General features: G+C 42.5%; 2 protein-coding genes across 2 annotated transcripts; both read right to left on the reverse strand.

Annotated features, from left to right (window-relative positions):
* Positions 1 to 2,698: 2,698 nt before the first annotated feature.
* LOC141020151 (cysteine protease atg4da-like) lies at positions 2,699 to 11,002 on the reverse strand. The gene is made up of 11 exons (XM_073495215.1): positions 10,838 to 11,002; positions 8,442 to 8,689; positions 8,244 to 8,327; positions 7,972 to 8,145; positions 6,673 to 6,976; positions 6,523 to 6,587; positions 4,799 to 4,926; positions 4,457 to 4,535; positions 4,282 to 4,358; positions 3,629 to 3,748; positions 2,699 to 3,492 (listed from the first exon to the last, which is right to left on the reverse strand). The coding sequence occupies exons 2-11, from the start codon at positions 8,632 to 8,634 to the stop codon at positions 3,316 to 3,318; spliced, it is 1,401 nt and encodes a 466-aa protein (XP_073351316.1). The 5' UTR covers positions 8,635 to 8,689; positions 10,838 to 11,002; the 3' UTR covers positions 2,699 to 3,315.
* Positions 11,003 to 13,042: 2,040 nt separating this feature from the next.
* mast1b (microtubule associated serine/threonine kinase 1b) lies at positions 13,043 to 54,823 on the reverse strand. The gene is made up of 27 exons (XM_073494078.1): positions 54,785 to 54,823; positions 46,213 to 46,244; positions 32,513 to 32,607; positions 31,584 to 31,659; positions 30,197 to 30,269; positions 28,790 to 28,950; positions 27,218 to 27,293; positions 26,236 to 26,445; positions 24,640 to 24,741; positions 22,479 to 22,611; positions 22,327 to 22,394; positions 21,806 to 21,882; positions 21,451 to 21,659; positions 20,128 to 20,266; positions 19,903 to 20,035; positions 18,996 to 19,161; positions 18,782 to 18,883; positions 17,934 to 18,056; positions 17,496 to 17,605; positions 17,210 to 17,370; positions 16,822 to 17,075; positions 16,501 to 16,725; positions 16,178 to 16,407; positions 15,837 to 15,959; positions 15,593 to 15,726; positions 15,277 to 15,464; positions 13,043 to 14,670 (listed from the first exon to the last, which is right to left on the reverse strand). Exons 1-27 carry the CDS (start codon positions 54,821 to 54,823, stop codon positions 13,043 to 13,045), a joined length of 5,067 nt encoding a protein of 1,688 aa, XP_073350179.1.
* Between the last annotated feature and the right edge of the window lie 17,266 nt (positions 54,824 to 72,089).

The following is a 72,089-nucleotide window of genomic DNA, read 5'->3' on the forward strand; positions in this document are numbered from 1 at the left end:
TAACTCTGCCAGTACCCTTTGCTGCCCCTTTGCAATACATTGTTTGTTTATCTGAAGAACACAAATATCTAGTGAAAAATGTTCCCAAAACCCCAGATGACTTGTTCAAAATGCTGTTTTGTCCTAACATGAGGTCCATCCCTGCTTATGTTCACGGTACATGTGCTTCAAAAATGACTTCATCTATTAAAAAGTGTTGCTGAATAAGTTTTAACAGTGTTAATGAGGTAATGATAGAAACTCAGAGGTAAATAAGGTCCCAGAACACTGTTTGAAGCAAGAAAAGTGGCAGGGTCTGCCAAATATAAACAGTATAAAAGTGAAAACAGTATGAAATTGTGTTGTCCTTTAAGGGTTGTTTATTCAGTATGTTTAGGCGTTTAAAGCAATAAATAAATAAAAAATCAGCCAATGAAGATTTTTCTCTTCTGATTAGAATTTCTTCCCCAAAACTACATTTACATTTTTCCTTTCTGCTTGACAAACAGCTATTATATCCTGCCTGTTGGACAGACATGTGGCTGCTCAGCTGAAGGCAGGTGATGTCAGTGCTGCGTCAGTGTCTTTAATCTGTGCACAGAGTCGCTGCTGAGGAGCTCTTCTCAGTGCTGTGGCAGAAAATAAACCACCAGAGGGCAAAGTTTGGTCAGGTCGGTACATGCTGAGAGGGGACCCTGGTTGGCAGGTCTGACGGTGACCGTGGGTGTTACCTTTCTGCTTGTGCCTGCACTGAGACATTTGTTGCAGTATTCAGTGTTAGCAACGAGCCACTTCCTACTGTTTGCCTCAGTCTGCAGTTATTCTGTATCCCCCTTTATGTGACTGTATAGGAATACCAGTACTGAGCATCATGTACAGCAGTTTGAAATCCATATTGTACAATTATTATGTCAACTAGGCCAAAAATCAGACATTTTGTGGAATTTCTGTATTTGCAGCACAGTGAAGCACTGGCTTGCACTGCTGGTCCTGGGTTCAGGGCCTTTCTGTGTGGCGTTTGCATCTTTTCCCCGTGCTCGTGTGGGTTTCCTCTGGGTACTCCGGTTTCCCACACCATCAAAACATGTATATTAGGTTGATTCTCCAGTAAATGCCCTTGACCAAGATACTGGCTAAGATCTGGAGTTGGTCCCAGGGTGCATACGTTGCTCACTGTCCCTCAGGGATGGGTTTGATGCAGAGTGCCAGTTTCACGATGTTGTACATTGTATGATATGTGATCAAATAAAGGTTCTTCTTTTTTTTCTTTCCAAAGCTGTCAGGGTTGGTACAAAGGCTCAAAAAAAAAGTGAAGGGTGAGAGAGACTAGCTGCCCTTGCCAAAAACCTAACAACTGGTGTGACTGGCCTCACGTGCACAGACTCAAAAGGAAACCAGTCTTTATAACCTACTGAGGACGAGGACATGAAGACTCATCCTGTTGTCTCCCTAAAACACAACACACAGGGAGCAGCACTGGCTTTCCCCCAATTCACCTTCAACTCTAAAGGTATGTTTGCCAACGTGCTTTGGTACACAGATCCTGTATCTCTTTGTTGGTTCTGCATCTCTTTGTTGGTTCTGCTTTTCATTAGCTGGATGTGATTGAACCACAAACAATCAAAGTGACAGTATGTCTGTCCTTGTTCTGGTTTCAGATTCAGGGCAGAATTTGCAGACGAGTTACCTGATGATTCCTCCTGATAAACACTGTCTAGATCACTGTCTTCTGTGAACCTCTCAGGACATTTGAGTCTGTTTTCTCTTATTACACCTCCACTGTTCCTGCTTTTACCTTAGCCAGGAAGGCAGCAGGGACAGCACTGTCTTGTCACAGGAGTCATTCTGGGACCCTAAAGAGCCTGGACCAGAACCCCATGAGCTTTAATTTAAGTCACAACAGCCTGCAGTAGAACTCTTCCAGGCCGGCTGACCTGACTCGGCTGGAGGAGACCTTCCAGCTGGTTATGATCGCAGAGTATTTTGACAAGTCCCTGGCCCTCCTGAGGGCCCTGCCGAAGCTTGAGCGACTTGCCTACTTCTACTTCAACACTTGCGTCCCTGAGGATGTCAAGTGGCTGGAAGACATAGCAACAGCCAGAATCCTGGAGCAGTCTGGAGAGGGGTGGCTCTACTGTGGGCCTCCACAGACACAGTCTGACAGATTTGTGTGGACAGGAAGGGGGTGCTCCATGGGAAACTGGAGGACCTAATAAGACCTTGGAAGACTGATTTGTTCACCATCTTGGGTTCTCCGGTAAAACGGAACCTGACCAAGCAGGAGCAGGGATTCTGTATGTGTCTAGTACTGCCTGAACTTCGGGACCATGCCCACTTGTATTTCCAGCTGTATGGTTGAGACTGTAGGGAGATTATCAGGAGTGTGGTTTTGTATTTTAAATTTTTGATCAAGGGAATGTGAGAGCAGGGTATGTTATTTCAACTTTAACTAATCCCAGAATGATATTTTTAACTTTGATTCTGGGGTGAACATCAGCCGAGCTAATGGATTTAGCATGCTAACATGCTGATGCCAAGCAGGTGTAGCCTGTGTACCATGTTTACGTAGTTTAGCGTGCAGACATGTGCTCATTCAAACATATTGGATTAATAAAAAACAGCAGATGGTTCCAGATGAAAACTCAGTGGATCCTCAAAGTTCTTAGAATTCATCCTCATGACAGTGTTCAGAATAAAAAACAAGTTTATTTCTTTTGTTCATAAACTGTTTATTCAGATAAAAAACAGCAACAATAATCCAGCTCATAAGAATATTTTAAGTTTCGTTCTTTTCCCACAGCTTCTGACTTCTTCTCCAATGAAGTCGTTTTCTTTCTGTGTTTCTCATGTCTGAGTCACATGTTTACAAGAATCCAATTTTTTAATCCATTCAAAGGCTACACATCCCGTCACATGGCATGAAACAGTAAGAGACTGTTTGTCATAGTAACACTTGCCTTGAAGATGTCCCGGGGAGAAAATTGTTATTATAATTATCACTATTATAGATCAAGTAAAAAATAATTAATGGATCAACACAAACAGGCCGAGATGGCAAAATAGAAAAGATCCTTTATCCTTCAATTAAACTATTCATTTAAGTGTTCTCACCTAAAAACAATAAATAAAAATACAAATGAACAGCAATAAAAATATTGTAGTGTGATTAATGATACCTGATCATTTTATTTTACAAAACCTTTGAGGTGTCCCTTGATGTTTTATTGCTTGTGGATGGTTGTCGTTACGCTCAGTAGTTGACACACAGTGTAACTGTCACATTTATGTGTGATCACTGATCACAGTATGGCCCTCAGGGCAGATTTTAACTTCTGTTCACAATAGAACAAACTCGTCCATGCTGTTGCTGGTGTCGACTCGTTTCCTTTCATTCTTCCTCTGGATGTAGGTGATGTTGTTTGGGGGCGTGTTGCCTCCCTTCTCCTCCTCCTCTTGACTTTTTCCCTCCGAGAATATGAACATGGGGTACGTCTCTGCTGATGTGGAGAGAGCCTGTGGGAGGAAGACACAAACCAGTAGCTCTTAACTACATCATTTTGTTAAACACATCTTATTATAATAACCAAAAGCTACACAGCTTGTTGACAAGCCAAATGTTCACGAACACAGACCCAAATAACTCATATACCTCATTAACAGCTGCGCACAGTGATTCAAAGTCCTTTTGGCCTTTAGCATAGAATCCGATGGTACAGCTCGGGTCCATGCGAGAGAAAGACATTTTTCTGGGATGTTTACAGTGAAAGGACTGGAGAGAAAACAAAGTAAAAGAGTAGTAATCAGAAAAGTTCTCATTACATTCAGATAAAATACTGTCTGCTGTTATCAATTCAACTTGTATACTTTATGTATTCACATTATAGCAGTGATTCCCAACCAGGTATTCCTGGTGCTACCTCAGCGGCTGCCAGGAAACACACTGAACACAGATTGTTGGAATAGCTTAACTAATTTGAATTAAAAATATAAATTACAATTGAATTTAAAAACATATACAAACATATTGAATCCGGCACATCAGGCATTGCAATTGTAAGTTCGCAAGTGCAAAGTTAAACAAAAAAACTGATAGTTCAACTGTGTGAAATATAAAAACTATTCTAATATCCACCTGTAAAAATAACATCCAGTAACAGGAATCCAAATGAACACATTTGGAGCCTGACTGCTGTTGTTGATGACGGGGTTGGGAGCCACTGGTTTACATGACTAAGCCCAGCTGTCACAGGAGGATACAAAACAGAAAGCAAAAAGAAGAAGAGAGGCAGTACTTCCTCATACCTCCAAGGGAAAGTTCTCCTTTGTTATATCCACTGTGGGCTGACAGTAGTGAGGGTCCAAGTACAGCAGATGGTCATCTTTTGCACAGCAGGGCCAGAGTAGGAAAGAATAAGTGAGAGGACTGACATCGAACAGCTGAACACAGTAATTATGATGTAGACTGTACTGCCATTACCCTGGAAACCGATGAAGAACAAAGAGTGCTTGGGTTTGCCCCCAATGATTCCAATGCAGCACTGTAATGTCAAGAGTTTCTGCGGAGAAGAGTGATGAATGAGTTGTTGTTCTCTGCACTGGCAAGAGTTATTTTTTGTTCGCTTTAGAACAGGGATTTATCTGTCAGACTACAGAGAAACACATGCAGGGTGATGATGATTTATTACTGAACTGTGAGACTGAACTGTATGCAGGGAGAAACCTGCTTCTGATGAGTAACTTTATAGTAAGTTATAGTGTGGTTGTGTCAGTTTACACAGAATTCACAAAGGGCTGAATGCAAAAAGCTTTGTTTGGATACTTTGACACAAGTGATGTAGGAGGGATTCAGTTCTTGTCCTCCAAGCCGCACAGGAACCAGGATGATGACCGACTTCCAGGACTGAGGGGGAGGCCGCTCACACAACCTCTTCACATCCTCTAAATAGACTGAACACACAGAAAGAAAGAGACGCGTAGACACATCGGTCAACAATTCCTCTCAGTCATTTCAGTCAGACTTCTATGGAGACCCTGCACTGCAAACAAACTTAAATGTATTTTTTGTCTTAATTGTAGTCAAAAATATCTCATTACACTTGAAGGTTCCCTCTGGTGTTTTTAAACTGCTAGTAGTGCTATGGTGCTGGGTTTCTTCTTTCTTTTTTTTAAAAGGCTATTTTGGGGTCTTTTTAGCTGTTATTTGACAGGACAACTTCGAGAGTGATAGGAAACAGGGGAGAGATGGTGGGGGAAGACATGCTGCAAAGGGCGACAGGCAGGACTTGAACCCGGGCCGCTGCCAAGGACTCAGCCTCCAGCACGAGTCGCCCGCTCCACCAGCTGAGCTATCAGGGCGCCCTGGTGCTGTTTTTCTATGAGGGGGTCCTGTTTTTGTTTGTTTTAATCTTATTTATCTTGCGGATGTGCACGAGAATGCACATGGAAATAAATCAGCTTTGCAAATGATTTATGAGGAAGGAAATGTACCGCACACATTTGTTGTGTTGGTCAATGTAAACTTAACATGAAATACAACATCTTTAACGTTGTATTTTGCTGATTTTAATGCATTCTATGTATGCTTTTTTTAAACTCTATATTTATTATTCTATTTTCATCCTTATTTTTATTATCCATGAATTGTCCATGTTATTTTTGATTAATTTACTATCCATGTTTTTAATGTTATTTTTATGTCGTTTTTGTGTCAAGCACTCGGCGCATGGAATTTCTTTGTTGTAAAGCACATGGAGCTGCATTTCCTGTATGAAAGGTGCTATACAAAAAAGGTGTATTATTGGCTTGTTTACAAGAAAATGCCACAGGGCACCTTCAATATGAGACACAATCCTTGGAGTTAGCATTTCAATGAGCTAAATGGGACTTGGTTTTAGACAATTCTCACTTGATCCACTGGCAGATTTATTTGACTTATTACAAGCAAATCTTATATTCATTGTTTGTTTGTTACTTTAATGTGGACATCTTTCCAATACAAAAGGTAATGGTGGTAACTTTTTGTCTGAAAAGTGTGGTCTCAGTATAAATTGCGTTCCTTCACATTAAAGGTGCAGTATGTAGTTTCAGGGGAGAAATTCTAATCAGAAGAGAAATATCTTCATTGACTGACAAACTAAATAAACAAACTCTCTTTGTTTCCGTGACTGAATGAACTGAATAAACAAACTGACCTTAAAAGGACAACACAATTTCATACTGTTTTACTTTGTTTATATGTGGCAGACCCTGCCACCTTTCTAGCTTCAAACAGTGTTCTGGGGACCTTATTTTCCTCCGAGAACAGCTTGTTTATTCAGTTATGAAAAAAATAAATATTTCTGAGTTTCTATTATTACTTCATTAACATTGTAAATGTTAAAATGCCTTCAATACAAAGTACATAGTGCCCCTTTAAGTTTTGTATTCCCTCTGATCCACAGAGAAAGGCTGAGGTGGTATTATGTATCATATAAATAGAGAGCTGTGGGGAAAAAGCTACATTTTCTACGCCCTTCAAATACACTGATGAAAGAAATCACTCACTGGTGCAATCTTGTGCAACATACACGACTAAATTGGGAAGATCCGCTGATGCTGCCACAGCTTTCCTGAAACAAAGTGAAATTCACTGTAGAATCTAACATCTTTATAAAAGTTGGTGAGGATAACTGAACTCGGGACTTCAGGACTCACCGGAGGATATGTGCTGCAATAGATGGTCCATACCAATCTCCGGCCTTCTTCCCTGAGCTTTTGCCCAACTCCACCAGCTTGTGTATCCCAAAAGGGGCTGTAGGGTTGTCTGCGAACCATGACACCACCCTTCTGTGTGTAGCCTCCATGGGCCTGACCAGGCGGGAGTCCAAGCTCAGTCTTCTTCCCCTCCTGTTGGACCCTTCCTTTGAATTCAGTCCATGCTCTGCACTGTCTGTGGAGCGACTCACGAGCAGGTCCATGTCATCTCTGACCACATGGTGGATCATAGACCAAGTCCAACCTCAAAATGATATAAAGATGATGTAATATGAGTATTACACAACACAACTTAAAGTTGAAGTAGACAATTGAAAAGACAGTTGATTATTGGGTCTCATTCCCAGGTCGTCAAATACTGACACTTTGGGTTGGCCAGTGTCCCGGTTAAGCATCAGTATTTGATGACCTGGCAATGAGACTCAACAATCAGCTGTCTCTTTCTAGGACTGTCTACTTCAGCTTTAAATAGCACAAATATCTACTTGACCCTGGTCTATCATATGACAGACACAGACTGCTTTGTTTTCCCAATGTTCTGAACAGACAGAAAACTCTGTTTTCACTCATTCATGTCGTGCAGTGGACAGAACAAAATGTTCTGTGACCAAATCAGTACAACTTTTAAGTAATTAATTTTAAGTCCATTTGTATTACTGAAGTTTCTTTACAGACCCATAATGCTAAAAACAAAAAAAAATACTGATTGTCTTTAATAGATGTATGATTTTAAGAATAATGTTGACTATTAGTAGATTCCTTAGTAGTGCCCCAAGTACAGCAAAGTAATTTTACATGATGACACAACAAACTGTAAAAACTTTGCCATATGTGTAAATCCTGATACACTGCGGTCACAACTAGCTTTGAGCTAATTTACAGACTTTTCTGACTGATTCCTGAAATTGAAAAATCTATTATGATGCTCCAACATCTTAATAATTTGGTCTGTTATAACACATTGATAAAGCAGCGGCTAAATGTAATCACAAGTAACACAAGTTAAACAAGCCTAGTCCTGCTAAAAGCTGACTAGCCTAGCTTAGACTGTCCAAACTATGTGCTGTAGTACTAACTTAATAATGGTATTCTTTTTGCACATCTGGTTAGATGCTAATTCAAAACCATTGGCTTCATACCTGTACTCTGCACAATGACATTAAACTGAATCTAATCTAATTTAATCTAATCTAATCTAATTAGCTGCAGGAATCATTACAGTGTGTTGAGTGTTGTCACCTGGAGGCATCAGATGCAGCAGCAGGCCTTTTGCCAGCAGCATCTGTCCCGTGCGTAGAACACAACCCCAGCCACTGTCGGTGGTCAGAGAGCCGCCTGGCATCTGAGGGAAACCCCGTCTGTACGTCAGCCACAGCAGAGATACAAAGGAGCGACGGAAACGCTCCCTCTCCCCTGAAACAGTTACAGAGCTTATATTCAATTTTCCGCCTTGGTTTCACTTTAAAGAGATGACTTCAGAGGGTATGAAGGCCCACTGCTCATTGCCTGACCTTGATCCTTGAGCTCATAGGATTGTCCAAGCATGATCACAGGAGAGCTCTTGCTGAATTTGGATTTCTGCTTCAAGGACCAGCCTGAAACATTAGAGGGAACAGACAGTTTCATTTCACAAAGGAGAATAATCAGATCTCTCCTTATTACGCAGTAACAACGTTAAACAGTAACTATGTTAGTGGGGTGAAACAGACCGTATTTGACACTGTTCCATGCTGAGACCAACTTGGATTTGAGTTTGCCTCTGTCCTCTGAGTCCTGATCCTCCCTGCTCACTTCTAGGTGCTGAGGCCCAGCAGATTCAGTGGAGAGAAGGAGCCAGTCATCCATTATGTCATCTGTAGGGGACTGGCCCTCACAGTGAGCAGAGGAGGAGCTGGGATTCATAACTGGAGATGACCGAGATTGAGTGTAAAGAATTGCTCTTCAACTCCATAGCAGCCTATGAGGACACAACACAACATTACATGACACAAGACCACCATTCATCCAGAGTACATTAGATGATTTTGTCCTGAAATAAACAAGTTCCGAGTCCTACCCTGGAGCTGATGTGTTAGTATTAACCACAGCAAAGTGAATAATTTTCCATGACAGTAAGTAAAGAGGGAAACCATGTGACTGCACCCTGTGACTTGAGGAATTTCAGATATGTCTGCTGAGCTGCTGCAGGAGAGATGCTGGAAGACCATTCTCACCCATTCTCAACCATGTTTGGCCTGCTTCCTCTGACACGTCACATTTGTAGATACAAGATGACTCAACAAGCTGTGTTCACATATTCACTGACACTATATGTGCATGGGTAGATATTGTATATATAATAGTGTAATCAGTGGCTGAAAAAAACTATAAATGTTTTACTTAAATATCCAACAGGGAGTTTTTAACTTGATATGAAACAGTCTCAATTGTATACTTATGCCTCTATATGACCTACATAAGCAAATAAATATTCCAGGTTGGATTCAGATTTACTCAGGTAAGACAAGTCCTAAAATAAAACTTTTTTAAATGGCAGAGTGCGGATGAATTGAGGAGGAACAGCCTGAGGACAGAAGCTTCTCTGTAGTCAGCACTAAACAAAGTGAACTTTGTTCACTTTGTCAACTCCTAACTTTTAAATTTAGTGCACCCAATAAAATATTTTAATTTAAGTTCTTGATTGTAAACAGGAATAAAGTACAGATAAATGTTTTCTTCATTTAAATCACAGCACACGCAACAAGAAATTATGATAAGTGTAAAACTTGAAAATGTTTAGTCGCACTCACACTTATTTTTGGTCGCATGCGTGACTAAAATAGTTGCACCCTAGAGTCCTGATAGGATCCGCCAGAATCAACAAAAAAATAGTTCCTTGTAGCTGCTCTGAGTATAAATACCAACACAGCAATGTAAAATTACTCCTGTAATGAAAGTGTTTGTCACGTTTAAGTAACCATATGTGAGCAAAAGGAAATTTAGGTATCAAAAGTAAAGCACTCATAGTACAGAGAAATGGCCTTTTCTCAGATATTTGTATTTTGGTTGGTGTTTTTGTTTCCTCTTTTGGCCTCAAACAGTTATTTAAATGGGACAATCTGACAGGTTTAGTGGAAAATCTCTGGTGACACCTAACAGACATCTAAAATGTGTCAAGGGACTCCAACTAAACACAGCTTTTTATTGGTCACAATCAAAACAAGTTGCAAACCACTGGTATAATCCTTAAAAATGCATTGCAAATCATCAGCATATCATGTGCTTCTTGTATGAAATCTTAATCTGACAAGTAGCCAGTAACTATAGCTGTCAGATAGATGTAGTATAGCTGTAAAAAGTACATAATTTTTCTCTGAAATGTAGGAGGGTTAGAAGAGTATAGTAGCATAAAAATATAAATACTCAACTAAAGCACAAGTTAGTACCTTAAAACTTGTGAAGTACAGTGCTTGAGTAAATGAAGTTAGTTTCTTTCCATCACTGAGCATTAAAACAATACAGTAAAAGGCCTACTGGAAGGAAAATAAAATAAATACGATTTGAATCCCTTCAAATGTCATAACTATAACTCAAAACACATATTAAAAATACTGAGATAATCCTTAACAATCATATATGTGGTAACATATTCAGGTTATGTAGCTCTTGTGTAATAAAATCCACATTCATGTTAGTTTACATGTACATACTACACTGTGTATGTAGTATACTGTACATGCCTTGTAGAGCGGATAGAAAAACCTCAGTGATAACTCTGTCACCTGTCATGTAACCGTAACATGAGACAAAATGGTGGTTAGGTGTCCTTAAAGACAATAATTATTCCAAACTGATCTATAAATTACTGTCGTTCAACATACTGCATGACGACTACATGTTATATATGTTGTGTACGTCACAAGCATTGTTTAGCTTCCCACGACAAAGACTTATACAATAGTATAGAATAACGCAGTGGCGTCGTACAAAAATATAAACTGCGAAATATAACTTAAAGTCTAAATATGTTATGTACAAATTCTCCAGTCCAACTTCAGAGCTCGTCCACCAGCACCTTGACTCAGAGGAGTTATGAAATTATGAAATGACGACATTCATCCTTTACCTTCATTCAGGCCTCGTCATTGTGTCTCCTTTACTCAGAGCAAGTCACTGAATGAATGTGACGGAAGCAGCTCGTCTGTTTGGTCTGTTTTCGTCTCAAATAGTCTGCGCTCGGTCTCTGAGAAGGAGCAGCGTATTAAGTTTGCACTCACTTCCTGTTTATACTGGTGACGTGTTTGCACTGCTGTGATTGGTCCAACAGACGACCAATGAGAGCGAGCCTCTGAACAAACACACAACACTAGGGGTTTCTCTGCATTTTATTACATTTCTGCACTATAGGCTTTTTTGCATTGGTTTTTCACAACAGTGGCTAGTAAATATGCAATGCAATGGACAACAACAGTCGAGAGATAGTTGCTGCTGTAAAAAAGTCAAACACTTGGACAAAGATGGACATGACAGCAATATTACAACTTCAGACTCATGGAATGACAGCATCAGAACTGCACACGATGGGGTAGCCACACAGATTTGGTAGATTTCTCCTTCTAAATGTAAAATTTTTATAAATAACTAATCTCAGTAGTAAAGCAGAAATTCACTAACTGATAACATGTAAAAACATTTGATTAAATAAAAAAGTAATAAATAGAACAAATAGAAAAATAACAAAATAAATATATAAGACAAGTAAATAAAAAATATTTGACACAAAATAAAGTGCAATTTGCTCACATCACAAACAAAAACACATCTGTTCAATGTCCAAACATTGGGTTAATGTCTGATGACCACTATATCCTAATGGATGTGATGTTCTGAGGTCAGACTGCAAAACTCATCAACAGAAGAATGGTGCATCAGAATAATAATGTGTGAAATGCAATAATCCCCCAGGCAAAATGTACACCTATTTTTCTTTGTACCTCAGGACTTTTTTGTTGCCGTGACATGTCGTCCACAAGGTGGCAGTCTAAGACAGGTCTGAGCCTCGTGTCCCAAAACTATCAACATCAGTTTTCTGTAACACACAAGAACTAACAACCTCACCACTAAGATGCTCTCAACATATCTACTCCTGGCTTTGTGTTTATACTACTACTGTATCACTGATGGAGATGCTCAGTTTGATTGAACTGGGCACTGTTGGATTGCATATATTTGTACATTTAAGTGTTAAAAAAACAAAAACATCACATAATCTCTTAAATTAAAAGACTGGCACTTTCCTTCACACGTAACATTACACAATATACCGCACATCTGCATAAATAGAAAATAATGAGTGAAAGAGCATCCTCCTATTCTCCTGTCAGTGCTACTTTCATCATGGTTCTTTACGCACTTTGTCTCCTTACCACACTCAATATATTCACTCAGTAACCTAAAATATATCATTGCACATTTCACTACGATCAATGGAGACATTGATAAAAACAAAACGTGTTTTCTCGGCTTATTGCGAACCCTTTCCTCTGTCTTCTCTTCCCATCTGGAGCACAATGTAAACTTAGTAATTGGGGACACCAAAAAAAGTTGCATTATTAGCACATTGCATAGCGTCCCTGTGCAAGTTCATCTATACAACCTCTTTCAATTCCACTGAAATTCAGCCCTTAAACAGATCTGAAGCAAACCTGCTGATTCACTCTCCAGGTATTTTGCTATCTTGGTCCAGTTTCCAGTATTTTGTTTTGATCCTCACTTCAAGCCTGAACTCTCTTAGTAACTGAACTTTAAGGGAATACAGTTTGCGTTTGTTCTTTTACAATTTCAACCAAACTAAACGATGGCACCAGAGCTGATCTGAAATCTGAGTAATGCCCCTTTATAACAGAAACCTCCCTGTTTACATGTAGTTAACAGTTTGCCTGTCGTGGTCGGCTGAAAAGTTGTTCACAGTGTTCACCACCTTAAGGTCTGCTTTATATTTTTCATCTTTTTAAATATTTTCTCATTTTCCATGTGCAGTGTCAGACATGCATTAAGACATATGCATTTTTTTTCTCTATATACAACACATTGTGATGGACGCACAGTACATACACAGGCTTACATTATGATACCATGAGCACACATTTTCCAACATGGCTGATGCATCTTTGTTCACATCTCATGTGTCTACATGTCACACGTCATCTTTTTGGTGATATTTCATCAGGCATTCACGTCTCTCCTCCGTTCAAAGTTAATTCATGATATGTGTGATGCTACAGTAAAAGGCATTACATGGGAGAGTCTGGCTCTTTCTCACGGCCTCTTATCACGAATGATGCTTGGAGCTCCGACTGTTTCCTCTGTCAGACTGGACTGTCGCTGAGGTCGCTGTCTGCGCGCCTCGACGTCCACCCCCGGAGGAAGCCTCCGGTTTTCCTGCTCGCTTCTCCTCGCTTGACTTGGAGGTGTCTTTCCCCTTGGCTCCCTCTTGTGATGCCCCTTTCATAGGCCCCAGCACCGTTTTGGCCACGCTTGTGAGCTGGGTAACAAAGCTGGCTTTGTCGCCTGGAGACATAGGGCGGGACTTGCTCGAGCAGGGCGAAGCTGCGTTGGACGAGGGCGACATGGGATTCTCTTCCAGGACCTCCAGGTGGGCTCTCTCCTCTTTAGCCCCACGGTAACTGTGTGATACCTTCTCCACTTTGGTTCTGGCAGCTGAGCCATGAACTGCAGTGTGGCTTTGAACATGGGTGGGAACTGGAGGTGCAGGTCCTTTGACTCTGGTCGTCTCGGTTGCTTTGTCACTGCCACCGATGCCTCCTTTCTCTCCCGTGTCTGAGCCTTTCCGTGGCTTGGTCTGCTCTGAAGAAGATGCTTTCTGCATGTTACCTTTGTCTGTTCCTGAAGTGCCTTTCACTTTCTCCTCAGTCTTCTCCTGAGCTTTAGCAGTAGGTCCACTGTCTGTCTGTGAGTGCTGCTGCTTGCTGTCTTGTTGTTGGAGGCCCTTTGATGCACTGGGTGTTGAGCTTTTCTCACTGAGTTTACTCTTGGTGACTGTTGCCTCAGAAGTTGAGCTGCTTGCACTTTGAGGTTTCTCACCTGGGCCAGGCTTGGCCGCTGTAGTGGATGAAACCAGCGCTGGACTAGACTTAGTCTCCACTGCAGCTTCACTTTTCTTTAGCACCTCAGCACTTGATAATGTTTTACTTGCATCAACAACTTTTGTCTTGGCCTCAGCTTTAGTTGCTATGCTCTCAGTGGGCTCGGACGCTGTGGTCTGAGTATCTTTCTCTCTCACGGTGACCAGTGTGTCACGGCTGAGCGGTGACTCCTGCCTTCCAAGCCTCCTGACAGGCTTCAAGCCTCCGATCTCCCCTCCCATCGGAGGAGAGGGGGAGGAAGATGATGACGGAGACGGGGGAGCAGGCCCATTCTCTCCTTCCATCTCTAACAGACTTTGTAGGCTGTGCTCACAGTGGAAAGACTCTCTCCTGTAGTCCCCATGCGCCACCTCCAGGCTATGCTTGCGTAACGACACCCCACCTGTCAGAGGAGAAGGTGATGACGATGAGGAGGAGGAAGAAGGCAGCATCGGCGCTCCTAGCTTTTCCGCTGACTGCACCCGCTGCAGCAGAGGCGACCTGGGTGGCTCTGCACTTTTGGGACGGGGGCGGGCGACAGGAGGAGAGGAGTGCAGCTTGGCAGGAAATATCTGTGTGGTGTTGGAGCTACCAACTGTGTGGCCAGAGAGAGGTGGAGGAGAGGAGGTGGTCGGGGAGGGGGTGTGAGCCAGGGGGGACAAAGGGATGTTGCCAGCAGATTTGCAGCGCGCAGAGCGGTACTGGCGGTGGAGTTTGGGAGACAGGCCGTGCAGGGAGCTGGGCCTCATGTGGTGAGAGGCGGCTGGGGAGTTCGGGGTGCTGGACGCTGGGGAGCTGCTCTGGGAGGAGGTGCCTGAGGGGAAGAGAGGAGATAAACTTTAAACCAACCAATAGTATAACATCACATTTTTTGTTGCAGTTTTCTTGCAAATCAAGTTTGTTTACAATGAGTGGTTCTCACTACAACACTTGTATATCTTTGAGGTCTAAAACTGTGTTGAGTGCTCTTCCTATCTCATTAAACACTTGCAAAGCCAATTTTTGAAGCTGTTTTTTTTTTAAATCATGAATTATTTACGTCCACGTGAACTTGCAAGCACTCATCTTCTTCACTGGTCCAACAAATGTAGCAATGCACCAACCGGTGGTGCATTGCTACATTTGTTGGCCTGTTGTTAACACCAACTGTTAAGGGAGGAATAGTGTGAAAACAACCTCAAGATGTGAAGTGCACTGCCCACGTTCTCCCACAGAACAAAGAACAAAAGCCCACAGCACAACTCATGGTGGACAACTCAAAAAAGTACCATCAAGTTATAATATGATATAAAGTTACAGTATATTAAGTAACATAATAATAAAATACATGTATTATCCTTACTAAGTGACAGTTCTCATACCCAGCAGAAAGTCAAACCAGGTAAGACAGACACATATGTTCTCGACCTTCCATACTAACCCAGGTAAGGGGATTCAAGAGTGGAGCGGTAAGTCTGGGTGGGTGAGCGGGCGGAGAGGCTGTGGGTGGGGGAGCCTGGGAGACTGTCTCCAGACGACAGAGAGCGATTTAAAGAGGAGAGGCTGCGGCTGGTGTGGAGCAGGTTGGACTGCTTGGTGATTTTCCTGAACAAGGAGCTGCGCTTCTTACTGAAAAGACAAAAAAATTTATGTTGAGCAGAAGAATAAAAGCATTAAATCATTCAAAATGTATTCTTATGTATGTATATTACGTATGTATTCTTGTGATGTAATGCATCTATATTGCAGTAACGCACTCTTGTCCCTCCTTGGCTCCCGTCTTCTTGCTGCGCCGCGCCATCTTGGCTTTATAGCTGGACTTACGCGCAGGACCCACTTTGATAGAGGTGTTCTCAAATGGAGTAGTTGTGACTGTAACCTTGTTCCCACTCTGTAGATGATATGTTTATATGAATCACATTATTGTATGAGGAAATTGTAACTGAACCATTTATAAAAACCTCAAAATGTATATAAATTAGGGAGGTAGGAAGTCCTCACCTTCAGGATAAGCTCCACCACCTCTGTATGCACCAGACCATGGACTGACTCCCCATTTACATGAGTGATGAGGTCACCAGCATGAAGTCCAGCCTCCTGAGCCGGACCTCCATCCTCCACATGCTGCAATTAAAACAAAGATTTAAACAGATTTAGGCATTTACACAGAAATGTAGTTTATCTGCACGTTTAAGCTCTAATGGGGGCTGAGAGGACAAAAACGAACACACTGATAACTGACATACACATCTAAGAACAAATTCCCAACTACCACATGACTGTTAGTGGTAGTAGTAGTCATCGACAACTCTGCACACTCTGCACACGCTCTGTTTCCTCACCCAAACCATGTGATGCACGCTGTAGACGTCACTGTCTCCCATGTAGACTCTGATGGCTCGGAGAGTGAAGCCATACTTCTTCCCAGAGCGGTGGATGGTGATTGGAGAGTGCAGGACGTTAACCATGGGAGAGTAGTCTCTGCTGGGGGAGGAATCACGGGACGAGGGGTTGGACGAGAGGGAGCGAGGAGACATGGGGCTCGCTAGAGGGGAGGCACCATGCTGCTCCACTGAGGAGAGAAAGATGGAGTTATGGTTACATCACAGCATTTACTTCTCTGTACGTTTTTATAGTATAGATGTCGTATAAACGGTGTGATTACCTGCAGGAATGATGACAGATAAAGCAGTAGCCGAAGCAGATTTGATAACTTTAGTTCCTGGTCGTGAGTTTCGTTTCTCTCCTTCAGCTGAGAGCTGCTGGTGGCGAACCCTCCGCAGCACCAGGTCAGTAGTGGCCCCTCGAGGCCCCTGTGTGTCTGGAAGCCCCAGAACAGTAGCACTGCTCGGTAGAGGCAGCGATGCTTCAGCAGGTCTCAGATGCTTCTCTGTGACATGAAACCCAACAGTCAATAAATGCTCTTGTTATGAACTGTGATCAATTATAGTAACATGTGATGTTGTGCTGCCTCATCCCTTCTTACCTCCAGCTGTGAGCCCATTGCTATCTTTAAGAAATGCTCTCAGGTCGCCTTGAGAGGCCCCCATTGCCCCTTCCAGGGAAGCCCCCCTGGCCTTCACTGGAGGCTGCCTGGTAGGGACAGGCAGCTCAGAGTCGACTTCCAGAGGGGAGGCCAGGCGGTGTGTATCCATGAGGGCGGAGAAGCGTCTTCGGGCCCCAGACGGAGGGCTGGAGTCACTCTCAGTGAAGGAGGACTCGGAGCAAGACAGACGCTTCCTGAAAAACAAGGCAGTCTTGCTTTAGTATGAATTTCTTCTCAATCATTCTGTTCATGAACATTAAACACACTGAAACGATCTGGCTAGATAAATACTTCTATGGACACAATCATTTTTGTTGACTGCACTCACATCTCGGGCGAGCCAGTCCTCCAGCTCTTGTCCCTGAGGGTGAGGCTACCCAGGCTTTCTCTCTTGGCCACTCGATCCTCCCTGGGGACCTTGTGCTCCCGTAGAGTCACGCCATGGGGTTTATGCTCCAGCTGCGACAGATGCTCCATACTGCTGTACACCTGCAGGTCCACACAACAAGACAGTCAGCATCGTATTGTTATGTAAACTGAGGAATAACCATTGCAGTTTCACTGATTTGAATATAAGCAATGTAGATTAAAAAAAAGAAGAGTTTTAATGTGACCTTGCTGAAGCGAGGGGAGCAGGATGAGAAGCGATGTATCTCCACAGGCTCGTCGTCATTGGTATCGTCCTCATCGTATGACTGCACATGATGGTAGCGCTCAGATCGGGCTGGTGAGGAAAGGTAACAAGATATCAAGGCTTTACAAAAGGTTACAGTGAACAGTGGCATTAGCTTTCTACTGCTCTCACTTATCCTACTAACACACATTATTAGCTAGTGACATCGGCCCACATGAGACAAAAGCAGCCACTGTGAACCGGGAACTGAACCGAGTTAATCAGCTCAAGCTTAATTGACGCATTCAAGTCTAAAAAAGCGCATCACACTATAAACAGCCTTTCTACAGTTACAGTAGCTGAGCTAGTTTCATCAATAATATGTCCTCAGCTCAAAGGATCTGTGGTCCATGCCTTGAACCCCCACAGGCAGACTTACTGTCAAAATAACTGGTGTCTTCCTCAGACTCCAGGTGAGGAACAAATTCTGCCTTCTGTCTCAGAAGGCTGTTCCAGTTCACCTCGGTGAAGAATGAGTGCTGCTTCACTTCAAAAGCACCACCTACAAGGCAGAGGGAGGCAGGGGGAGAGGGTGAGAGGGGGAAACAGACAGAGACAGGTAATAACTGCAGCCCTGAAGCAGGCAGAGGCACTGTGACCCTGACAGAAGTTGACTTATTTGGGTAAACTGAACCGGAGAGCCAACAGGCAGCATGACAGTTTGTAATCTAGGTCAGTGATTCCCAACCAGAGGTGAATGTACCCAACGGGGTCTTTCTGCAGATGCCACGGGCTACATGGAGTAGTTCAGCTAATTTGAAATATAGAAATTACAACTGAACTAAAAAATATATATCCGCAATCAGCTGCAACACCTGAACACCACATTTTGACACACATTAAGATTGGGACTGCATGAAAACTAGTCAGCAAGAGAGCAGAGAAGTCTAAACAGTTCAACGGCTGAAATAATGAGCCAAGAGTGATGGATAAATAGTTAGTTAGCTAAAAGTAATGGTTGACACTTCAAGCTTGTGCTCGTAAAACAATAATGACCAAATTATTGTGACAATACAGTTAATATCTTAACTGGTAATGACATAAATCCTTTCAAATCAATTCAAATGCAAACATTAGGAACACAACTGGTGGTTTTGATGAAGGGGATACTTGAGTTTATTTGACTGGGCTGTGGGGGTTTGTCTAAAGAAATACAACAGAGACCAGGAATATAAATGAAGAGTGACTGTGACTTGAGGTTAGAATCCGCTGACTGAGGTGACTGACCTGTGCCCAGTCGAACCAGTGGGTTTGTCTGCAGAAGGGAGGAGATCAGGTGCTGGGCATCAACAGGGAGAGCCTCGTCCCCCTCCGGCCACACTATGTCATCTACCAGGTACAGAAGAGAGCGAGAGGGAGGAGGACACAAGGCAAAATGATGGGTTTATGTATCGGCGATAGCGTGTATGTTGAAACCGTCTATCCAAGTTTGATCCCTCACCTGTGATGACCTGTCCGAACAGCTCCTCAGGTGTGTCTCCAAAGAACGGCACACAGCCCACCAGGAACTCATACAGGATGATGCCCATAGCCCACCAGTCCACTGGCTTCCCATACCCTTGACGAAGAATAACCTCTGGGGCGATGTACTCAGGGGTTCCACACACCTGAAGGAAAAAAAACAACACTTAAATATTTAGATTTTTTATCACTCCAGATTCCAGTCCAGATTATTCTACACCAGCTAGTCATACCAGTTTATTTAGTACAGCCTGTCGTGCTAAGTGGCAGAAAGTTGACCCTGAGTGGGAGACACGTGTGCATGGAGCATCTATGCCTAGCTAAGCAGCTCACTTCAGAGATGCCAAGACAAGATGAAAGCCCCGGTGAGGGTTTTCATGTGCAGATGGGTATGCGCTGAATGCTAACAGATTTCTGGCCGCCAAAATGCACGCACAAGAAATAATGAGGCTCGGATTCAAAGCGCGAGCGCTGCATGAAAGGCTGGAGAAAATAAACCTCACGTAAAAAGAGGAATGATTATAATAACTGAGGAAATACTGGCCTATTGTTGTGCCAACTGTTATCGGTCTCATTTTTTCACGCTTCAGATATCTCTGGCACACAATGATATGGAATATATTTGCATAGAGATGAAGACATCAAAGGGCGTTTCACATTTAAACTTTACTTGGATCATGCTGGAGCTGAGGAGTGTGCACTGCAACAAGGCCAGGAGGACACAATTCACAGCTACACTCACTCCCTGCTTGTATCACATTTAATTAAATAATCTAATTAAAAGTGCAAATAAATTCAAATGGCTTCATTAAATCGTCTCTGTGAAATTTGGCTCTGGCTGCTTGTGCGAGTTACTTCAAGTCATTTGCATGTTGTCTTTGTTATACCTGTTTATCCAGGAACTCCCGAGTATCCTTCTCTATGTGTCCTTCATACAGGTTGGTGGTCAGACTCATCAGACCCATCTTAGACAAGCCGAAGTCTGTGAGCTTGATGTGGCCCATTGAGGTGATCAGGAGGCTGAGAAAACAGACACAGCAGAGTTAAATTCAAGCTACACAAGCAATGCCATATCATTTTTATTATTGAGAACTACAGTAGATCCGTCTTACTTGTCGGGCTTGAGGTCACGGTGCACGATACCGTAGTTGTGTAAGTACTCCAGTGCGAGGACGGTCTCTGCGAAGTACATGCGCGCCATTTCCACAGGCAGAGCCCCGATGTTCTTCAGCAGAGTGGCACAGTCTCCACCTGACAGCAGAATTCATTATTCGATTAGTCCTGCTGCTGACATTAGCAATTACCATGAATGTCTCCCGGTGCCTCTTGTCCAAGACCATTTTAGTTTCCACTTAGGCCGATGAGCAACACTCACGATAGAACGCAATCATGCAATGATGACTGTGCTTTGAGTCATTCTGCACAGTATAATCGAGGATGTGCACTGTTCACTGGGTTATTCACATCAGACCATTTACCTGTGGCATGGCCCTTCAATAGGACAGCAGTAATGGCCCTGCATTTAGTCCACGGACTATTCAAAGCACTTTACAACACCCATTCACACACAGCGCTTTCTATCCACAGCGCCTATTTCTATGGAAAAGTCATCAGAAGCAATTTGGGGTTCCGTATCGTCCCCAAAGATATTTCCACGTGACGCTGGGGGATCGGACCACTAACCCTCTGATTAGTGGACGAGCTGCTCCCACTGCTGCAGGGACTCTTCTCACGGCAGACATTTTGACTTGTCAAAGCAGGAGAAGGGTGACCAATAACATTAACGATGGCTCCACTCTATTACGTGCCCCAGTAAGCCATGTCAGTGAGTGAACACGCACAACACCACCTAAATGGAGTACGGCCATCATTAATGTTATAAATTCCACCAGTGCTTCTTCAGCCCTGACGAGGCAAAATGTCTGCTGTGAAAGTGATCTACAGCTGCCCCCAGTAGCAGTGCTATTTTTTTTTGGCCCTAGGACTGACTGTTGATCTGTCGACGCATCACTCCTGACTGAAATATCTCAACAATCACCGGATGGAGTACGATTTCCTTCAGGATGAATCATATTAACTTTGGTGATCCCTTAACTTTTCATCTAGCGCCACCATCAGGTCAAAATTCCCATTGGTTCAATTGGTTTATGACTAAACTGATGACATTTCTATAAGCCTTAGCTGCACTTTGTGCGAAGTGCTTATTAGCAGTTGTTAGCATGCTAAAACACTAAACTAAGATGATGATGATTGTAGTGGATCAAACACAAGAATATGAGACAAGTTCTTTTATTAAAATGTGATGCTTTAATCTAAAGGCAGCACACAGACGTACACAGACCCAACAGCAAGATTGGCAATCTGACAAACATATTTTTCCCACTAGACCTCCTCCAGTGCCACCTACACACACCTACACACACAGATATTCTTACCTTCCACATACTCCATGACCATGCAGAGGTGCCGACGGGTTTCGAAGGAACAGAACATGGAGACGACGAAGGGATTCTCTGCGAAGGTCAGGATGTCTCTTTCCACGAAGGCCTGCTGGATTTGGTTCCTCAGGATCAGGTTCTGCTTATTGATCTTCTTCATGGCGAATCGCTGGCGAGTGTCCAGATGCCGCACCAGGTACACAGCGCTGGCACACACACACACACATCACCACATTATTTTTCACTTCATGACCTCTGTTTTACTCTGTGCCCAGGCCGGACTTACAGATGTAACAATGAATCACTTCCATTTCAACACATCCTCATTAGTGGAGTGATTATCTCTACTCACCCGTACGCTCCATTACTGATCAGCTTGATGGTCTGGAAGTCTGCTTCTCCTGGTGGTTTCATTGCTCTGATCTTACCCTGTCGATCAAAGATCACCAAAGTGTGAAATCACCAAACCAACATGGCTGCTTCAAACGACTCGTTCTACACATTAATAAATCATTAACAGCCTGTTGTCTCATTACTCTCATGTCAAGAAAAATCCCATTTTCTTTTGTCACTGTAATTTTGGTGATGCACTTTTTTTTTTTTTTTTGTCCAAGTAGCTTATTTCTTGCAGTTGGAGGTTTGCCTAATGCCAGAGGCAGAGGCAATTTAAAGAGGGGTATCCTGTTTTTTGTACCTCAGCATAAATTATCTAAATTAGATAGATAAAAGCATGTGTGCCAAGACATTAGCAGATGAGGCATACATTTGCAGTGGGAGCAGCAAGGACTTTGGCAGGGCAGACTTTACAACTAAGCACATTAAGAAAAAGGGTGGATGACTGTGGGGAAGGTTTAAGACCATCTCACGTCTCACCTCTGTCGAGTCGTCTGTTTCAGGTGTCAGCGGGCCCTCGCTGTCGTAACTGTCCAGGTTGACCATCTCTGATGACAAAAACATGTTGGTCTGAATCAGCTGTCATTTACTTTCTAGCAATCTGTACGTTGCACAACCTTTCTCTTTCTCACCTTCAATAGGGTCTCTGGTCAGCCCCAGCTGGCTGATGATGTAACGAGGAATGTCCGTTTTCATGAGGTGACCCTCCTTGGCGTGGTCCTCCGCTGCCTCCAGCAGATGGTAGAACTCCTCTGGGTTAAACTCCTGGAAACCAGAGCATGATGTCACCAGGTGGAAAGATTTGAAGCTGCTCCATTAACATGAAATTAATGTCATTCAATTAGACTCTGTGGGATGATTGAATCTTTGTTTGAGAAATTGCTTCCAATGATACGGAGTAATGCCAGCGTGGCTGCTTTTAGCAGTCGTTTCATGAATCACTGCCTCTGGAGCAGCTCCAGGATTTGTTTCTGGAAGACGCCATCACTGCAGTTTGTGCTGTTCAGCCTGAGGAGAGACTGAATTTTGTTTTAGCACTGACGTATCACTGAAATGTCCCTTTTACAAGGTAACTGATCTGTTCGAGGTAAGTTCAGCAACAGAAGTACAGAAAATGCTAGAAATACAGTGAGTTCCTCAGGAGAGCTCGAGCATGGCGCCCGCCCTCTTTCCAGGACAAAAGTCATGCGGTTATATTTGTGCCATAACTGACATTTTAAGCACAAAAATTATTCTATGCACACACATAAATGATGTCTTGTCGATAAATTATCATAACACAAATAATAATTTAAAGGAGCTGTAGGATGTAAGAATTCTAGTTTAAAACATTCAAGAACGAACTGCAATTATCAACAGAGTGTGAAGAAAAAAGAGCGTTGACATGTCAAAGACGTCTGTCTATTGTGATATATTAGTGATGTCTATTGAAGTTAGCATTCTAACCAGCTAGCCTTTGCCCGTCCTTTCTCATAACACCACTTTGTAGCTCAAGTGGCAATAACAAGTCCAATCAAACAAAGATTGTCTATTGAGTAGCTGGTTACATTTGAACATTGACTATCCATTTGGCTGGTGCACCCTGAGATGAGGAGTGTGCATTTGAATTTGTTGGTAAAACTTTGTTTCCATCTCTAAAGAATGCAGCTGAGGTCTAACTTATGAGTGTAGACTTTAACATGTGTAGGTGTGGAGGTGATTAGTCCTTTACATATTCGCATCGGGCTGTATTTGCTAAGCTACGCTCACTTTTGAGTGATCCCAACAAACCTGAAGGATTTGATTTGCGTCCCTCTCATAACTACACCATGCCCACATATTTCAATATATCACAAAATATGTCACAGTGCAGAATACATCCCTCTAACTTCCATTTCACCATGACTTTAAGTCTGCCTACACACTTGCTCAAGCTGACAGAGTGTTTCCACTGAGCCACAGTTTCATCCAGCTGGAGAGCCGGAGTCGAAAATATCTGATTGTTCTTTTGGTTGTTTTGTTCATCTTATTGTTTTGTCTCCAGTCCTCTGGCTAGTAATGAAACAAAAAGTATTTTTTGAGTGATATTAACTTGCATGCTTGCAAAACATTTTTCTCAGAAATGAGGCACATCTATGACACAACAGTCCATAGAGGTCAGGGTTTCATCCCCTACACCAGACTGCAACTTCTGGCTGCTGGTCCAAACCTGGTTCTTAACGATGCCAAAAAGATTTAACGATGGAACACAGACGCTGTAATGCAGCGATATGTAGAAAACGAGGGTGCGAGTCCATCGATGAATCGATTCTCCATGTCACAGTCTTAACTGTCACTCATAATCAGTGTGGCATGACTCATTGAGTGGGACACAAGACTGTTACGGAACACAAAAACAACCAGCTACACACACAAACACACACATCGGCATCCTCTAACTTTAAATGACACTGTGGTCACGCTCTGTCTGAGTCAGACTGGAAGGCGGCCCAGCAGCGGGAAGGGGGGCTGCTGGCTGCCTGGTATTAGTTGTACTGAGGCAAATTTTAATCTAAATGCAAATGTCATCACCATCCAGACAGACTGGACCTTTACTTCACTGTTAGCGTCTGTTGATTCCCTACCCCCGCTGTGTAACACATCAGAGTGCTTAAATGCTTATAATGGGCTAACAAATGAGTATCTGTGCTCATGTTTATTTAGAGAAAATCAATTTGTCTTAAGTCACAAGAGTCGTGAACCATGAAATGTTCTTGCGATGAATGGCGGGGCTGGATGACGGGTAAATACTGAAGAGTGTGTGTGTTATCTTACCAGACACTCCAGAAGCCTGGCAGGTCTGGAGATGATGATGAGAAGCTTCTTGGCCAACTCTATGACGAAGGCTACTTCAGAGCTCTCCGAACGCTCGTAGGCCTGATGGAGACAGACAGACAGACAAAGAAGTAGGGACAGGGAAGATTAGCATTCACAACGTTTATATTATTATAAAATCCCCATTACAACACTAATGTACAGACATAGCACTGCACACATTTAAACGAGAGACAAAGGACAGATGGAGTAACAGAGGCAGAGCTACTGTTTCAAAGGCTGTGAGAAATGAATATCTGATCATAAAAAACACAGCAGATACAATCAAACCAAAACCAGGCGACCCAGAGGAATCACAGTGATCTAATCAAGCTGCCAAAATGGGGTTGTGATGAAATTCAATGATACCTGTTATCTGCTCCGGGCACAATTAGCCTCCATTTACTGCAGCAATTTCAATTATGTTTCTCACCAAAGTCACCCAGAGTTTGAATGAAATTAAAAACAGCGTTAGATAGATGTGTTTGTTCCTGTGTTTTAGTCATGGATCATTTCATAGAGGTTGCCTCACAAGCACTCTCCAAAACAATTACATCAAAGCACATCACAGCTGCCTGTCATTCATTTAAAAGTAATTTCTATCCATGATGAATATCATTTCAATATTCATTCAATGTTTTTGGGCTCCACCAACTACATCAGGAAAAATGTCTGGCTGTTAGCTGCTACATGCTATGCTAGCTACTACCCTAGCTAGTTGCTTACTTTCTGCTGTTAAAGGCTGTGCAGGTAGTGCATGGTGGGATTTTCGATATATGAAAAACTGCTGCTGTTGCTGAAAATGCAGTTCCTTTGTGCACTTAGAATTAATAAACATTAAATTTGCTCGGGAAAGTGCAGATATTGGTTATAATTCTCTGCAGGTTCATCAGTACAAGCAAATACTGTTACATTACACAGTCATTTTTCCATAATTGCTGCCATGGATACATTTAAGTCAGTACCAAAAGAGGCACTGAGGTTTGACACCAAGAGTAAACCCACCGTGACATCACCAATTGGTTTGTGGACTACCGTGTTAAAGCCTCGAGTTTGGCATTACAGCCGTCGCAATCTTGGTTTTTTTTGGAGCCAGAAGTGACCATATTAGGGCAAGAGGGACGAGCTGGGGAAGATATCCTGATACCTGAACCAGAGGATACACCGTGGTGGCGACCTGTCAATCACAAGGTAGCCACGCCCTGAAGCCTAGCCTGCTTTATCGTCTATTTTACTCTAAATGGGACAATAATTTACAATTGAACATCATGCTGTTGAAACTCATTAGGAAACTGTTGACTGAGGTAATAAATCAAGTGAGAAGAAGGGTCATTTTTTCGTAAGCTTACATACAAACTCCAGTGGAGTCGCCCCCTGCTGGCCATTAGAAAGCAGGTTAAAGGCACTTCCACATTGGCTTCACTTTTTACTCCCAGAAGCTCCATCTATTATTTGTACAGTCAACTTTCGACACCCAGTTATTAGCGCTTACTAAGAGCAGTCAGAGCTCTTCATTGGGTTTTACGCAAGTTTTACTTCATATCTTCTCTCACTCACATCATTGAGAAGCTTCTCCAGGTTCTCCTGCAGCTCAAAGAAGTAGACAGAAGTGATGAGGCCCTCGCGGGCTTTGGCCAGGCAGTCTCTGGAAAGCTCAGCGATCTGGTGGTGGATAAAGCTGAGGACTCCATCAGCCAGCGGAAGAACGTTTTCAGGAGAGAAAGCCTGGATGAACTCAGCCAGCCTCCCCTCCATCTGTGCTGTGGCCTGGTGGAGAAAAAAACGTAGGTAGCATTAGAGAACAGGAGTGGTGAGAATGGAGAGCGGAACAGAAGTGTCAGTGATTAAGTTTAGAAAAGATTGAATTTCTTTACAAGACCCAGAGGTATGTGACAGAAAGTTCAGAAAGCAATTTCTTTTGTGGTTCTGACGGAGCGGCTCTGCTGCTGCACTGAATTCAATACAATGTCATTTTTTTTCCATTTGCCTCGTGTGAGAACATAAGAGCCCAAAGAGCTTTTACCTCAGATGAACTCCAAACTATAATGCCCAATTTCCTAAGATGTGATTTTTATCGCTGTAGAAAGCTTTCAGCCCGTTTCCTCTAGATACCAACATGCCAAGAGTGAAGGGAGGGGGAGAAAGCAATGAGGAAATGTCTTTTCTTCAACTGTTCATAGCTGTGGCAGTGTTCAGTGAATGAACTTAATATACTCTCTGACAGGGCGAACTTATCGCCACTTGGCAGCGTCACATAATCTTGTTTGCTACAGTTTAGCATCCCCCACGGCTCCTTTTTTAACTGTGTTCGGATGTATGATATCAAACATTCGTATACACAAATCTCTCAACATGTTCAATCATAAATTATATCCCTTTTTATTTCTCTGATATTTGAGTTCTGACTTAATAGGATTAGATAGTTATTATAGCATGAAAGATTGAATTCTCTGTGGGCTGAAGGATTTGCTCACAGTTGCGTGTATTTTTATGGAATATGGTGTTTATTATGCAGCAGCTTTGTATGTGTGTGTCTCACCTTTGGGAAGCGTTCTTTGTACACATGGTTCATCATCACTATCTCATTATCGTAGCAGGAGGAGGAACGTCCCGGGCTGGGGAGGATGAAACAGAAAAACATGGAATACAGTCGGAAAGATTTGTCTTTCCCACCCAGAATCAGCTCAGTTACATTCAGTGTTCAGTCTGATAAAGAACATGTTTAAACTGGGCTTAAGGTTCGATTGGCACTTAAAGGTCGTGTGTAGAATTTAGTGGCATCTGCAGATTGCAACCAACTGAATTCCCCTCGCTTCACACTCCCCTACAGGGAATCAAAAAAAGCAAAAAAATTAAAGAATGCAAAAAAGCCGAAAAATGCAGGTAGGAGGAGGCCCTGCTCCGTCCGTAAATATAAAAGGCTCATTCTAAGGTAACAAAAGCACAACGATTCTCGATACTGGACCTTTAAAATGATCCAATAAAAAGAGAAAGTTAGTACTTTATGTGTATTAAGTGAGACGATGTGAAGTAAAAAATAACACATTCCTCCTCTTTAAAAAGGGAAATTTGAAGTCAAGACCTGGCTCAGTTCATTACACTCAGGGGTGTTCTGCTACAACCTTGATAGTTTGGTATTACCAATATCTTAAGGTAGCTAATGTTGGCTAACAATGTCAGCTAGATGTTGCTTTAAAGCTTTACTGACATTACTGAGTGAATTTGTTGGCCCTTTTTTCCTCATAAATGTCACTTAAAGTGATAGTTTGGGTCTTTTCATGTAGGGTTGCACGAGGTACTCATCCCTAGTCAGTATATTATCTGCAGTAGACGACCGTCAGTTCTCCCCTGTGTGGAGAAGCAGCACGTAGCACTGACGGGGAAGCTTTGTACTGCTAAATGGTACCAACAGCAAAACGTATTGTTTTAGCTACCTAACAGAAATGTATTTCCGTTTGTAGTAAGCTATATTTCCAACAATTTTGGTGCTTTACATCGCCGTCAGTGTGAGGCAGGCACAGCTGCACTTGTGCGTAAGAGTACAGACATTGAGGGAATGCAGTCCCAAAGGAAAGGGCCGTCTGACGGCTATGTAAAGTACCAAAAATGTTCAAAATATAGCTCAAAATATAGCTCATACAACCCCACATCAAAAGACCCGAACTATCACCTTAAGCTCACTTCAAGCGAAGTTAAGTAACAGTAACAGTTTTATATATTATTTAAAATAGAAGTGCAATGAATTTTCTGAACATATAATGGCGACTACATGAAATGTTACCTTGAGTAAACTTGTGGATTTCTCTGGGTTTGAACATTGTTGGAATCATTTGGGATAACACAACTCAACAAATAAAGGTCTGCTAGTTTTTTTTTGACATTTTAAAGCAGAAATGTTACATATTATATCTTTAAGACCCTATTCAAACTGAACATAGTTCATACATTTTGGCTTTGACAGAACAATTCAAGAGGTTATATAAAAGCAATAACAAGATCAACCAGGGGTTGCCCCTGTAAATCTGCTTTGAAAGCGTGCTTTTAAAAAGAGGATAGTGCTCCTGGGCAGCTGAAGCGGCTGGTTAATCTCATGGGTGCTGCTGTCGCTGACCTGAGACTGCGGGAGCGTGGGCGCATGTGGGGAGAGCAGCGGCCCCCGTCATCATCCGTGATGCTCTCCGTGCTGCCAAAGTGCTTGGATAAGAAGTGGAGCTCATCCATGGTGGGCTGGAAGGGCAGCTGGTGCAGTCGCTCCTGTGAAGAGCTGGACGACTGGAGTGAGAGACGAGGAAGAGGAAGAGGAAGAGGAGGGGAGGCAAGAGCAAAGGGTGGAAGAGGAAGAGGAAGCGGACGAGGGTGGGGTGAGGATTAGGAGGATGAGGGAGGCAGAGAGAGGTTGGCAGATGAGGAAGAGAAACAAGAATATTAGAGTGGGTGGAGTTGGACGGATCAGAACGAATTTAAAAAATCATGACAACAAACTCATATGAGGTGCAGCAACATCAACTATCAGCCATATTTAAGTGCTTCTAACTGTGGGATCATAAGTAAAGCAACTGTTGGATCATTAATACAGTATTTGCAGACTAAAGCTGTCAATCCTTGTGGACACACTGAGAATTGAAATGTTAACATAGTTGTCTGATGAGCCTCGAGGCAGATCCATGAACCTCGCCTCACCTCCTCATTTGCCCTCATCTAAGCAGTGAGACTCCTCCACTCAGTTTGCTAACCGAAACGTCGATCACTGATCAATCACTGGTGACACACTAATTGAAAACACTCAGGGTGGATGGAACAAGCTTGGAGACTCTATCTATTTCCAGTTGAAGTTTCTCATTGCTGTAGTGTTTTGACTGTGACTGTGGGACATCTTTTTACTTTCTGTAATTTGTGTAAAATGTTTTTTACTTTGAATGGAGCAGTGAAGTGAGGAGCAGACAGAGAACAGAGAGGCGAGCTGGAGGAAGCACTGGGCCCCACAGCTCAGTCTGATTCATAAAGTCAGAGCATTGATTCCAGGGAAACATCGTTTTGTTTCTAATGATAGTCAATGGCTAAATTTAGCCTGAGATAAATGACTGTGGGACAGAATGTGCTCCGTCTCATGCCAGCTTCTCCGCTCTATGCCACATTTCTCATGTCCCTCTCATCCCACCGGCCTGGCGCTCATTACTTTGCCCTCCTGTCCTCCTCTCTACATCAACAGCCCTCCATCCACAGCCAGATGGAGAGAAGGAACCAGGCCTCTGTTACGCATTGAACACACACCGAAAGACGCAAGGTAAAGAAATAGAAGTGACAAAGTGCTGAGGATGGATAAAGTTTAAATTCTTTTGTGTTTGTGTTTTTTGTGTGAGAGATTTTACTCAACAATTAAAACTCCCGTGCTATTTCAACTGTTCATCACCTAATTTTAGCTTACTATTTCAGATGTTTGGCCACAATTTATCCAAAAAAGAAGTACACCTCATTGAGAACTGTCGATTCGTGTGATGGGAAGGGAGTGATTATTTACCGTTGAACTGGGAGTGTTAGTGCCGTATCCAGACGAGGGCAAAGATGCTAAAGACCATCGTCGTCCGTCCGCTCTGCAGAGAAACAAATGTCACTAAAAAGCCCAATATTATACATACATTTTGTCAAAAAAATCATACTGAAATACCAGTGGTTATTTTTATTACCTGTGAAACAATAAATTTGACTGTATGACAAAACCCTGACAGGCTATTTTCACACTCTACGTATCTCAATTTCACTTTAACTAAAATAATGTCATTCAGCAGCAGACCAACGACTTGTCCCAGGGGCCTTCCTCAGAGAAGAAAGCACAGAGGACTCATTCATTGTGCTTCTGTATGCCTCGATCGCACAGTGACAGGCAGGCAGACGTATTTGATAAATGAGGACAGAGGATTTACAGGAACACCGGCCTCCCAGAGCCCCCACTCCCAACACTGTGTCTGACTGAGGAGAAACAGAGCTAAATAACAGTCTTATTGGCCTTTTTCAACTACATCGCTGTCTATAGAAGCATTGAGTGGAGTCTCACCCTTCTTATTGCATACATACTAAAGCCAGACCATTATTTTAGACCCACATTCTACTGCCGTCACTGTGGCTTCCTTAATTATGGTATAAGGGCCTTAAAAAAGCCACAAGAACATTAACTTTCCAAAGGCCTGGCCCACAGTCAATGTTCCAGTTCAACCCAAAGGTGTTGGTATAGAAATAAAGTAGTCTCTACGTGCTACACAACTGCTGACTACAAGATTTGTGGATTATCTTGAGTAATTGATAATGATTTCTGGTTTTTCAACCGTAATTTTTTTGCCGCTTTAAGCACCACAAGCTAAGTGCCATCTAGTTCCATTATATTAGAGCGAAGGCAGACAGATTTTTGATTTGGGGGTGAACTGCTCCTTCAAACCACAAAAAAACCAGCCCCAGAACACAAGGTTATGCGCATATTTACAATATATTATGCAAACTAAAAACCCTCTACTATAAACTCACAGATGCACACATTCATGGCCACCCGTCAACACACCCAGTGTCATTAGAGCGGCGTGAATAAACACGGAGGCCCTGTGAATGTAATGGCTCGGCCCTGTCATACATGAGTCAGCCTGTTACACTGCGAGGACCTGCGGGTGCAGCGGGAGGCTCCCTGCTCCCCGGGATGTGCGAGACCTCTCACAACAACAGATCCACACCTCGTCTGCTCTCTGATGCTCACTTGCTCGCTCATCCTTTGTCTCACGCTGACTTCACTTCTGTCTGCCCGCCTGTCTTTCTCCCCTCTTCTGTCTCACTTTCTGTCTCACTCATAAACTGGCACAGAAACAAGTGAGAGCAAACACATATGATCACACTCAGTAAATGCATTGATGTAAATATGAGACCTTCTGGAGGAGGCAAATGAGAAGTGTGCCGGGTTGCTGGGGGAGAAGTTTCGCGGGCTGTCCAGAGGGCTGCTGCCTGCTGGGACAACAAGACAAGCAGGGGGTGACATGGGAGATGGAGACACAAAGGTGGGAAAAGATGTGATAAAAGTAATCAGACACTTTTAATCTGTGGCTAAATGAATACAGGAAAACGAAGCACACTTTAAACCTTCTTACCCATCTTTTCCTCAGTGAAAGCTGACTCTGATTATTTGGATCATGACAATAATGTGACATTCATAATAACTGTGTAGGGTTTGGGGATATTATGAAGGCCTTTCATTTATTTTCAGACTGATAAATGCTTTGTACCCTCAGCGTTTTATTTATCCAGCCTTGTTCCGTGGATAGTTATCTGGGTGTGTTGATTAATGGACTGTGAGATTTGATTGGGGGCTTTTTCATGGACGAATTAATCAAGCCAGCTAATTTGGGGGCAGCCCAAGCAGACACCGTGTAAAATCTACACAATCCCTTTGTCTGTCAGGCTCCACAGTTTTGGGGGTCAGAGAAGCTGTTTACCCCTCTGCTCTGCCATGTGTGTATGTAGCTGAGCCCCGCCCTCGGAAACACAGACATGCACCCCTTACAGCAGCCCCAGAGCAGAGGAGAGAGATGGGCACAGCGATGAGGAGTCTGTGTAGATACAGGCACTGCTTCACACTTCTACTGGGTCATGAGTGGTCACTGAGAGGGATTGCTTTTTAGTCTATACATTTATTTAGGAGAATCCTGCACAGTATACCTAAACTGTTTGTTTTTTGTTTTTTTAAATATGCTGATCCAAATATTTTGGAATTGACGTAAATATTAAAATCAGCCTGTCTGCCATCAACAAATGAACAAGACAAGGTCACAGCTGAGGTGTGATGTGTTACCAAACATACCAAGGTGTCCAGGGAGAGGAAGAGGGGAGTGTGGGCGAGGCAGCGTGGGAGATGTGGTGGTCAGGATCAGACTCTTCCTGTTGCTTGTACGACAACTATAAGACAGAGAGAGAGAGGGATACATGTAAACATGAGAGCATCTACTGTGTCGAAGTTACCACAGCAGAGTTGTGCTTGTGTCTTGTGTCTCTGGGCTTGTTGCTACACATTATCATGTGCATACTGCGGATGCATGTGTAGGTGCAGAAGAAGCAGGCACGCGCAAACACATGGATCATTGCCGGAGCACAACAGCGATAAGGAGAATTCAATTTCCTCAGTCATCCATCCCTGTCTGCCTCCTCTCAGAAGATAAGAAATGAGCGGGGAGAGTGTGGAACAAGATGAGAGAGTGGCAAAGTTAGAGAGAACAGTAGCAGCAGGAAAGGGAGAAAAAAAGAAAGGATGGAGATCGTTCCCAGAAAAGAAATATTGCAGAAACATCCACTTTTCCCTTCTTTTAAGTTTTGGGAGCTTAATAGCAGTCATTACCACAATGAGTCACCTCAAATCTGCCTGTGGAGTCCATACACATTCAGATCGCACATGGTATTATTGGCTCTAACTCGCACTCAATTAGGTAGTAAACAGAGCAAGCTTTTTATAGGCGCCCCTTTATTTTTGTTGGACTACTTACACTGCAAGGGCACAATTTAATTCAAAGGCTTTTTTTTAAACATGTGCAGCACAATGTGCTTTGGATTCCTGGGTAGTTATGAGGGGCATAAATAAATGTGAATACTAACAACTAGGAACAAAGAGAACAAACAAAAATTCAAACGGCATCTCATCTTTACTGTCAGACGAGGAGTATGGTTAGTCCCCCCCCCCCCCCCCCCTCCACTTTCAGCCCCCTAGCACGTGGGTTCACATGTGAGCATGACGCACCACCTCTACACACACACATACACATACACACACACACCATACACTTTCATTGACATTTGCACTTTCGAGACGTGAGCTGAATGAGATGGGATCAACACAGCGAGCTGAAGACACACACTGGCAGAGATACTGTGAGATGGATGGAGGGGGAGACACTGACTGTTAAATAGAAATACTAACAACATAGCAGCGTGTTCCACTTCACATCTGGATGTGAATCATTTATCAACTAATTGATTTCAGGATGGATCTCATAAGGAATGCTAAGACAGAAAATAATCTTAATTACTAATATTGCAAAATAAACAATAATTATAACAAAATAATTTGGAAAAAGAAAATCAAGGCCGTGCTCAGTAGAAGAATTTCAACACAACATGCTGCAGCTTCACTTGTACAAATCTCTCTTCCTCACACCCACACTGTTCCCATAGATGTAGATCGACTCAGACGGTTTGTGACGATGTGTTAACACCTGACCTCGTTACTTGCTGAACGGCATATTCCTCCTTGACAAACTGTCAATCAGAAAATCTAAGAAATCTTTCATTCGAGCATTGTAGGGGAGTAGCACAAAGCTACTATCTGTGCCTGCACTTGATTAACTTGATTTTATCTGTCAATGGAGCTACATACTGTATGTACGCACCATATATATATACAGGGGCGCCCCCAGACTTTTTTTCATGGGGAGGCCACTGAAAATGTTGGGGTGGCCACCAAATGGTGGGACCAGGCAAAATAAACAAAATAATGCGTTACCCACGTGCATGAATTAATTGACCTACCCTACCTTTAAAAAAAGGGGGAAAAAAAAAAAATCTAGTCTAAATAAAATCTGTGTCTGTAAATGGCCTAGGCGTCAATGACAACTGAAAAACTAGAAGGTGTGTATAAAATGAGACGATGTCTAGATCAATGAAAGGTTTAAATCATAGGACTACTAAAAAATGAGAAATCTTTCCCCAAAAAAGGCACAATAGGCTCCTATGACCAATCCCTGTCTAACTTCAGTTTATCAGTTCCCCTCAGCTGTCAAGTGGTGCACGGTGCCAGACCTCGAAGTTAAATCAGACCACGAATCACACCTGTGACACATCAGTCGAGCTTTATCCTGCACTGAGAAAACAAATCTGGTGCAAACTGATAAAAGTTTAAAGGCTGAACCTCGCTGAATATTTGAGTCGTGAGCGTGATACCATCTGCTTCACAATGGTTTCAGCCTCTAGACTATTTGTTTACATTTTGGCAAATCTGCATCATGAAAAGTCAAGCTGACACAAACATTTCCTGTTCACACTGGATTGACCACATCGCCCAGATAACGGAAACCTTTTTCTCTTTTTCGTATTAGTAGACATTGACAGTCTTTCCATCACTGTCAAGAGTGTGTTAGCTGTGTGTGTGTGTGTGTGTGTGTGTCTGTGTGTGTGTGTTCGTATCTGCACATATGCAAATGATGTATTTATATTTGTTTACAGCCCTACTGCATTGTCTCCTAGCTGACTGGAGAAAAGAAAACAGCTCCCGTCCCACTAAGAGACATCTGACAGTTGATTGAACCAATCACGCCTGGCTTTTTCAGCCCTTCTCCTGCTGATCTGCTGTCGTAGAGAGCTGCATGTCTGCGTGTCTGAGGGCGTGGCTCGGCTACATACACACAAGGCAGAGCAGAGAGGTAAACACCACTGATTGAGCTTGTGAATAAACAATCTAATAAATGAAATTTCATTTTGTTTTGCTACTGAAAATATTATAATGAGGTCACAAAACAGCACCATCTCATTTATCAGTTTTCATTATCTTAACTCCACACAGGATGTCCTGATCGATCAGATCTTTAAGTTGCCTTATGGATATTGATCGCAAATGCCAATAGGCTGGATTTAATGTGCAGATCCGGTAGCTGCTATTGTGCCATTTCAGACTTTCTAAACTGGATCAATGATATCCTGACATTGTTTTATAACCTTCAATCTTTTTCTCTGATGCTGCAATAATCTCACTCTCTCCCGGTGATACCAATCAACTCAACGGGGGCATGTGTGTGTGTGTGTGTGTGTGTGTGTGTGTATGTCTTAGTGTGTACGTTTCAACATAGCTTCACTGGTTTTCATTACTTCTGTAATTGTGTCTTCAGAGTAAAGAGAAAGACGGGGCAACAAACCAAACAGAGCAGCAGGACTATTCTTGGTTAATGGATTCTCAGTGCTGCAGGAAATCAATGGAAGCTGGGTATAAACACACCGAAACACACAACGCGCAGCCTTGACTTTCCATGTACAGCTTGGGAATAAAACACCGACAGTATTCGGTTGCTATGTGTAAAACACGTAGACGCTTTCTACAGTGTGTTTACTTCAGCAAGCATATGCAGCCGCTGATGGAAAAGTCAAAAATTCTGAGCGATGCCCGGGGCCCTGTTTCTTGCTCGATGGTCATTCAAGATCAAGAGAGGGGCGGAGGGGGAGGGAGAGATGCACTCCACTGCACTCAGAAAATCTGGATTCTACCGGCTGTTGCCAGGGGCTGGAGAGAGGGATGGAGGTGTGGAGGATGAGAGAGGAGATGTGCAGCGAGATAGGGGTGTTAGCTGGTACAATCGTGACATGAAAGCCAGATGAGTGAAAAGCAAATGTTTAGGGAACCGGGGCGACTCCAAACTCGGTAGAACGAAACTTGAAACTAAAGAAAGATCAAAACAAGAATTAGAGATGCAGGTTGAACAGGCTTTGTGCTGCTCATCACCCGCACAGGCGCAAGGTAAACATGACCCAGTTTTTTTTTTACCATCACACACACACACACACACACACACACACATAAGTATATTCACGCTGCACAAACACGACAGAATGCATAAACAGAGCACACGAGGGAATATTGTTCATTGTAAGCTCAAGCGGATGATACAGAGGGGAGAAGCACGGCTCTAACAAAGCCAGACAAACAGGAGCCTTCATCCTCTGCATGTTCATCCTCCTCCCTCTACTCAAGAGCAGAGGGACCATTAATATTGATCAAACCAAACCGCCCGTTCATATGAAACCACACAAAAGTATGTGATACACTAAGTCAAATGAAAGCAGATCTGAGAATTAGAGGAGGAGAGAATGGATTAAACACGGAGCCAGATAAGAGAGAGAAAGTAAAAAGCAAGAGCACTTCAAAGAGAGGAGAGAGGTGGAGGGTGAGAAGGAGGAAGGAGCTGCTGATGAGAGGTCGAGGCAGACTGGTGTGTTTACCTCCACAACACGAGGAGAGCAGTAAATGAATGAGAAGTGGCGAGAAGAAATAATAGGAGTGAACACATGATGTGTTGGTGGAAAAGATGAAAAAGATGATTTAGGGAAGGGGAGACGGAGGAGAAAGGGACGTAAAAAAACAAGAAATATCAAATTTTCTTTCATTTTATGTTCTTGGTTAGAAGCCTACACTAATGAAGTGTGCACCAGGCCTTTCTTTGCTTCACTGTGTACACATAAAGTTTTATAACAGCACGAAAAAGACTTGAGGATTTTATTAACGGAACAAAAAACAGGGAATTTAGTTGGCGTCTACAACCCTGGAGGGAACAGGAGAGGAGGGAGCCGCGGTCACATGACGGCTTGTTGCTATGCAGCGCGCGGCAAGGAGGCTTCTGATAACGCCGACCGGGGACCACAGCGAAGGAGAAACAGGCCTCAATTGAGATGTCATTCAAGTTCATTGTTCGAGGGCGGAGGCAGAGAGAGAGTGGGGGGGGGAGGGGGAATGATTTTGTAATGGGGACACAAAGTGAAATGTCAAAGAAATCATCTGGCAGCAGGTAAAGGAAGGCGGTGGGAGAGTAAAATAACTTATTAAACCACAGGCAGAGTGACATTCAATAACAGAAATGTCACAGGTTTCATCCCCGCAAGAATAACCAGTCATCCCCTCAAATGACTGACATGAATTATGCAAAAAATGAAGAAAAAAAACCCCCAAAAAACAAAACAGAATGAGACAGGAGAACAGATCGATGGGTGAATCTCTATGAGTGGAAGTAGCAGCAGTAGAGCGAGAGAGAATCACTCAGAGGCAAGTGAACCGTGAACGCACCGCAACAACAATAACCATCGAATAAAAAAAAGAAAATAGGAAAACCAAATGGCTTACAAACAAACAACTGAACCAAATGACAGCTTCTCAGGAAAGAATAGAGTGTATGTATGTATAAGAGCACTGACAGGGGAGAAAACAACATATGTCTCTGTTCTGTAGGTAACTATAAAATGTGCATCGTACACACAGTTAGAGCAAATGTACGTGCAGAGATTACAACATCAGGCAGATGTTCTCATGATACAAACAGACATATGAGAAAGTAACTGAGTAAAAGTACAATTGTATATGTTTATCTGTGTATTTATGTACCAGCAGACAGTATGGCATACATGATATCATGCTGAAAGACCGAAGCTAAAACTACACGTCTCTCGCAAAAAGTTACCCTCATCATGTAGATGATCCAAGTAGAAGACAACATGGCGTTATTACACTGAAGTGTAGGTCTGGTTATACCTACTACTAATAATGGGAATGAAAAATGTGAAATCCAATGCTAACAGGACAGTTAGCTTAAACTCTGAAAACATCCAGAAAGTGGGGGAAATACTATGCTACACAGTGGATGTGGTTGACTTAACTTGTAACCCCACAAAATAATGTAGTCTGAAATGATGAGGTTTTATTAGATATGGAAGTAATGCTGTGTGAGTTGGTTCAGTTTTTAGATAGTAAGAAAAAAAATGAATAAAACAATACATTTATTATTTCAACGATAATACATAACTACATGTGTTGTGTAAATAACACGATGTATTGATTCCTATTGGCCTCATTAAGTAGGTAAATCTAACACTACTGTCCAGCGGGTGACATGAGCAGTAAAAAAAGGCAAGGACAGAAGCTAAAGTGGTCACGGTGAGGGCCTGAGGCACATCACTGTCCTCACTCGGCTCCATCACATCTGCACTCAACTGCAGCGAGCATTGTGTTAAATGTCAAAATCATCGCCTGGCTTAATGCACAATGGCCAGGAGACAAATCGCACACAACGATCCTTTTGTTCACCTCTTTCCTTGCCAGGTTCCTCAGCACTTCAGGGTCCCTGACAGCACTTCAAAGCCACTCAGCCGGGATCAAACACACTATTTTCTTGTTTTTTCCCCTCTGTAATAGGCTCAAATCTTCTGTCTCAGTCTGGGGAACTACACGGCAGCTGACAGTAGCAATATCTATCAAGCACGGGTAAATTTAGAGCCGTTGAGAAGCCTGTGTCCTCAAAAGTGCTTTCCTGTAAGAGAAGTCCTGAGAGGGGAGACGGTGGAGGAGAAGGAGGATCAAAGAGAATAAGAGTCCCATTACTCTAAGAGGAGAGGAGAACGACAGGGCCCTTCACTGACATCAGGAGCTAATGGGAGACGTAGCACCTAAACCTGTGTGTATTGAACCCTGCGCTCCTCTTGGGGAAAAGCTGCAGCACTTAGACTCGACAGTCTGTCTCAGGTGTCTTGGCCTTCCACCGACCTCCATTGGTTTGCACATAATTGGCTAAGTGAAGTGGAATGGTTAACTTAGTTATGGAGGAGTGTTTGTGAGCAGATGACGTGGATACGACAGTGTGTGTGTGTGTGTGTGTGTGTTGGTGTGTTGTTTATGTGTGTTAGGGTTGTGCGACAAAACTGGGTGTAATTATGTGTGTGTGTCAGCAGCACAGTGCACCTGAGCCAAAGCACCTGAGGTAACACACACAACACACACACACGCACATTATTTCCTTTCCACCATTATTGCATCCACAGTATATTCATGTCATTCCCTCGTACCCCTTAGCATCGTTAGCATAACAATTAATTGGTTCGCTCACCCCTGCTCACCTCAGTCATGAACATTGCTAGTGAAGAGGTGCTAACATTAGCCTAAACTCTGATAGCATCCAGCGGGTAAGTCTTCCACAGTGGGCATGCTGTTACCCCACAGACTAATGTCGTTAGTGATGCACCTCTTGGCCTCGAAAGTAAGACTACTCTTTACTACTGCTGGTGGTAAGCTTGTTAGCCTGACTTGCTAATATTTGCAGCTTGTTTTATCAGTTTCTTGCACCTTCATCTTGTGTTTTATGGTTTTAGAAAGGCTAAACATAAGACTCAAAAACTCTCTCTTACTACATGCTTAAAAGCTTCGTCATGTGGAGAACTACAAAGCTTGACAAGCCAGCCTTGCATAATAATGGTTGCAGAGCTATGTTCGGACAAGGGGGAAGAGTTAAGTCCAAAAAATGCTGCATAGGAGCGTATGCCCATTTGTCTGACAGCCTGTTACCCCAAAAAGAAAAGCCCACTGCTTTGAAAGCCTGTTGTTCCGAAAAAACACACACTGAATCGGCTATTATGATGCATTATATTGTTACTTATTACCGCATCATGCTATAATTTCATATCAATGTCAATAATGCACTTAAGTGATAAGTGTCTCTGCTAGTCGACCAGTTGATTATTGGTTAGGACCAGAGAGATTGCCTTCTAAGGGCAGAACCAGCACTGATTCAGCACCATGGACAGTCACTGAACTAACCACTGCAGGGAGAGTGTGTACTTTCAGAGCAATGGGCTGTCGGACAAATGGCCGTTTGGTCCAACGGGACCTTCTTCAGACTTTTGGGATGTCTGAGTAATGAGCTGTTGGCAAAAATGGCAGGACACCACTTAGTGTACGAACTAGGATGCTAATGAACACATCCTGATTAAAGGACTGTCTTGCGCAGATCTTTCCTCACTGAGCGTGCAGAAGGATACAGAGAGACTAAATGAAAGACGAAAGAGAAAGAAGCGAAAATGGAAAGCGAGAGAGGGAGGCAGTCCTAACTGGTATGCGTGTCTTGCTTGCTCACGTAACCTCAGTGAGCTGGTCTCTAATGGAAGAGCAGACACAGATATCACCCCAGGGCCCTGCACTCTCACTCTCTCCTCCTTTCACCTCTTGCACAACCTTCCTTTTCTTTATCCAACTCTTTTGCTTTCATAATCACTCGTCCCCTTGTTCTTCTCTTTCCTAGATATGACTTCAGCTCACTTTTCAAATACTTAACTGTACACTGTACAATGCAGGATTTTAGGGATTTTCAAAATGATTCTCTCCTCTTGGTTTTGAGCACGACTGCAGGAGTATAGCAGAGACTTTTGTGTTTTTTCCATCTGTCAGCCTGTGTGTCTGGTCTCAGGTGTGCCGTAGCGAGAGTCTCTGCTGTAATAGAAGCCGGTTTAATACCCCATCAGCAGGGGAGAGTGAAGTCACCATGCGAGACTCAGCATGACATCCACTTCTCCCGCCACCGGAGAGGAAACCCCCGGTGTTTGAATGTCAGCTCAAATTTTCAGGCTGTTGACATCAGAGCGATTAAAAGCATCAATTATGAGCACAAAGGAAAGCAGTGCTCATGTTATTTATTTAAGGAATACGATTATGCGTTGTTGTTTTTTTTATCCCCGCAGGAAAGTTGTCTTTGAGCATTGAGCTGCAGTTGCACAAGAAAACTTCAGCTGGATAATAAATAACCCGCCCCGGTTAGTTGATCTTCAGAAAAAACCCAACATCTCTCACCGTCAGTGATTCAGACTCTGGAAAAATCAATCTAAAACTTTTTGTTCTGCCTGACTCATCTTGGGTTCACGTCATCATCGACTGATCACTTCAGAGTCGGTGAATCAGTCTACCTGTAAGCCTGCCGGAAATGTCACCATGATGAGTAACTGATTTTCACTAACTTCATGTAACATTCACATCATCAGGGTCAGCGAGAACATCTCTACCAAAGATATAGTGCTAATAGACTAAGAATCTCAATCTCAAGGCTCTTCATTTTCACTTATGTCTTGGACATATTTTAATTTTATCATTTTGGTAATAAAATGTAACGTATTACCATTATTAGCTGGATTGTATGCCATAAAATGAAGGCTGTCATCATGAGAAATATCACAGTATATGAAATGAAAGTGGAATCTTTTTCAAAATGTCCAAAGAAAGAGTCTACAGCCATGCCAGCAGCTCTGTCAGGCTGTTCTTAGCTCACAATATAATGCAAACACTGTGATGTTTATCAGGTTCAGTGTTTACAGTGTTCACCATGTTAGTTTGCCAATGTTTGCTAATTAGGCTGATGGGTGTGTCATTATTTTTCATTCATCTTGAGGGCAACATGCATGTCTGAACTACAGATGTTAATGATTAATCACTGTTAGGACTTTAACTGATTGAAAAGGTATTAACCGACCATCAGAGATGAGGACAAACACATCAAAAAGTATTTTGTTACATTTAACAAATACTTGCTTATTAAATATTTCAAAAAATATGTCAGACTGAATCAAAAAGGGACATAACGCAAGACACTCAGAGGAACAGAAAGCAAGCTATGATGTCACCAAAGCTGCAGTCCATGAAATCCAAAAAGTCCAAAATGCAAAAATCCAACATCCAAAGCGAAAGGCAGACAAGAAAGGCTGGCAACAAGACTAATCCAGATACAAACCGAAACAAAGGACAAGCAAGTACAACACAATGACTCAGGCAGCAAAAGCTGGAAACACATGACGGAAAGATGTGTCAGGGACCCGCTGGAAACACCGGGGCCAAACAGAAGAAATGACGAAGAGTGAGGGGAAAACACTGGCTTCACAGGGGTGGATTAACTAATGAGGCACAGGTGAGCACAGAAAAAGGACCAGAAAAAAGACAAAATGGAGGAAGTGGAATATGAAACATGACCCATGAGGATATAAACTAAAAGATAAAGCGGGAAATAACCAACAAAAAAAAACAAATCTGGTATAAGAAAATGTATTTAATTAAAATACAACTGAATAAACTATGTCAAAACAAACAAAGTAAACAAACTCTCTTTGTTTTCATGACTGAATAAACTGAATAAACAAACTGACTTTAAAGGACAAAATAATTTCATACTGTTTTACTTTGTGTATATGTGGCGGACCCTGCCACCTTTCTAGCTTCAAACAGTGTTCTGGGACCTTATGTTCCTCTGAGAACAGCTTGTTTATTCAGTTATGGAAAAAATACATATTTCTTTTGTATTTTGTATTAGTTTGTATTATTACCTTATTAATATTTAAAATAATATATTTCAAACATATTTTCCCAAACTACATAGTGCACCTTTTAGTAGCTTCAATGTGAGTTGGATTTTGTTGGGCCAGTTGTTGAATTCTTGAAGTCATTATTTTGATTTATTTAATTTGTCAATCAGGTAACTTGGTGTTTACTTTGTTTTGTATCGAACATAGATCAGGTCAGTGGTTAAAACAGTCATATAATGGAAAAATGTCCAGCATATTTCGTACATTATTAATGATTAACTGCAAATTGATTTTTTAAGGCAGCAAACTAGCAATTCATGAAATTTCTTAAAATGTGCATCATCATGGTGATCCATCCATCCGTCACTTTAGGAAAAACCATGAAAGTCAGTAGGAATCATTCTCTGGGGATCATGAATGTCCAAATATCATAAAACAACATCTTATGGCAATCCATGAAGAAACAGTTTGTGAGATATTTTATGGTGGACTGCCCGGCTAGCATGGCTCAAAGTTATCTTTATGGAGAACTTTCTTGAAACAGACCATATCCATACCACTTAAGCATTCTATACATGTTTAATGCCTCCATACAAGCTGTCAGACCCTGAGTGTGGCAGTAACATTATTCTGTAATATACTAAGAAAACCACCAAGACTCAGCAGAACAGAACAGACATCTGAAGGCAGAAGCAGTGACCTTACACAGCAGTCGCACTGTCAATACAAGCCTCTTTGTAATGTATACTGCAGACAAAGTAGACTGAGACAGAGAGAGGAGTGACTGAGCATCAGAGAGACTGAAAAGAGAGAGGAGAGAGAGGAGAGAGCCTGTGCCGCCACACCTCACATCACAGAAACCAAATCATCACTGCGCCGTCTCTTGCTGTACCTTTTAGTGCGTCGGAACATGTTGCCGGCTGGGTATCTAGGCGTAGCTCTGAGCAACAGGAGCAGCAACGGCAGCCGAGCGGTGAGCGAGCGCAGTCAGAAAGCAGCAGGTCTCTGAGGAAAAATGTCACCGCAATGCAACGCGTACTGTAGCTCCCACAACCTTTGGATGTGCACTGGTGTCTGGGCTGGTGTGGCCGAGACCCAAAGGAGAGAGAGTCAGAGAGAGAGGGAGGGAGGGGGGGAGGGATGGAGGGAGGGAGGGAGGGCCTGTCTTTTTGAAAGGAACAACAAAAAAGCAGCAGGGGATTGTGGGTCATTTTCTCAAGGCTAAGGTGCTGCAGTACAGAGAGTAGTTTTGTGTCTGATTTGTGTTTTTTTTTCTCGATGTCTGTGCACTGAAGGAACCTGATGGGCAGTTAAAAGCTTTTACTGCAGGCTATGGGCACCATGAATGAGTGAGGCAGAGAGTAAAGGGAGGTTCATTTACCTCAGCACAGAGAGAAGAAACAAACACGGGACAAGGTCATGGGGACTGTTACATAACTGAGAACCAGATGTTGAATGAAGTCAAAGAATCTTTAAAAAGCATAACTGATGACGATGCATGCCACACACACACAAACACACTCTGAATGGCTGTGTTTCCCCATGAATGGATGCAGCAGGCGGATTGAATGTGAAGCCAACTCCACCGAGCTCATCTATAATGGATGTTGGTGCTGATAGCGTCCTACAGAGGGAGAAGGGCCGTGATGAGAAGGAGACGGACTGAATCCAAATGGAAGCTGTCTCGAGAGAGAGAGGGGCACGATGGTAGAAATGGGAAGTAACGGAGGAAAGTGAGGGACGACAGTGAGATGCATCGGGGAACACGGAATGGGTATGCTGCGGCTTCATTTCATGTTTGATTACCCGTGATGACTCGGGACGAGTTAGGGGGCAGCGGACAGAAGATGGATGTGGCGAGAGAAGAGGGTGGAGAGGGAGGTAGTGGGCTGTGACCACACACACAAACAGATTTACTCTTATTCAGTGGAGCAAAGAGATTATAGTGAAGCACCTTGAGACCTATTAAGATGCTATTGCTCTTCTGTAATACTTGCATAATAATCTGGTTGTCATGCAGCGATGGAAGAAGTATTCTGTTGTTTTACTTACAGGAACAAGGACAAGTGTTACGGACGACGCTCCACCCATGTGACTAACCCTTTCCAGTGTTTTAAAAGGTCCACTCTGCAGGATTTTGTGGCATCAAGCGATAAGATTGCAGATGGCAACCAACTGAATACCCCTCGTTTCCCCACCTCTACAGTGGCCTTCTGTAAAGTTTGTCCGTTCTGGGCTACTGTAGAAACATGGCGGTACAACATGACAGATTCCATAAAAGAGGACCGACTCCCTCTGTAGATATAAAAGACTCATTCTAAGGTAACAAACACACAACAATTCTCAGCTTAAGGTGATTATACACTAATGAAAACATAACTATGAATATTATATATTATATGTGTTTCTAAATCTGTAAGTCTGTGTACAATGATTGTTGCACTTTAATTTTTAGTTTAGTCCTTCCACTGTCATTTTTGTTTTGGTAAGGTAAGCTAGTAAACATTGATTTTGACAGAAATGGCTTTTATAATTTGAGTACTTCAGAGCCTGTACTTTCTTACTTTTACTTGAGTAAAAAAAAAAGTGTACTTTTGCCACCTCTTTGACAAATGTAAGTCCAATATTCACTTTGCTTTTTAGCTCTGTTTTTGGTCTCCACCAACTCCTGAAGGAAATATCTTGCTCTTTAGCTGCTACACGCTCCATTATTTGTCCATCAGCACTTACTTTACTGCTGAGCAGGTAGTGTACAGTTTTTATAGTGTTTTCTCAGAAAGCAGCTGCTAGTAGCGTCTGGAAACCGCTGCCAATAAGCTTGGAAAAGCAAAACAATGAGCTGAAAGAGGCTAAAATGCTGAAGGGAACTGCAAGGTCAGGTGATAATTCTCTGTGAGTTTTCCTTTTCACATAATCATGGCATCTTGTTATTTAAAAAAAAATGGATCATAGCAAACTTGAACTAAAATATAGAGTCAAAAGCAAAAAGTACTTGAAGTATCAAAAGTTCTTATGCAGCAGAATCACTCCAGTGTTTTATTATCATATATTGGATTATTTTTACAGAACAGTGTGTTCTTTCCTGCATTTAATGTTTATGTTTGTTTTCTATACTTTTGTCACCCCTTGAACTAAAGCTGATTGCTGGTACACTGATAAACTAACAACCAGAGAAACTCTGTGTGTGCAAGAGGGAGATAGAGGTAAAGGGATTCAAAAAACAGGGATAGGTACAGCTGAGGGCTGGATATGAGAGCAGAGTATACACAGATTATAACCAAGTATAGGAAAAGAGAAGGTCAGATAAAGAGCCAGTGACTGAGCAACTGGAAAAAAGCAGAATGGCTTTCAGCACCATGGACAGCATCCAGAGCCCCCAGCTGGCCTTAATCAGACACCGACAGACTCCCAGCATCCCTCCAGCACAACCTCCTCCTCCTTCACATAAAGGCTACACACTCAACACCACAAGCACCTCTCAAGCCTCCTCAGAGCTTTCTAAACACAACGTGCAAAATCATGGTCGGCAGCATCTCTTGGTGTGATTGTTCGTCGTCATGGAGGAAGCCGGTCTCTCCCCCGAGAGCGGGGAGAAAACAGAGGGAGGGGGAGAGAAGGAGGGAGGGAGGGATGAACGGAGATAACACTCACCTGCTGTTTTTGCGAGGCAGTGGCAAATCCTTCTGGAAGAAAGACAAAGAAAAAGAAAAAAAGAGAGATCAGGTACAGAAAAAATCAAATACATGTTCACAGACTTGACAAAGATCTTCTAGAGGAACAACAAACAACTGTTTCCACAGGCTGGGCGTCCCATGACTTGTAAACTGGCCTTTGTGTGTAAATTGTTGGGAATTTAAAGCCACAAGAAGCGTTTTGAGAGCATCTTCATTTTAAATGTGATGTTTTTCCTTGAATCAGATTATGGGACGCTGTGAAAGCTTTCAGGTAGAGATAAAAATGTAAGCTTCCTTAGTGAAGGGGTGATATTGTTTATAAAATCTGTCCTACTTTTAATGGTTGGGAGGTTTATTTATTAACAGTGTAACAGTTAAATTATGTAACTGTTAGAAAAAGAGTTTTCAAAGAAAAAATACCTCTAAACTGTTATTTTGGATTATTGTTAAATATCTGCACAGATGGATTAAACTGTGCCCATATTATCCTTGACCCCGTCTACAGGATGTAATCCTGTGCTAAAATATAACATGGCCCCAGGTTTGTTTTGTGCAAATTCGATTAAACAAAATTAATTAAAGAGGTCGACCTTAAAGCTGCTGTAAATGTTATCTTTTCAGAATTAAAATATGTGTTAAATAGCTGTATATTCCAACAGTAATCATTGTTGTAGAGTGTTTCTGTAATCCATGTCTCTCCTCCCGCTGCTCATGCAGTCATGCAAGTGTGTTGACGTAGAGAGAGGGGAGGGGATTGCTAACTACTTAGCAGCTTTAAGAGCAGTTGTGATTTAGTAGAGCATATTCTTATACACACAGACAAAGTTATAATTATAAACAATATATAATCATAAAAGATCCCACAAACCAATCGACTGTTCGATAAACCCTGACCACAAAACAGGGACCGTCCAACCAATAGCTCAGCAACTGTTCTGGATGCTATCAGTGCTAACATGATTTTCTCTTGTTATATCGAAAGTGAGAAAAGATATAAAGATATGAAAAATAAAGCTTAATAATAACAACTTTCCAGTTCTGTACTACAATCTAAGAGCAGGTCTGTTTCTTTATTTCAATGTCTTCTACATCAATCTTAAGCTAGTGAGGATGCTAACGTTTTGCCTGGGACATGAAGCTTGCATGAGACGATTTCATGTATGTAGCCATCGAGTGAATATTTTTTTAAATGCCATAAGAATTTCAAATTGTCCACCAAATCTACCACCATTAGCATGTAACAACAAGACCGACAGGAGTAGCAACCGCAACGACACAAGGTGGCTACGCAGTGAATTGTGCTTTTGGAGGCCTCTTGCGGACTTGATCTTATCCTGATTAACTTTATATTATAACTATTACATCTAACTATGTGTTAGCATCTATGTTTGTTTTCAAACCAGCCAGTCTGTTAATTTCTGCCACTGCATTGAGCCAAGCCACCCCCCCCTCCTCTCTTCCCCTCCTCTTCTATCCTGCCATCTCCTGAGTCCAGATGGACCGAGTACATTGGGCTGAGGCAGCATCAGCAGACACTCACTGCACCGAATGAAAACAGTGTGAGCGGAGCCAGATCTCATGCCAGCACAGCCTGGCTCTTTACAAAACCCCTCCACGCTGAGTAAGGGAGGGGAGGGAGGGGAGTGAGGGTGTAAACAAGGGTGGAGCAGAGGGGGAGAGGGAGATCATGCTTTCGTGGACACAGCCTTACCCTTGAGCCTGAACAACGTGACCTTCAGCTCCATGTGTGTCGGTGTGTAAATGAGTGTCAGGTATGAGCCATTACAGCGTGCAATTAATGCATTAGCCGCTTCACACGTTCTCCTGTCACATGCTGGTTAATGTTGTTAAGCTGCTGTAAGCATCGCATCGACCGCCTTCTAACCACAGTCAGTGCAATTATTAGGTTAACCAGACAAAGATTGTGTGTGTGTGTGTGTGTGTCTAAGTGAGCATGTATATGTGTGGACCTGCTGCTGTCGATCGCCTGTGAAGCACAAAATGCGTGTTATACTGTGGCTGCCTGAAAGCTCTGTATTACAAGGACAAACCTCCAACAAAGCAGAGGGTTTTTTATGTTGTCAGTCACCATCCAGAAGGCTAAAAGTCTATGTCACAGAGAGCAATTACCTCCAGAAGGGGAAAACAGGGTAGTGAGGCGCCATAATAAACCAAACAGAGTGGAAAAACACTCCCCCGATAAGAGGAATAGGAAGTAATCTCTAGATCATAAGCCAATAACAGGCCACACAGCTATTCGACTGCATGTCTCCAGGGTTTACGTGTTAACAGAGACAAATCCCTCCTTACAAGGACGACTGAATATTCAACCTATTGATCCCTTCTCACTTTGTCCTTCATTGATCAGGCTAATTGACCCTGAGCCGTCAAAGCCAAGGAGACGATGGCTTACAAGAGAAAGAGGCCTCAAGACAGGCTTGTCAGTGACGACGAGGGTCAACTGTACAAATGAGCCCTGACTAGACCTGACAGTCAGTGCTATTACAGAGCAGCGATACAGTCCAGAGTAAAACACAACCCCGTGGTCCCTCATCATGTCACATCATGTGTACTTTTCCTTCTAAACTGTACGTGGGGGCAGTGTCGGGGTCGTAGATGGGATTTTGAGCTCATCAGTCCAAAGTCTCTCCGTGCACCACCGACCAGATCAGACAACAACAAAAAAATGTTCAAATATCTGTTTTTGATATTTAATGCTTACACTAATACAATTTGTTTTCAGTAAATAAAATTCACCACGATGAAGATCCAGATGCTGTTTCAAAACCTGCTGCACACTCTTAAATTCAGTATTTAAATAAAAAATGAATCCTTGGCTTTAAAGATATAATATGTAAGATTTTTGCATTAAAATTAATCTTCATTTTCAGGTGAAGTTATTCTTTAAGTCAATTCATTAAGGCAATGGCAATGGCAGTACTAACATCTTCTGTGATTGTGTCTGGAGCTAATCTACAAATGTTTGCATGCTAAACTGAGATGGTAAACATTATAGCTGCCCTACATTAGCATGTTATCATCAGCATTGTGAGAATATAAGCATGCTGACATGAGCGTTTAACTCTGCACACAGCTGCTAGAATGGCTAGCTGTACCCCCGGGTTGCTAAAGCGATAGTTATAATATATTAATAAATACACAGGACGTGACCTCACTGTCTTCAATGTTAGCTACAGCCCTGAGCAGTGAACACATTAACATAAAATAATGTATAAACAGGATAGACTTGTGCATTTTGTTTATCCTCAGGAACTGATGGGCTGTTTAACTGCTGCAAATGTTGCAGTAATTTAAAAAAACAGGCCTTTTTTGCAGAAATAGTCCATTTAAAACTAAATACAAAAGAAACTCCAAACGCACTGAACATTTTATAGTAGCAGACTTCCTTATCTCTTTTGTATCTGAATCCAGACCTGTGAACATCTGCTCACTGTCTGTCTGATGTCCCTCTGAGGGGCTCTTTAATGTTCAGGCATGTCTAGACAATAAAAAGAACCAGTTGGCACATTAAACAAAGCGCAACCGTCCGCTGGAGCCTGAAATAATAAACAGACACCATGAATACGATGCTTCCACCCTCCCCTCCTCACATGACGCCTTTCACTGGGTCAAGGTTGAACACAGGAAACTAAAGGAGTGGCTGCGGAGGCAGAATCATAACTGAAGGTATAAACTGTGCAGTGAATCTACAGGACTGTACATTGCATCCCTGTGCTATGGTAGCTCAGTTATTAATCCTCAAGCGACAAGGCCTTTATTAACCCAGTAGAAATTCCATTAAAGCGCTCCTCTGCCACCCTCACTTACATATTATAATTCTTAGGAGCCGGTGTCACACAGTATCTGCCTGAATGTCCCCTCGTAATCCTCAATTCCACTTTAATTTGTAAAAAGGTCAGAATGTGGCAACTCATTTCCTCATTCCAGTCTAGACTCACTCTGACTGTCGTCATGGTGCCAGGAGTCCAGCTCACCAGTCCGCTCCTAAATCTGCCTTTGTGACTCACCGTCTCAGCATTTCCACAAAGTAAAGACTAAGCAGACCATGTATCATTAAGGAAATGTTCTCCTGCAACCAAATCCAGCTCTTACAACATATTCTGAAGCCTGAACTCTCTGTGACTTAATTCTCCTGTGGTGTAATTAGCGTGACACGACGCCACAGCATGTACTAAGGCTGAAAAAAAAACATCATACGAGGTCGATGCGTAGCCGGGTTCGGAGCTAAATGCTCTCTGAGTCCTGCTAATGAAGTCTGGCGGTGGTGAGGGGTGACTGACAACAGATGGGAGGCTCTGTCACAAACATGACATGCCCACCGATCACAGATCAGAAAGCAACACAATTCCACACCGTATCTGCTGCCTTCCTCTCTGACAGGAGACGGCTGCTCTTTTTATCCAGGTTTAGCGTCGTCCTCTGGGGGAGTGAGCCGAGGCTTCAGCTTATAAACGATTGTCTGATCCCCTTTGGTCCCAGGCTATCAAACTGACAGGAGTGTTTATGTGTTGGTGTAAAATGAAAATTCAGATGCTCCCACTGCAGGGTGATTTCGCCACTGTCTTGTAATGTCGATGGTTTATGTATGAGCATTTTGCCTTAAGATTACTTCAAGTGTTTACAGATGCAGACTAATGTTGAGTTTTGTAGTATCTAATCGGCAGATGGCCCATTTCTGTCAAAGCGTGTTCACTTTGAAAACAAATAACCCTGTTCATGGTTCAACTCGTACAATACTCGTATTTTATATGTAGCCTAGTATGTGAGCTCATTCCAGGGGCCTGCTTTTATGGATGCCTCGTGTTTTGCTGTCATTCTCGATGAATCATTTTTAAATGGACTCAACCTGAGGCATGAACGTACGGAGAAGAAAAAAATGTATTTTTAATGAAGCTAGTCTGCTTCATTTTAATGGAAGAATGACTCTTTTGTTTGTTTGAACCGGCAAACAGATGTTTAAACATTAAAATTTATGTTAACATTAGCCTAGCCAGCAACTCACTCCACTGTCCCTCCATCCATCAAACCATCCAATCAGAAGGCCAGAGGGTAAACATTTAGATGCATGCAGTGCACCATAACTGAGACTTCAGAGTCCAGTGATTTCTGTCTCCTGGTACACATAAACCTATAAAAGGTCCATTTCAGTTGTGTCCTTCAAGTCATCTTGCCGGCACTAAAGGTATAAAAAAAGGCCCTGTAATAATGAAATGACATTAGCTGAGCGGCATGCCTATAAAGAACACTGCGGCTCTGTCAGGAAGTCCAATCATTTTGCGGACACACGGCAAAAGACAAATGGTGGGGAGTTGGCCCGGAGCAGGACAACAGGGATCAATCAAGGAGTGTCCCGCTGCCAAGAGACGGAGACCAGGCCCGTCATCATCTTCGGCAGTGACGGACTAACCGATCCGGGTTTGACGGATGGAAAAGGCAGAGGGGCTGATGGGTGTGGATGAGGCATGAGTGTCATAGCCTAGCTTAGCTCTTTCTTTTTGTGCAGCCATTTATTTTATAATACTAATATGGGACATAAACAAAGACTGTCCATACATTTTGAGCAACTAAGTACAAATGCCAAAACTGTAATAACTGAGGACATGTGTTCAAACTGTCTATATGAGTGTTTTCCAGGTGTTGTGAACATTTGGTTTAAAAGGTTAAATGTGTGGTGAGAATCACTGCTAATGCTAACATGCTATGCTAAGTAGCTTCCACTTTCTGGGTGGAAGGGAGCATATCTATGTTCCCCTGTTCAATATTCTGGGTAAATAATCATAACCCTGACCCTAGAGCTGGGGAACATAAGCCCCTGGGAACATAGGAAATTGGGAACAAATGCTGAGAGAGCACATATGTAGAACTGGAGAACATACAACTCTTTGTCATTTTACCATTAAGTGCCACATAAATAGGAGAAACATTTGACCCTGGAAATAAAGGACCATGGGAATATAAGACCCTGAGAGAGGACCTACAGAATTGGGCAACATAGGACTAATTTTCCCATTATGTCTCATATACAGTACATTGTGGGAACATAGGATGTGGGGAACATATGAAACTGGGAACATACCCTTTGTCAGTTTCCCTCTATGTCCCATATAAATCCTGGGAACGTAGTAGCCTGGGAAAATGGGACTCTTTGTCAATTTCCCATTATGTCCCACATAAATCCTGGGGAAATGGGACCCTCTAAGAGCACATATGTAGAATTGGGGAAGACAGGACCCATGACTCTGAGTGGAGGCAGCTTGGCTTGCAGGCCTCCACTTTCCCACTAAAATAAAAATGTAATAACATGACGGGTCCTCCCAAATAGTGAATGTTATAAAGGGACAAGGAGCCCAGATTTGTAACAGTTGATAGCTAACACTAGATGGATCATCAACGTTCATGGGCTATACAGGGCTACAGTATGACATGCTGTAGTCAATAGTCCACCCTATAAATTGAGTAAGTCGAGGGAAGAACATCAAGAGGCCTGAAGTTTAGACAGTTTCCACAAATATGACCAAACACTGTTTTATCCTCTTTTCTTTTTGCTGCATTACCATATTTGCAATTCCTGAAACAAAAAGTGTAGAGAATTCAAATGTCAGTTCACATTTCCATATAGATGATGTATTGTGTTGTAGCAATTGATTACTATTTATAAATATTTCATTTATGAGGTATGCATCATAGTACGTGTGTGCCAGCAAGCCAAATGCAGTGTCACAGAGTGCAGCCACTACAAAGAGGCACAAAGATGTCCATTTCATGTAAGTCATTTTGGAGCAATGCATCATGGGTGTGACCCTTGACCCCGACTGCAGGGGAGTGGGGTGTGTCCCCATATGGTGCTGACAGAATGATTGTGTGTGTGTGTGTGTGTGTGTGTGTGTGAAAGAGAGAGAGAGAGAGAGAGAGAGCGACGGTTGGGATGATGAGACCCAGGGGAGTGACGAGGCAGTTGAATAGGACACAGAGAGCCAATCACACATCTACACACTATTTTACACACACACAAACACACACACACACACAGATAGACTCCAAATCATCCAGCTGGCCTGCCTATATCTATAAGATGCCAGGGACATTGTAAGTCGGACTCTATGATGATTAATTCCCTCACAGCTCCTGTCATACATCACAGCAGCAGAGCGGTGAGCTGAGCGCCGGGGATGATGAGACATGAAACCATCAGCACACCTCACTACTAATCCTCCCGTGATTCCTTTTATACCCTCTTCCCTCTCCCTCTCCCTCTCTCACAGTAATAGAGGTCAATTTGCAGCACAGAGGTGTGATCCAGAGCGCTTGCTGACAATCCTTCTGTTTTTTTTGCCAGGATAACAACCATATTAAAGACAAACTACATTAAAATACACACACACACACACACACTCTTGCATGTACACATGCCCGCAGGAGGCTGCTCTCCGCCTGTCCTGCAGGCTGCTCATCTCTGCTCAGTTCACTTGAGTGAATCACACAAAGATGGGGGGGGGGGTTGTATGACCCGTGGTTAGGCAGGCTGCTCCATAATGGATGAGCACAGTCATTTGAACACGTCATATCAGTATGCATGAGCGACGATTCATTACCAGCATTTTGTCAGAGAGACTTTAGCCTTCATAAGCTACCCGAAATACAAATGATCCGAAAATGAGCTTTGTGGTGATGAGAGGTGAGCCAAATGATTGGGTCGGTCAGCACCTGAGACACACCGTGTGACCCCATGTGAAAACATCAAGTAAGGAAAGACTACAGATGTTGTATCCTGCTGGAATTAGAGCTGAAACAATCGGCTGAATTAACCAGTGAATAATGGATTCAGTCAATCTTTAAGCAAAAATGCCAAACTTTTGATGCTACCAGCTTGTCCAATGTGAGGATTTGCCTCTTTTCCCAGCCTCACATTACAGTAAAATAATTCACTTTGGATTTGGGCTGTCAGTCAAACAAAGAAAAGGCAGTGTGATGACATTATCTGGATCACTTTTCAGTGTTTTTGGATGTTTTACAGACCAAAGAAGTGATCGAATATCAGCAGCATCCATGATGAAAACCAAATTAACTGAAAAATATGTTTGGATAGTGTATATAGGCTACTGTGCCAACACATTATTATACATTACTCTATTCTTTATAGACAGCTGGTTCCATTAATCTTAAGTGATAGTATAAGAGCTAATAAATACCATGATGTAATCCATATAAGATAAAATCAACTGAGGAGTCTCTATGGGAATATTAATCATTATATACACTGAGGCCTGATGGGTTGCACTTGTGCCAGAAGGATTCCTGCTGTAATGCTGAAGCCACACAACTCAAAATGACAGTCACTTGCCATTTAGGCGAGCGTCAATGAGGCTGTTGGTGTAATGAGATGGTGTCTGACTGTGTGTCCTAAAGCTGGAAAGCAAAGGGACAGATTTGTGTATGTAGAGGGAGACACACAGATCACAGGATGGTGATGATGAGGATGATGAGGATGCTGATGATGTCCAGCCTGCTGTGCGGCCGGACCGACTCACCTGCAGCCTCCGGCGCCGTATTATCCCCGAGTCATCCATGGCGTAATGACGAGCTGTGGGGCTCCTAGCGGGGATTTCCCCTCACTATAACAATCTGGACCCCTCAATAATCTGGGCTGTGAGCCGGCAGGGCTGCAGCATCCACCGGGGCTCCAGTTCACACCCGAACTGCAGAGTCCAGGCGCACTCGGAGCCAGAAAGGCGCACACACACACACACACTGAGGGAGTCCGGTGTCACGTCGAGGAAACCCAAATGTGGAGCCGTCCCATTCTGTGTGCAATGTCTCTAAGAAAAGCAGCGACAAGTGTTTTCCCTCAGCTCCACTTCTCTCCTGCGCCCTGCGCCTCAGTGTTGCCAGTCATGCTGCGGTCTGCGCTCCTTCCTCTCGGAGCATCCTTGACATTTTGCCAGAGGTGTGTGCGCTTTTGATGCCGTCCAGCAGAGCGACTCGGAGGCCTGAACGATCAATGCAAACACAATGTCCATGTAGCATCAGCCGACCCGAGACTCAACCCAAGTTCTCCAACAAGAAAAACGTGAGCTCCCCCCCCCCCACACACACATTTGGTCACAAAGGGACAACGTGTTCAGAGCTCAGCGCGGGCGGAAAAACAACCAGGCGATTATTTCACACACTACTGCACCGTGGATGAGCAGCGCAGCCCCGAGACGCGCTTCATCCCTCCGCTCCTCGGTCGGGCTGACACCGGCGCTGCTTCGTCGCGGAGGAGCCTGTCTGCTCCCGTAAACATCAGCGGCGAGGAGAGCGCGTCCCTCCTCAGAAACACACAAAGTTCAGGCTCTTTTTTCGTTTCATTCATCCGTTCGTTGCTCCCCAACCTTCACTTCCTATGAAGCTGGTGACTGGACGGGGCGACAGCAGCAACGCGATATTTGTAACCCCTTCCTGGGATTCCCTGTCGCCCCTCCTCCTCCTCCTCCTCCTCCTCCTTCATCTGCACGTACAGCCTCCTCAGATGAATGAAGGAGCATCCAACCCGGGTTCAGGAGATACAACACACACCAGTGCTCAGAGCTATCCTAAAAAATGGGTTGGTTAGTTCAAGCTCGTTTAGGACATTCGAGTGTGTGTGTGTGTGTGTGTGTGTGTGTGTGTGTGTGTGTGTGTGTGTGTGTGTGTGTGTGTGTGTGTGTGTGTGTGGAGGCTGGTTGGAGCCACAGTCAGCACCAAAGACAGCGACAGAGGATTCACAGTGTGAGAAGCTACAGTACAATGCAAAAAAATCACGTGTGCTCAGTTTATAAAGTTTGATTTACTACAGATTGACCTGAATAATTCATTTAATTGCACACATACCAGGGCAGTAATTAGCCTATTCAGCCTACAAACACCGGTCACTTCCTCGTCCAGGTGTCGCGTCGACAGTTGGTTTGGGGTTAGAGGTCAGGAAACACATATTGAGAGAGAAACAGACCCGCCCTACTCCGCCTCTGATTGGTTGTTTTAAGACCAGTGCTTAATTAAAAGTCTTGTGGCTGTATATTGGCCTTTGTTAAAATCGTTTTCTTTTTTAAGACTGATGTCTGTCTAGTTACTCTTGTGTTCACATTCCTCACTCCTCCTTACAGATTAATCCAGCCGCAGGTTTCATGTGTGCTTAAACTGTTCTTTTTTTCTTCAGTGTTCATTATATTATGACTCAACTCCCTCTCGTAACAAGCCCAGACCCAAGATTTAATGCCAGATTATAGGCTGCAGCCAACTGAACAGCTCTGATCTGTATCAACCCTGTATGGTAGCCAATAAAAACACAAAAGCCCCTCTCTTGACCCAGTGTTTGGTTTGTCCATTCTGGGCTACTGTAGAAACATGGCGGTGCAACACGGTGGAAGAGGACCCACTTCCTCTGTTGATATAAATGCCTCATTCTAAGAGAACAAAAACACGATTCTTGGTTTCACGTGATCATACGCTAATGACAACGTCATTATGAATACTATATTCCATTTGTGCCAGTAGATCCCCCTAAATCTTACACACTTGACCTTTGATGATGATAATAATGATAATGATTCCAGTCCGGCCAAATTAATCTCTCATCCACACGACATTTGTGACCCAGAACACAGGATTATTGTGCGTGTTAAATAAATGAATATACATCAGCCTTTCATATATGTGTGACAGTATAATCTCGTGTATATCTTTACAACATAGATAGCTAGACAAAGACGGACAAGATTCTCCAACCCAAACTACACCTGAGGCCAGAAAACAAAACAAAGAGAAGACTCAGCTTTCTGGGTCACACTGGCCAACAAAATGTTTCCACCCATGACATTACTTCAGTGATTGACAGGCGGGCGGCCCTTTGGCAAAGTCATTGCGTAATGCCTTTCTGGGGATTAGGACTTTCACACAGTTTTTATGTAACATATGGTCGGAGCAGCCCACACAGCCATGACCTCATCAGTGCCAGACGCAGCGAGAGATCTGCAACGCAGCGTCCAAACTCGGCCCACGCTGACCCATCTGAAAGGAAATGGGCAGGAAGGCTGCAGGGACACTGTGTCCAAATGACTGACTAACGTTTTATCTTTTCGTTTTTTGTGAAGAAAATACTGCCTGAACAGAATTCATAGCTTGACTGGCAAGCGAGGTAAACCAACTGCATAGCTCTACGGGAGGCAATGTAGGTCTGTCGGTCTGTCTGTCACTTTGTTCCAGACTGAAATGTCTTTAAAAACTTTGATGGATTGCCATTAATTGTTTTTATAGACGTTCATGGTCCCCAGAGGATGAAGTCTACCACCTTTGGTGATCCTGACTTTTCCACTCCTGCTAGCAGCAGGTCAATGGGTTCACATGTCCTGTAAAATGTCTCAAATTCGGTTGAGACATTCATGTTAACCTCAGGGTTTATTGTAATGACTTTGGCCATTATCAGGACCAAACACCTGCAAAATTGACATCCCCATCATGCTCAGCTGTACTTTGTGTTTAGAGCTAATTATCAATTATTAGGATGCTAACACACTAAACTAAAATGGAGTTTCCCATGGAGGACACTGGGAGGGTTACTGGGGAAACGATTATAGGTGATACATCAAGTAAAAAAGTAGTATCACGACTTCGGCTAAGTGACAGGACACACCAAAAGTCACACCCATGGGCTAATTCGCGCAAGATATCATGGGGCCTATGTAAAACGGTGGATAGCTGCCATAAACTAGCATGTTTGCATTGTCAGTTCAAGCATTTTAGCAGGCTGACATTAGCATTTAGCTCAAAACGCAGCTGTGCCAACAAGTATAGCCTCACAGACATGCTAGCATAGTGTTAGACTCTTTATCTTGTTAAGAGGTTAGAAAAAAAAGCAAAGAAACAAGCAAAGATAAAAAAAATAAATGTCTGCAGACAGAACTCCAAGTTACCAGTGGACATTAAATCAAATAGATAGATAGATAGATAGATAGATAGATAGATAGATAGATAGATAGATAGATAGATAGATAGATAGATAGATAGATAGATAGATAGATAGATATCAGAAACAGTGAAATCAGAAAACCTTTCCCCTGCTGTGTCAGAATGTGTTCAGAGACACACAAATCTGGTCAGAGAAAAGCCTCAGTAAGCAGGCTGTTATTTGTTAGATTAAATGGAGCTGTCGGGGCCGTCTGGCTGGCAGTCAGAAAACCAGATCGCCTGAGAGCGGATGGTTTTGCTTTGTTCTGTGGTCTGTATGCTGTGTAAACCCTGACAAGCACACAAAACTCTAACAGCACTGTCATCTCCCCTTCGTGAACACAAAGCCTTGTTGCCTTTCTGTTCCTTTCAGTCCCGTCAAAGTCAGGAGTGTTGCTTGTGCCGCAGTGGAGCCGGTGGACACATAGCAGGCAGGAGAGACTATTGATTTCTGCTCCGGCACCGGCTGAACTGAGCTCACTGTAAAGGGCCAAGCGCAGGTGGAAGTCTGGCCGGGGAGACTCACTTCATTGAGTCTCATAATGTCGTCATTATGGTCGCTGCAGAATGAACTGCTGGTGCTTAGCAGCTGCTGAACACAGAAGCAATGGTGCTTTCATATCCTCTTACATAATGATTTTGTAATCTCTTTGAGTTTGGATACTAACAGCTGCTCAGTTTTGTTTGGAACAAGAGTTGATGCCATCAAAGCAAAACTGAAGGACAAACTGTCCTAATTATCTCAGTGGTTGGATTAAAAAGAAATACCCGTGTCTGTCTTTGAAACAGCTACAACCAATATCTTTATATTAACAATGGATCACATGACTGCCTGTTTGTGAAAGTGCTCGCTCCCAGTGACCAACCCACAGAGAATTATCACCCGACTCTGCAGTTCCTCTGAGCTCTACAGGGTGTTTTAACGCCTTTTAGCTCATTGTTTTGTTTTTTTAGGGCCAGCGACTTTGCTGTTTTAATTCAGTATCACTTCTCTCAGTAGCATCTACACTTGTCTGTAAGCTACCTGCTCAGCAACAAACAGAAGACAGACACAGTTGGAGACTAGTTCGCAAACTTAGTGGAGCACTGAGCAGATGAAGAGCCAGATATTTCTCTCAGGAGTTAGTGGAGACCAAAAACAGTGCTTAACAAGAGTAGATTCTCCTTAAAAACTGCAGTAGACGGGGACTCGTTTTAAAACAGTAAAAAACACAACAGAGAAAACACATAAAATGGCTCCATACAGCTAGTCGGGCGTAATCCAAGTCTCCAGAAGCCTCAAGATTCCACATTGATTTGACGAGACTTTAATTACACCCTCAACGGGGTTGTGTATTGAGCAATTTTATGTTTTTGTTTGTTTGTTTGTTTGTTTTTATGTATTAAACAAGTCTCCATCTACTTAAGTTGTTAAGGAGAATATCTGCAGCGCTGTCTTGCTCAATACATGAATGAATTAATACAAAACTTCGCCTAACTTTACTTTGGCATAGGGGTGAAATGTAGATGACGACTGAATTTCATTTTTGGGTGAACTTATCCTTTAAAGCTGTAATTTGAAGAATATTGCCAGAATTCATAGGTAGCTCTGAAAACATGGGGAGCAGGGTACCAGAGTGACTGACAACTGGTCTTTGCAAGCTATCCTTGGCTGTGGCTAGCTACCGTTGGCTAATTTGCTCATGGCTCTGTTAGCTGTGGAGACAGTGACCGTAGAGTTTGTCTGGATCGGGACCTTGGATCACAGGAGAGTAACCACGGGCAGACCCTGTACTTCTATATATCTAAAATATTACACTGCTTATTTTCAACAACAACATCCCTCATAAATGTGAGGATTAGTGTTCAGACACACACTGACATCTATTCCCCATTCATGTCTTATTACACAACTGAAACACCCACACACTCACATTGTTGTCCAAAGACAGACAGAAGAAAGTACCACTGCTGTCATCTGAAAACCAACTCTAATGTCTCCGTGTTATTTCAGGGATTAAACGGTCTTTAGGATGATGAAACCCTCTTAAACTCCATCAGATGAACAAAAGTTCATCATGGCCAAGTTGAAAACAAATGACCTTGGTTCGGTTGAAGTGAACACAGTGGAGACGAATGAATTTGATTTTAGGATTTTATTTTTATGTGTTATGATAATCTTTCCAGTCCCATGACCCTCAGGAGGAGATAACACACATGGTGTTGTTATACGTTCCAACACACACACACACACACACACACACACACACACACACAGAATGGTAGCAGATGGGAGGCAGCGATGCTTTCCAGGTCACGGCCTCCTCTCTCATCAAGCCACAGCATCGACTGTAACAACACAACTGTACAGATGCCAATTCTCAGTGCACCCAGCATCTGCACAAAACTGGAAACTGTCTACCATATGTGTTGTTAACACATACAGTATAGTTATGTATGAGAAAATTCATCAAACAGAATGCAAGAGAAGAAGAATGGATCACTCAGTCATGGCTGTATCTATCACCTGGCTTGTGTATATGACTGTAAGTTACCTCGTGTTGCCACAGAGGGGCGCTCCACTGATTTTACACACCATCAGATTAGTTTACCTGTGTTGAGGAGTTTTCTAAATGATCAATGAATAACTGGCTGAGGTGAAGTAAGTTTAGTCTTTTAACTCCAAATTCATAACAGAAAACCTGCATTATAAACACAAGGTTGAAAGATTTGTTGGTTTAGCAGGCAGGTGCTGCTGAGTTGAACTATGGATGCACTATTTATAAGTGTAAGATCCAGCATTTGGGAAGTTTGACTCATACTGGGAAATAAAAGTGAGCACATCTGAGCCTCTGCTGTTTCGATTTAGACTATTATGGTAACACCTCATTTTACAGGTCCCCAAATTTCATGGTTATTTCATATTTAAAAAATTCTTTGAAATTACCACAATAACTACTGGAGGTCAGTACAAAAATTTTAACCAGCAATTTATTATCTGCTTGTTGGAATTTTATTATTAACTAATATCAGGGTAAATTTCAATGCATTTTGAGGTAATTATTGTAGTAATTTGGGGGTAATTTGAAAGAAATTTCTAAAACTTTCAAAGTAGTAGGCCCACTTGTTATTAAATGTGCGGACCTGTAAAATGAAGTGCTACCATTGATTATTTTGTCGTATCAGTCTCCTAACACCAAGTGCAATACTAAATACTTGCATATCTATCCCATATATATTAACTTAACAACTTAAGTTATAATATAATAACTTAACTTAATCAGTCACTTGGTATTCAGCCTAATGTAGTCCGACTGTGTAAGTGCTGCTGTTGTGGTTTAAGTTATTACTACTTCTGTTTCTATTATTTTACAACGTCAACAACAACAACAACAAATGAGTCATCGGGTCCACTAACACAAACAACCCTCTTTCCTAAATGCTCCACACACGTCATGAGCTTGCACATGCATGTGTGGACTGGGTGCAATTGTAAACACACAGGCAGGCACACACACACACACACACACACACACACACACACACACACACACACACATGATGCCTTCATTAACAGAGAGCTCCAGAGGATCACCATCACCAGGAAACAGACACAGTGGGAGCAAACAGGCTGCCTGCTGTTTGGCAAGAAATCAGAATTACAACCACTTAAAACAAAGTGTGTTTGTATGTGTGTGTGTTTGTGTATGTGTGTGTGTCATAGTGTGGCTATTGTTGTGCATTTGGTGAAAGTAATATTAATATAAGCTTGTTTTGGCTGTGTGTCACCTTCATGTATTCAGTATTTGGCTGCTGCTGTTGTCTTTTGTTTAGTTTCCAGTTGTCTCACAACATTAATACACATTCATGTGAAGCTCAATCTTTTCCTGAAGGCATGGGCTCCTCTCTCCTCCAATAAATCACCACTATGACTCCTTGTGGTGGGAGATGGTAGTGCAGCATAGAAAAGTATGATGCTTTGTGTGAGTGCAAACATATAATAATGATTTATATTGACTTCAGATATGACAGCTAATCATCCACCTGGTAGAAATAAGAGTCAGTGACCTACTTCTTCTGTTTGTAAGGTGTTACACATTTATTTAGGGGCATTTTTCCTCTTGGATGATTTAATTTGTGCTTGATGGATTTTTAGGGGGAAATATCCTCATCTAAGTTGTGACGCTGCAAGCATATTGGATCTTTTGTATATTTCACACTCATTCAAAAAGTCTCTCCCTGCATCAGATGGACTAAAGCGGTCACTGGAAGTGCAACTTAATCTGTAAGACGATCACAGGGTCACAAAAAGGCCAGAATTAAACACACACAGACACAACAAGTGCGTAGATAAAGTCCAGGTGTCAGATGTTGTGGTAAATAGTCTTAAGTCAGGGGTGATTAGTGTTTGTCTTGTTATCCCTGTCTACAGAAGAGAGAAGAGAGGAAAAGATAGAAAATATGGATTTTTGGATTGGATTTTTATCTGTTGTCCGTCCAGAACAGAAGAGGATCAAAATGTTCCCATTTCATTCTTCATTAACTTTGTATCTCTCCATCCCTACTTCCTGTCGTCAGGTCCCAGTCTTTAATTACACACCCCCACGGACTGACGTCACCAATTAGAAAGGCCAGACAGTGGCAGCAGGCATTGTGGGTAATCCTGGTGTCTCATTCTGAATCAGGAGGCGCCTCTCCTGCTGGCAGCCCAACGGCCCGGCCCAGCAGGACTTCCCTAAACCCTCCTCAGCACTGCATCACACATTGCTGCTTCTGCCCAGTGGACACCATAAGAGGATTGCTTCATTCATTCATTCGAGCCAAAACACACAGATGATCTAATACAGATCAACAGACACACACACACAAACACAGTCACAAACCAAAGAACAGAAGATCAGCACATCCAGACATGTAATGAGGAAATGATACTGGAAGAAGTGCAATGGACTTGGAAGGGAAGGCAAATTAATTTATATGCAGAATTAATATACAGGGCTGTGTTCAAGGTGCTTTATAGACACTTCATTAACACACGTACTAAAGAAAAGTGTGAGCAAATATGCAAACATGGAGGCAATCCTGATAAACAAGACATGTACTGGAGGGAAAGTCAGCAGATCACCACAGTCTGTGGGAGTCTTCCTCTGGGGACAAATGGATGGCTGCAAGAATAGAAATTCGTTGAATGGTTGTTGAGATATTTCAGTCTGGAGTAAAGTGGTGGATCGACTGATTTACAGACAGACATTTCTTTTCCTAGAGCATGGCTAAAAATGAAAATACAGACATAAAAAACTAAATAAAAGCACTAAGCACAAGGCAGTAGAAAAGTGAAGAGCCATTTACTGATTCATTATATACACGCAACAAGATTTGGAATTTTATTCTGAAAAAAATGGAAGCCAGTGTAAAATCTGAAGAACTAGCAAAATATGCTCTATGACTTTGTCAGGATCCTGGTCGATGTTTTGGGGCCTAAACCAGGAAACAGACGATCACACTAATTGAACAGTGTTGCCGCATTCTCCTAAACAATTGAACTAGATGGGGACTTGTTTTAAAATGTAAAAACACAAAAGAGAAAGAACAATGAATGGCTCAGTACAGTTCGTCTGGCATTATCCAATGCTCCAGAAGTGTTGAAATCCCAAATTGGTGTGAAAAGACATTATATACGCCCTTCTAAGACTGAAATCTTCATTATATCTGATAAGCTAAAAGCATTAGTGTGCACCCTGTTAGCTGTGGGTGCCAAGACTCTATCACACGTTGAGGATGTATAAATAATGTCAAATCCATTTACAATGGATTATGTCCTTTTTCACTGTTTTTTACATTTTAAAACTGGTCCCCATGCACCCACTTTAAATAGGGTGTGCGCTAATGCTTTTAGCTTAGCAGGTAAAGTTAAGACTTCAGCTTCAAATGAGTGTATATAATGTCTTTTGGAGCCATTTGAATATGTTTTTGGCTGTTTTTTTACATTTCAAAACAAGTCTCCATCCTCAGTTGTTTAAGAGAACACTGTTTTGCCGTGAAGCTCCAGAAATGTTTGTGTATTAAGTAACTTACCCTGACTTTCCATCGACATGAGGGTGAGCAGATAATAATTGTTTTTGGGTGATCTCATCCTTTATGTTATCACTAAAGCTTAAGTCAGAGTCTATCACTATATACGCTGAGATTCTTGACTTGATTTAAGATGAGCACTAATAGTTTGCCTCGAAACAATTACTTCTGTTATGTCCATACAGAATCTGAGAAAAATCAACACACTGAATCAACTTCTTAACTTGATGGAAGTTGCCATGAAAGGTTGAGTGTCGTCTGCATAACTATAATAGAACGTATTGTTATTTTAAGTAATAAACCAGGACCAGGAAATGAGCCCTGTAGAACCCCATATAAAGTCTTGGATTGTTTAAACCCCCAACATGGTGTTGACAAAAAAGTTCTGCCCAAATCCCATCCAATTCTAGTCAATCCAACACTATTGTGTGGTATATTATATCCAGAAGAACAGAACAGAAGTCTTGTGTCATGGAAAGATTGTTTAAACATTTACAAAGAGCCGTCTCTACGGAGCCCCCCTGGTGTCAATCAAGAAAAAAAAGCCCTGTACTAAACTGAGGGAACAGATTACTAAACTGTGCGCACAGTTTACTAAACTGTGCGCACAGTTTACTAAACTGAGGGAACAGATTGCTAAACTGTGCGCACAGTTTACTAAACTGAGTGAACAGATTACTAAACTGTGTGCACAGTTTACTAAACTGAGGGAACAGATTACTAAACTGAGGGAACAGATTACTAAACTGTGCGCACAGTTTACTAAACTGAGGGAACAGATTACTAAACTGAGGGAACAGATTGCTAAACTGTGCGCACAGTTTACTAAACTGAGTGAACAGATTACTAAACTGTGTGCACAGTTTACTAAACTGAGGGAACAGATTACTAAACTGAGGGAACAGATTACTAAACTGTGCGCACAGTTTACTAAACTGAGGGAACAGATTACTAAACTGAGGGAACAGATTGCTAAACTGTGTGCACAGTCAGCTACTTCTTTTCAACATTGGACCACACCGCACCTCACAGGTAAGTCAATGTATCAATATTAACGAGTAGCCTTACAGTTAATGCTATATTGTGTTTAGCATTGTACATTGACTGCTTTCGTAACGTTGCATTTATTGTGTTTGTCACGTCAAACGCATCTTTCAGTTGGAGGCTAACTGACGACATATCCGTAGGCGCGGGTTGCCAAGTTTAGCAATCTGTTCCCTCAGTTTAGTAAACTGTGCGTACAGTTTAGCAATCTGTTCCCTCAGTTTAGTAATCTGTTCCCTCAGTTTAGTAAACTGTGCGCACAGTTTAGTAATCTGTTCCCTCAGTTTAGTAAACTGTGCGCACAGTTTAGCAATCTGTTCCCTCAGTTTAGTAAACTGTGCGCACAGTTTAGCAATCTGTTCCCTCAGTTTAGTAATCTGTTCCCTCAGTTTAGTAAACTGTGCGCACAGTTTAGCAATCTGTTCCCTCAGTTTAGTATACTGTGCGCACAGTTTAGTATACTGTGCACACAGTTTAGCAATCTGTTCCCTCAGTTTAGTAAACTGTGCGCACAGTTTAGCAATCGGTTCCCTCAGTTTAGTAAACTGTGCACACAGTTTAGCAATCTGTTCCCTCAGTTTAGTATACTGTGCGCACAGTTTAGTAATCTGTTCCCTCAGTTTAGTACAGGGCTTTTTTTTTTTCTCGACTGACACCAGGGGGGCTCCGTACGTCTCAGTACTGTGAGTCTGACAAAATCCAAACTGGAAGATGTCATTAAGGTGATTGGAAACTAGATAATTATTAAGCTGATGGAAAACTATTTTATCAAGGATCTTACGGTTGAGAGGTCTCATTTCACATGAACAGTCTGCACAGCCTCTCTTTGCAGTCGAGTGTTTTGAAAGTGTGTCTTCTTGGTTTATGGCAATGTAAACAACACCGACGCAGAGAGAGCTTCAGCTCTTTGCTTTGCACGGTATCAGTTGATCTGTGGAGGAACAGAAAGATAAACCGGGGATGGAAGAAAGGAGACAGAAGAAATGACAGGAACTGTGTTGTATTATTCATTATTACTTAGCTAAAGCAACAGGGAGACCCGACTGTCAACATAGAGACAGAGAGAAGAACAAAGGCAGATGTTATCAGAGCAAAGTGCTTTTAGAGTGCCGCTTGATGAACTGATTAAAGTCAAGGCATTTTTGCGTGTGTGTGTGTTGTAGTGTTTGAATGAAGGGTAATTGGCTGCGGCTTCAAAGGAGCTAAGCAAAGACCAAATCAGTGTTTTTAGTCCCTCAGACAGTTGATGCAAAGTCCTACCTACACACACACACACAGCTAAGCCTATTACGATGACGCAAAGAGTCCATGCAAGAGTACACAGCATCCAAAAAGTAGCACACAGCCTTGACGTTGTGCTCTGATTGATGCAGCGTTCACTGACCTCTTACATGTGGACAAAAACGCTCATGCGGGTAGTTAAATTTAAATCTTTAAAAACAACCGATTCACCCAAACAACCAGTCGTATTTGATTTAAATGAGCTCTGTGTGAAAGTTTGAAATATTAATGACTTGAAAACATGTAGTGGAGCAATGAGATGCTGCAGCCAGAACAGGAGTTCTGCAGTGAAAAAGTGCTATTTGTCTATTGATCTGCTCCCACTGAGGTGTCACTTCACAAGCAGAGTTATGGGACGGACGCAGCTGTTTGTCAGGACATCCTTCTGCCATCCATCTACGGCTGCAGAGCTTGTGCTTGTAATCCAAACATGAATCTGTCTGAGTGCCTGTCATGTGATATATCTTTCTAAAGGTGCACCCACACAGCTCACACATTAAGATTTGTCTCTTGTGTGTGTCTCTTTATCCCCTCCTTAGCTTTAAACTTCAGTCTGATCGTGACTCAGAGATTCCTCCTCTATATGTAGTGTCTCGTGTTGCCAGCGAGTGATTTCCTCCTTATGCGAGCAGAGGAAATGAGATACGATGAACAACAGGCTCCATATCCCAGAAAGCAATAATCTGGATGTGACAGAGATGATGAGGAAGACAACAATGTACAGAAGCAGCTGCTGAGGAGCAGGAAACTCATTTTCACCCATATTTTTTTCACATGCATAGATAGTGGTGAGGTAACCCCGATGAATAGTGAAGTTATAGTAAAAAGGAACAAGCCATTTCTTTTATTATTTGCAATGTTTCTTTTTTGTCGTTGGGGGCCAACAACAATAAATATGTATATGTTTTTTCATTTGATCCAACAGTTTTTAAATTGTGAGCCTCTTAACACGGTTCATCACAGTTACATTTGCATTACTCTTGCACCAGTTGAAATCACACAGTAAAGTCAACTTCTAACAATTTGCATAGTTTTACTCTATTAATGCATTTTTAATAAACACATCTCTTTTCACGGGGCAGCATCCAAAACCAATAAATAAAACATTTAACATGTAGCATAAACGTGAAACTGTTATAATTATATAAATAAATGAAATAGAAAATTAAAGGTACAATATGTAAGAATTGGCCATCTGTCGAATTCATACACCAAACAGATAGGGGGCAGCATATCACTAGAGTAATCTCTAATTGCTGCTAATTGTAGTTGCCATTAGCTAGAAAGCTCAGTTAACCGTGCAGCTGGCAGAAAAATAGCTGACTCTGTTTAAGGACTATCACCTCTTAAAGGAATAGTTCACTCTAGAACAAAATTCAGTCATTATCGACTCACCCTCATGCTGATGAGAAGTCCGGTGTAGTTTCTTATTCCTCAAAGTGCAGCTGGAGACCGGCGGGGGTACCCTCCTGCAGCAAAAATCCATAACGGGCGTCAATGGTGTCTTGTCCTTGTACTGCTTGTCCACTGCAATCCAAGTGTCCTGAAGTGGCGACATCCAGAGTTTACTCGAAACGACGTCATTTAGTACATTTTTATAGCCTAAACAGTCACTATACTATATTTGCCTGGAGGCACACTCCCGCGTTCAAGCGATTCTCCCTCACAGCCGTATGCACTACGGAAGCCGCGCCAGACAAGATAAGCAGAACTCGCGATACATACACACCGGTATTTACATCCTGCTGTGAGCGACCGAGCGACACACAAACACAAGAGGGATCTGCCTGCACTAGTGATTTGAAACTTTGAAACTCACAGCAGGATGTAAATACCGGTGTGTATCTATCGCGAGTTCTGTTGATCTTGTCTGGCAAGGCTTCCGTAGTGCAAACGCTGTGAGGGAGACTCGCGTGCATGCGGGAGCGTGCCTCCAGGCAAATATAGTATAGTGACTGTTTAGGCTAGAAAAATTTACTAAATGACGTCATTTCGAGTAAACTCTGGATGTCGCCACTTCAGGACACTTGGATTGCAGCGGACGAGCAGTATGGAGGGATATTACAAAGTTTTTGTGTAGTTTTATGGACCTTTTCGTCTTGGACACCATTTACGCCCGTTATATGGATTTTTGCTGCAGGAGGGTACCCCCGCGGGTCTCCAGCTGCACTTTGAGGAATAAGAAACTACACCGGACTTCTCATCAGCATGAGGGTGAGTCGATAATGACTGAATTTCGTTCTAGAGTGAACTATTCCTTTAAGGTAGAAAGTGGCTTGGGGCTAGCTGGTTAGCATGCTAACTTCACTAGATATCTCTGCAAGACAATACTAAAAATACTCAAAAATGCTATTTATTATGTTATTAACATTGTAAAATAAAACTCTGACATATTGCACATTTAAAGGTCATATAAAAATGAATGATTTCTTCTGTGGTAGTCTTCAAACCTTTGCTAACTTGCATTGAAACACAAGAAATCTGAGTATTTCCTGTTCAAGTCAGTCTGGACACATGCTACTATTGGGGAGAAGATGTAAACTGGTCAATGTCCACAAATACTATTTTGCATAAATTTGAATCATAATTGCCTCTTTTAGCAGCATCACCCTTGATTTACCTGATCAGTGACTGTTTTTTCAATGATGTCTAAAAATGTCCCGAAAGTTTATATTGAACGATATTGAAATAATAATATAAACAAATATACAAAGGATGAAACATTTGTTTTATCAGATTGACAATAATTTATAACCAGAAAACTGCCTATCAATAACAAGCACATCTTACTTTTTCAAATTGTACAGTGATTTCTGCTTTCTAAATGCTCCATCGCTCTAAAATACTCCTATGTTTTTTTCAGATACTTAATTGCATTTAGAAAGAAGTTGAATGTTTTGGAGCCCAATTTGTCTCTTCATCAGGCACAGACCCTCATGAATGTAATAGTGGAAAGCGGAGCACTCTATAGTGCTTTGAGTCTTTGAGGAGTAGAAATACCACCATTAAAGGACATCTCAAGCAAGTTTTGAAAAAAAAAATAATACAGAGTCATCCAACTTTTTAAAAGGTATCATTCCGTTCAGTATATGATTAACTTTGGGGGAAAAAAACATAAACAAAACTGGTCTGGTTCAAAAAACTGCAGTGCATCCTGGATGTTTTGGGTTCCTAACATACCTACAACAGAGCTCTAGAGATGGCTCACTTAGATTGAGTCAAGTGCAACTTTTTTCAACAAAATATCATAACTTAAAATGTTCTCTACAACACCAGCCGAGGGTTAAAGCATGAAAGGGCACATTTTATAACTTTAATACTTGGAGGTATGTGGGATCAGGTGGAGATAGCTTCTTAACAGATATTCAGGATTGTGTCCTCCACTTGGTGCTGACCTTGGTCCTGAAATACAAGAACAGACTGACTTCTGTTCGTTCTATTACTGGGCACCATCTGCACAGTTTGAACTGAGGGCAGGAGACCTTGTTCAGTCTGTCAGTCTCCCAACAGGTTGTTGACGCACTCTGGCACCCAGCTGACTCTGGGGATTTGACGTGTGCTGTTAAGGCCGGGTAGATAAAGAAGCAAGTGTGGAGCAGGCAACAAGGTGTTCTGAGCTTCAGCAAGAGAGACACCATCAGCATCCATCAGGAGCACTCACATTTGAATTCATCAACACTTCCAGGAGTTAAAGGAGCTCTCCGTCCGACAAGCAGGCATGGAGACCATCGCTCAGACAGTGGAGGCAGCGGATGCTCACTTACAGAGGCAAGGCTTGAGGCTTGTGCCGAAGCGGGGAGCCTCATCACAGTTTGTGGGCAGCACCATCGTGGTCTTGTCCACTTACGCCGTTGCTACCCTGTCTATGAACTTTGGGAAAAAGCTCCAGGAACGAAGATTGAGACCAAACGGAAACTAGCAACGATGGCCTCATCAGAGATCTGGGCTCAGTCTCTTCTCTCCAGAGCTGAAATGAACAGAACTTTCTTTTGCCTCAACTCAAATGTGTCACTTCAACTCATCTCAACTGTGTGCTGTGAGGATGTCGGTCAGAACTCCTGCAGAGACACATTTTTTACCAAGAAGACAATCTAATCTGTTCTCAAAGTAGGTGTTTCACATGAAATGGGCTCCTACCCATAGATGAATAATAATGAATGGACATGAATACTGTGCATGCAGTGCTGCCATGTGTCCACAGGGTGGAGAACTGGGACTTCTCCAGTTCCCTTTTTTGATTTCCAGCAGCAGTCCACAGGATCTGTGGAAATTAGATGTCTGACACCTCAACATGACAGAACAGTGATACAATTGAACAAAACCCATTCAATGCTTTAGACAGAATTTAAATTGATGATATCAGATGCTCTATGACTCACAGCTAGATGTTTGAGTAAATGTCTGTGTATGTTTTTGTTTTTTATCTTTGTCATAAAATTGTTTTTTTAACATTGGATTGGAGATTCTTGTTCTACGTATAATGTCATGTTGCTCAAATGTCTGTGAGCTGATTGATCGTACAGAAAATAATGTTAGATCAAACACTGTCTTTGAATAAATGGTGAATTATATTCAAGTGTGCACATTTCTCCTCTGATTTGTTGTCATCTCACACCTGCGTTGGACGTACAAGCAGTCACAATAGGAAGGTTTAGAAGACACAAAATAAAGATTTGATACCAAAAGATACAAAGTAAAATGGCCCAGTCCAACAGACCTACAGTATACTTATAACTGAGTCATTCCAGCTGCAAACCTCAGACTCCTCGTGACATTTGAAAGCTTTCTTCTTAGCAAAAACCTTAATTAGCTACAACAACAATTTGGTATTTGACCAGTGACATTTCTGTCAACTGAAAGGTCACTGACTTTGACCTTTCTTTGAGAGTAGCTTCTACACTCGGAGCAGTGGTTCCCTAAATGCTACAAGACTGAACTACAGCTGGCTGAAATCAAGTGGCGGATCATTTCCCAAATGACTGGACAGCATTTAAGTTCAAGGGCTTTCCCGTGTTTCCAACTATAGGATCCTCTCAAATATCCTCATGCTGGGGAAACAGAAGAAGATCCTGAATTCTCTCCGACTTTCTTCAACATGTTTAACATGAAGGTAGGTTGGTCTGATGCAGCCTAACCCCACTGCCCTATCAGATAAGCTCAAGAGGGTTACCTGAGTCCCACTCGTCATTTCCAAATATTAGCCGACTATTGAGTGGTGTAGGGATGACGTATACCTGTGTGCCAACCTGTAAGTTAGCATCGCCCTGGTTCCCTCGATAAAAAGCTAAGGGATTTTTGAATTTGGATTATCGCTGAAGAAAAGCTCTGTGGCAAACACAAGTTCATCATACTTATAAATTTGTTCAGCGAGATAATCTTCATATATCAGCACCACTTTTGTGATTTTCGAAGCGTAAATTAAATCACTACTGTAGAAGTAAAAAGATAATGTTAGGCTATAAACAAACGGACACATATGACTTAAACGTCACCACC

Source organism: Pagrus major, chromosome 23 (assembly GCF_040436345.1).
Source record: "Pagrus major chromosome 23, Pma_NU_1.0".
Taxonomy (NCBI): domain Eukaryota; kingdom Metazoa; phylum Chordata; class Actinopteri; order Spariformes; family Sparidae; genus Pagrus; species Pagrus major.

Excerpts from the sequence above, each read along its gene's own strand:
- LOC141020151 (XM_073495215.1), bottom strand. The coding sequence starts at position 8,634 with ATGAATCCCAGCTCCTCCTCTGCTCACTGTGAGGGCCAGTCCCCTACA. Across the intron at positions 8,328-8,441 it reads ATGGAACAGTGTCAAATACG|GCTGGTCCTTGAAGCAGAAA; the intron begins GTCTGTTTCACC and ends CTAATGTTTCAG. Across the intron at positions 4,536-4,798 it reads CCTACATCACTTGTGTCAAA|AAACTCTTGACATTACAGTG; the intron begins GTATCCAAACAA and ends TCTTCTCCGCAG.
- mast1b (XM_073494078.1), bottom strand. The coding sequence starts at position 54,823 with ATGGATGACTCGGGGATAATACGGCGCCGGAGGCTGCAG. Across the intron at positions 30,270-31,583 it reads TCATTTGCCTCCTCCAGAAG|AGCGGACGGACGACGATGGT; the intron begins GTCTCATATTTA and ends GTTTCTCTGCAG. Across the intron at positions 17,606-17,933 it reads AGACACCAGTTATTTTGACA|CCCGATCTGAGCGCTACCAT; the intron begins GTAAGTCTGCCT and ends TTTCCTCACCAG.